Here is a 72,089-nt window from a genome sequence, read left to right as displayed (position 1 = left end):
AAGAAGTGCTTGAGCATCCTAAAGAGTCTAGATACGACCAAGGAAAAAATGAAGAAACAACTAAAGATACAGCTCAGTCAAGTGCAATGTCTCAACAGCAAGTTATCACCTCCCCGCCAAGAGATCTCCCCCCTCCTGTCATCGAAGCACCACTCGTCACAATAGAACTGGACAAAGAATGGGAAACCTTCAATGAATTGATCAGTCTTGAAGGGCAAGCCCCGAAAACACCTGTGAACAATACACAGGTAGTGCAAGAAGTGGTTTCGACCATAGTCAGCAGTGTCACAGAAACGGAGCACATTCCTATCGCTCCATCTTTTGAGCTTCTACTTAATATAGAAGAAATTCCCCCACTGGATGTATTCTATAGTCCCCAACACAAAGCAGTTGTAAGAAGGCACAGAAAGAAAAGAAAACTAGAAAATACACTGTCACAAGATGCTGAACATTTGGACGTCTTATGGAAAGACCCCAATAATAACCCGACTGAAAACCTCACTAAGCTGTCTCAGATCGCAGGAGCATATGCTTCTGCAACTATTGATAAGGAATCAGAAGTTCAGCAACTATTGAAAGAACAAGAAGACCAGATACAACTGCTACAACAACAGTTGCAACAAGCCAATGCTAACATTGAAGCTTCCAAACAGCTCGAGAAGCTGCAGGAAGACTTTCAACAGATGCAGATAGGCTATCAAAGAAGTCTCGACGAGAAAGGAAAAAAATTGCAGACTCTACAAGAAATGCATAAAGATGAGCCTAAGCTGGAGAAATTTATTTCAGAAACTATTGGCTTAGATGAGCAACTACTGCAGCAACAAGAAGAGTTGGGACGTAAAATATCACAGTGGAGTCACTATTGCGAGCTGAGCGATAAAATCACCAATCAGGTGGTAGATTTGCGGAGTGACTATGATCAGGGTGACAGAAGGGTGACGAAGTATTTAACTTGGCAGGATGATGATGAAGGAAAAAGAGCAGGTGCACCCAGGATAAACGAAAACCATAAAGAACTACTCTTTTATAAATGGGACGATCAAATTAGGCAGGCGGAGCAAGCAGCGGAGACAACGGCTACACAGGCAAGCATTCTCATTGACTGTGTAAATGAGAATTTACACAGGGCCAATTTAATCGCAGAGACCACCCTGGGTTATCTACCAAATAGGTTACAACTGGAAGCAGAATGGAAGCAGAAAGCGCAAGCAAAGGAGAGAGCAATCCAAGCATTAGCCAGGTTGAATTGGGAATGTTACTGGACGTACTTGGTCAAGCCACATAGCCAATGGATGACGGTGAAATGCATCACAAACGCGGTCGAAAAAATAGCGCCAGCTCTCGTAGATGTTGTTTTTACAGCACAGCTCAGCGCCGAAATCAGTCAGCCGACTCTCCTCAAGCCCATGCTGAACACTTGCAACTTTAAGGACCAAGTTCAGAAGTAGTCTTCTTTAGAATGTTGTTTTTTCTTTTAACTAGATTAGAAAAAGGACGGCCATTTGAAAATCGCATCCTAAATTTTGTAATAATACTATTATTAGAATTAGGAAGTAGTATTTTAACCCTTCTCATGCATTTAGAGAAGGGTCCAGAAATTTGTCAAAAACTTGTCCTCGGAACATGCACTTCTGCACCCTCAGAGGAGGTTTTGATGAATGGATGGATCGAGATTTATTAATGTTTGCATTTAATGTCTTCTACTGATGTTGCACTTTTGTACTCTTAGTAGATGTTAGAACAAGTAGAGGTAAATCGTTATTGCTTGAAGCTTATGAGTGAAACATAAATGGTACTTTTATCTCTTGACCAGTTTCTGCTTATATTCTTAAAGTGCTATGCAGTTTTCAGTTGTTTATATGTCAATGTATGAATGTGTGGGTTACCATTTGGCACTTTTGTACGGTAGAGTCATTTATTTGTGCTTGATATATGAATAACTTATTATGCGATATGCTGTTCACAACTGTTTTGCTTAACTTTTTATGCATAATGGTTTATCTTAATTGATTTCTATTCTTATGATAGTTGAATGATCTTTATTACCAGTTATTGTTCGAAATCTCTTTAAATCGTATAATAGAAGAAATACACCCTGGGCTAGCGTAGATTAGATGTGTTGTTTCTCATTAGATTACAATAGCATAGAGTTAGTTTAGAAGTTTGAATTAAATTAGATTAAAACACTCCTAGATCAACATCATCCATCTCTACACACACACACACCCCTTAGATTGGGAAACTGGTCCCATTATCCCCAGTCGGACCCGCTATACCAAACGGATAAGGAGCTGCCAACCAAGGTCCGGACCGGGTGGGTATCCCCCTTGTTGTTGACCCGATTTTCGAGGCTTCAACACTACACAAATACAAATAGAGGAGTGATTTAGTTACTTACCTGTGATCCGAGTGTGTTTGTTGTGAGGTGTTGTGGCTCTCTCCGCTGCATGTCTTCATTCTTCTTTATGCATGTTGTGTTTTCTAGATAAGGTTTGGATGTGGATTTTTGCAGGGTCTTCCTTTGCTAGAGCTAAGCTGCAAGTGCCTTTCCAACCTTCAAATGTGCACTTTTCTGCTGTTGGTGCTGGACTTCTATGGGATCAGCTGCTATAGGAATTCCTACAGGAGCTCCTATATCTGCTTCTCCCCTTGAAACTTCAGCTTTTTCCTATGCTTGGAGCTCAAGAATAATTCCAGAGGTTTCATGCATGATGGAGGGAAAATAGGTAAGTTTCAGGTATGGTTATTGGTGCATTTTTCCTTTTTTTTTATATTTTGTTTTTTCAATATGAAAACTGCTTTTTTTATGTGTTTTTCTTGGATAGGAAAAGAAATGATGCTTGGGGGTGTGATGCGGTCTTGGAAATGATAGAAAGGAGGCTTGAACGTGGTAAGAGGGATGATAAGTTCCTCATGAAGCTCTCCTAGTCCCTCAAATTTCCTTCTGCAGATATTTTTGGCTCTTCGTAATTCCTACAGGAGCCTCTTGTAGAAGACACAAAGCCTCCTATAGAAAACAAAGTTTTGGGAAAAAAGTACAATGGGGTGAAAGAGATGCTAAATATGATGGATGAAGGTGTGGAGAAGGTGAGAGGGGTGTTGGTGTGAATGTCAGCAATCCTTTGGTACCTTCTTCTACTCCCTATAGTCCTCCCGCAAATCTACAATGGAATAAAAAATCATTTTTTCTTTTCTCTTTTTTTTTTGAAAACAATAGGGAGCCTCAGAGAGGTTTCCATCCTAATTTCCTGCCCTGGACACCTCAAAGGGAGGTTTTCACCTAGGGATATTATTCTTTTCCCCCTTTTTTTACATCACTAGGCCACCTCAGAAGAGGTTTTCAACTCAATGATGGGACTCAAGCGCCTCATGGAAGTTTTCACTTCAGTCCTTATTTTTTTTATTTTTTCTTCTTATTTTTCTTCAGTGGGTGGGTGAAGTGGAGGCTAAGACCTGCTCCGCTACCATCATTGTTTTATTCAAATATTCAATAAACTCTCACTTGGAGAGGGGTTTCTTGTATATTTTCAATCGATGTCCACTGAAAAGCATGGGGATGGCTTCATCATCAATGGTTCTGGTTAGAACTGAACTATTGTCATTGCATTTCTCCACAGTGTAGGGTCCCAGCCATCTTGTCCCCATCTTGCCTTTGAAGTATTTGTATCTTGAATCATAGAGTAGTGCCCAATCTCCCTCTTGGAATTGCTTCTCCTTGATATTTTTGTCATGCCATATTTTTCTCTGAAGCTGAACTATCTCTGTATGGAGAAGGGCTTTCAAACTGTATTCATCCAATCCGTTGAGCTGAAGTAATTTCTCCTTTTGTGCATGGCCGATGTCTAGGTCCAGCTGAGCTTCCATCCTTAGGGTATTGAATTCAAACTCTATTGATAGCAAAGCCTTCTTCCCATAGACTAGTTCATAGGGTGTGAACCGTGTGGTGGTCTTCCATGTTGTGTTGTAGGCCCAAGTGGTCTCAACTATCTGTCCTCCCAGTCTTTTCTGCTACTGCTCACTACCTTGGTTAAGATCCCTTCCAAAGCTCTATTAGTGACCTCCACTTGTCCATTGGATTGTGGATGGTAAGGGGTGGAAGTCTTATGCTTGATCTTATGATGTGTGGGCAGGTCTTCAATCAAGGTCGAAGTGAAATAACTGCCTTGGTCTGTGACCAACTCTCTCGGATACCTGAATTTGTAAAATATGTTTTCTCTCAAAAACTCAGCCACTTTTTCTTCTGCCGCTGCTTTGATTTTTTTTTTCTCTGCCCACTTTTTTAGGTAATCGGTGCACACAATGATGTACTACTTCTGCTTTGAAGGGGGATTGATAGGCCCCACAAAGTCCATGCCCCACTTCTCAAATGGCTCAAAGGTCACTTGAGGTTGCATGGGAATTTCATTATTTGGAGTGGGTTTCCCCATCCTCTGACATCGATCACATTGGCTCATGTATCTCCTCACATCCTTATGAAGAGTGGGCCATTAGTAACCTGCTTGTAATATCTTGAAGGCGGTTCTTTTTGCTGCAAAATGACCTTCACAAGGCCCATCATGATAGGTCAGGAGGATGTCAAATACTTCCTCCTCCCTAACACATCTTCTCAAGATCTGATCTGGGCCAAGTTTGAAGAGATTTCCTCTAATCCAGGTGAAAGGGGCACTTTTCCTTACTATCCTGCTCTTCTCTTTTTAGGACAGGAGTGGTGGGAACTACACTGAAACCAAGTAGTTTGCTATATCAGCAAACCAGGGAGAGAGTACTGATATAGAAAAAAGGTGTTCATTTGGAATTTGGTCATCCACCATTCCTTCTTCACATGCAGGAAAATTCACTCTAGACAAAAAGTTAGCAAAAGCATTCTCTTTAATAGGCTTATCAATAATTGTCAAATCAAACTGTTGCAGTAAAAGCAAACATCTAATAATGCGAGTATTTACATCCAGTTTGTTCATTAAATATCTAATTGCATCATGATAATTGTGAAAAAGTTTGATAGCCTATGATATAATGTTTGAATTTGTTTAAGGAATGCACGATAGGTAGGAGTTCCTTCTCGGTCACTGTATAGTTTAACCCCGCCTTTGACAAATTTTTGCTTATAAAGTATATTGCATAAGGTAACTTTTCATCAATTTGTCCTAAGGCTGCTCCTATTGCTTTGTTTGAGGAATCTATGTGAATGTGAAACGGTAGGGCCCAATTTGGGCCTCTGAGAATTGGGGCAATCACAAGCTTGATTTTCAAGGTGTCTAGTGCTTCTTGACAGTTTTCCGACCATATGAACTCAACCTCTTTGCCTAAGAGGCCAAACAAAGGAAAGGCTATCTTACTAAAGTCTTTAATTAATCTCCTGTAATATCCAGCTAAGCCTAGGAAACTTCTGACATCTATCACCTTTTAAGGAGGTGGGACCCTTTGGACGATGGCAATTTTGTTGGGGTCCACCTGCAGTCCTTGTTGAGATATTGCATGACTTAACACGGTCCCTTCAGTCATCAAGAATTCAAATTTTTCCAGACTAAGGGACAAGTTCATCTCGATACACTTTTCCAGTACTTTTCCTAGGTTAGACAAAGCTTCCTGAAAGTTAGAGCCATAAGGAGTAAAATCATCCATGTATATTTCTACTACATCATGAACCAGTTCAGAAAATATACTCAATACCGTTCTTTGAAAAGTGGCTGGAGCATTTCACAAACCAAAAGGAAGGATTTGGTATGCAAAGGTACCCCAAGGACAAGTGAAAGTGGTCTTATCTTGCTCTTCTGGGCTGATTTGAATCTGATTGTACGAGCTAAACCCATCTAGGAATGAGAAAAAAAAATTCGTTGCTAGACCTTCTGACACTTGATCTATGAAAGGTAAAGGAAAGTGGTCCTTTTTAGTGGCTTTGTTCAATACTCTATAGTTGACACAGATTCTCCACTTACCATTTTTCTTTCTCACTAGTACCAAAGGAGAGACGCATTCACTGTCAGAAATGGGATAAATGAAACTTGCATTAAGCAATTTCTGTCGTTTTTCCTTAATGATATATTTAAGTGATGGGTTCATCCTCCTTTGAGGTTGCTTGACTGGCTTTCAATCTTCCTTGATGTATATATGATGAGTACATACTGAAGGGTGCACTCTCTTTATCTCCTTATAACTCCAAGTGAAGGCATCTAGATGTTTTCTCAGAAGGCTGCATAGCTCCTTCTCCTAGGAAGGAGATAGGGATGGATTGATTTTCAATTTTCTTTCTGGGCCGAACTCTATATTTTTGACACGGAGAGGAGTAGGGTCAGCCACACAGAGATAATTTGAGGGGTTGTTTTGGGTTTCTCTTACTATGTACTCTAATGGTGATACACTGAGAGGTGGATTCGGAATCAAATTTTCAATCATATCATCCTCATCTTGCGGTTTTCCTCCCATGGTGATTTCCAATGCACAAAGCGGTGCAGAGTAAACTTCATCGTCATCCTCCTCCTCCAACCAGATAGGTAGATCATGTTCTAGCAAGGGTTGTGCAGGAGGATATAGCATAAACTGCTTAGACATATGCCTATTCTTGATGGTCATGTTCCCATCTCAGCAGCTAATGTAGGCATTGAAAGTAGCCAACCCGGGTCTTCCCAGAATGAGAGGATACCCAATGAGCTTTTCCTTTGGATGGAGAACTAAGAAATCAGCAGGGTACTCCCAAGAATCAATGGAGACCATCACATCCTCTACAATCCCTTCAAGGGTCACGATGGAGCAGTTTGCTAGCTGCAGCATGCTTGTGGTCTTTCTCAAGGATCCTTGGAGGTTAAGTTTGAGCATTGTGTCCTTTGTCATCACATTAAAGGAGGCTCCTAGATCAATCAAGGTATGTGGGACCATTTTTCCATTGATGTGGACATCAACTATTGGGCTTCTAGGATCCAGATATTTTGGACATATTATTTGTCCCAACATTAGGTCAGATAGTTTTCCTATGACATTGATGGTTGGGGCATCTCTCTTGCGCCTTCCTAGATGCCTAAATCACTTCTCTTTGATCAACCTATTATAGATAGGTACATCTTTTATGGCTTGGAGAAGTGGTATCTTCACACAAAAATGTTTCAATTCTCCCAGGAGTTCAGTCTCTTCTAGGGTAGGCTAGATTGTCATGGATAGTCTCTTAGGAAAGGGTGGATTAGCTTTAGGTTCGCTTTCCTCTTTATCTTCCTCAACATCCCTAGGTGGAGGCTGGCTATCTTGGAGAACTTTCCCAGATCGCAAGTTGATTTCTTGAACCTCCACTGCATAAGTTTGGCATGATGGTTCCCCACTATATACTTGCTGAGCTTGTCTGTTGTTCGGGCTCGGATTTGGATGGGTAGGCATTTGGGGTTGTCTTGGTGGAGCAGAAGGTAAATATTGTGGTTGGGCGGGTGGTGGATGTAGAAGAGAGGGAGGAGAGTTGTATTGGGGCCTCCACCCCTGATGAGATGCACTCCACTGAGGTTGTGGCTGAGCATAGGGTTGAAATGAATAAGCGGCTGGTTGGGCATGATATTGAGATGTGAATGACCAAGGAGGAGGTGTGGACTAGGAAGGATGAGCATGGGGGGCCATGAAGGTATGGAGGTGACTTGGTTGGGGTGGTATTATGCCTGAGATGTCCCTTGCATCCCCTGCTAGTATGGTCTGGGTCCATGCAGCCTCCTTTGGTTTGTGTAATAGATCTGTTCAGTGACTCCTTCAGACCCTTGGTATACAACTTTAAGACCCGGCAAGGAAGGGCACTTATCCATAGAATGATTTTATTCATAGACCAAACAAACCTCTATATAGTTCAATGGGCATTCATTCTTAGGATGCCTCCTAGTGCATCTAGGACAAAAAATGACTAAAGGCCTCTCTACTTCCTCTTGCTTTCCTTTGATATGCAAGGTATCCATTTGCATGGCAAGAGTCTACAGCATCTCACTCTTGAAGTCTTCCAGAATGCTTCCAATTTCCCCTTTTATGGATGAATTGGAAGAAGAGGTACTGGCTATGGTTGACTCCCCCTACCTTTCTTTCTGGCTACTCTAGAATGGTTTCTAAAAATAGTCTTTATGTCCTCATAGGATAGTTGGTAAATGTTTCCCCCGGCAAGTAGATGGAGGGTGTCTAAAAGGTCTTCCCGGATTCCTTTGAGTAGGACCAACTTCAAAGACTCATGGTCAAGTGTACACCCAGCCCTTTTGTAATTAAGTTGGAACCTCTCTTCATAGTCTTCCAAGGACTCATTACTTCCCATGGTCATTCAGAGGATTTCTTCTTTAGTATCTTTTGTCCTACAATAGTCTCGATAATTGTTGTTAAAGGCTTGCTGCATCTGAGCCCAAGTTGTGATGCTATTGCTAGGTAACCCCATGAACCAATGCAATGCTGCATCCTTGAGAGTAGAAGGGAACAATTTCAACTTTTTCTCGTCTTCTTCATAGTCATAACTTTGACAGATGATGACAAACTCAAACAAGAAGGTGTCAAGATCTTTCGTAGTCAAGCCATGGAAGTGAGGTAGGGATGAAGGACTAATATTTTTCATTTTGGTGTCCCCATTGGTCTCCTGAATGGGAAAGGTACCCTCTATTCTTTCTCCATTTCCCCTAGCATTTCTGCTTTCAGCCATTGGCTCCATAGGAATGTTTTCTTCTTCTTCTTCCCTTATAGGTTCTTCAAATATGTCTGGTTTTTCACCTAAGGGTTCTTTTTGATTGTAGCCATCGAAGAAGAGAGAATGTTGGTTGTGTGAAGCAATGTGGGTGTTGTGCAAAATTTTTCTTGAGTTATCTCTATTCCTACGAGGCATCAAAGAAAATATTTTTGGTTGGTTTTTTCTTTTCCCCACACTGATAGTACTTGTAACTAAAATTGTGATTTGAACAAAACAAATTGCAACTAGGTGAAATGAACTTGTTGAATGGAAATTTGCATAATTGAAAAGGAAAGAAAGGAAATGAAGAATGGAAAGAAAGGAAATGACTAGCCTACTTTTTCCGAAATGAAATTTGCAGAATTGAAAAGGAAAGCAAAGAAATGCAGAACTGAAAGAAAAGAAATGACTAGTCTACTTTTGTTGAAATAAACTATTCGCAGAATGTTGCAATAGGAAATAGAAGAAAGAAGTAATCACAGATTACTCTGACGCTTCCCCAGAAATGGTGCCAAAAAGTGGTGAGTGCCAGTATTGCAGCAAGAATTCTGCAACTCCTGGGCTACCAACTTTACTTTTATCAACCCGGTAGTTTGTAACAAACTTGGAAGCGTCAGTGTTGTATGCACAAGTACTAGTTCTCATTACAGGTTGTCACTTGGTCAACCGGCGCGAGATCACTAGGAGCTCGAGCCAACTTCTATAGATTTTAGAAGAAGCTTTATGTGTGATGGAAGAAAAGAAAGATTACACTATAGAAGCTATTCTAATTGTAGAAAGGAATAAGACTGGAATGTAAAGCAAGAGCTAGTAAACCCTAATTAACAAGCTAATTCTACTTTTGCCAAAAACACTATGAAAACCATGAAAGAAATGCCATTACCTACTCAAGAAAGAAAAGAAAAAATGTAACCATGCTATCTATGGAGGTAAATAAGCAAAAGGAATATTTTTGGATTTTTATGTATCTTTATGTGAATTTGACAGACATTTAATTTATTGTGTGTGAGTGTAGCAGTGAACAGGTGGCGTTAAATGGTGGCTTTGGAGCTTGGAAGGATGGAATATGGTGTGGATGGGTCCTAGGAGGTCTTAGGTGGCCTTCTAGAGGGCTTTCCCACACTTATCCTTCAAAAGGAAGCCTACAAGAAAAACTACAGGAGGACACAGGGAAACTACAAGAAGAAAACAGGGAAACTGCAGGAGGCCTACAGGAGGAGACCGAGAGAAATTTCCGCTATTTTGAGGGTGTGAGAGTGGATGGAAAAGGTGGATGAATGTTGGGATTAGGTGTCAGGGCACCTAAGGTCTACCAGGAACCACCAGGAGAGAGAAAGATGATTGTGTTTGATCAAGAAAAGAGGAAGAAGTTCTATGGAAAATGCAAGAAACTAAGGCAGAATTGAGGTGAGGTTTGGGGGAGCTGTAGGGCATGGATCAAATCAAGGATGTGATTGCTGATAATTTGGCCTATATCTAGAAGAGATCTACTGCAAAGGAGTTGACAGTTAACCAAGAAGATCAAGCAAACCATGAAATGAGTGCATTTCTAAAAAACAGAGTTTTGCATTAAAATGATCTAAACTATGACCTATAAAAAGAAATGCTGAGAAATGTTGCAAGCAAGGAAAGCATGAGAGAGATATTGCAAATCAAAAAGTGAACATGATAAGGAATATTTGATGTAAAGCAAAATTGGACTATTAACCTACTAAAAAGCTGCAAACACTAGAAATCCTATGAATGAGGAAAATCTGTATTTTTGGGGCAGCAAGAGAGTCTCTACCTCAAATCATGGTACCAGAGGGAGCGAGAGAGGTCAAGGAACTATTTCTATCCTTTTGAATCTTTTCCAATCACTACTTAACCTGCTATAGAAAGCACAAATGAAATAAAACTGCTAAATCATCAAAAGCAACCTATTCTTATCCATGAAAGAATTACATCTCACAACAAATTAATCTACAAACTGAAGTAAAGTGTACAAATAAAAGTAAATATAAGATTTGATTCTTGGATTGGGCCCTAACCCAAGAGCTTCAACCCTCCGAGGTAACTCAGTGCTAGCTCAAAAAGGATTCCATCTTCGTTATCAAAAAATAGCAAGTTTACATGAAACTGTGACAAAAATTAATAAGCTCGAAATTTGAGTAGAGTTTACATAAGAAAAAATCAGACCCTAGTGAGGCCCTAGGTCTCTCTACTTATCCATTTGAAGCTACCAAAAGCTTCCTTAAAATCAGAGAGTTTTGGCTTCCAAAACTTGGGATAACTATCAGCCATCCTCCACTTGCTCGGCTGCCTTCTAGTGCATGATTCGGCTGCTTGTACTCCGAGCTGAATGAAGGGGAATTTGAAGTGAGGAGTAATAAATGAGGGGGATTCCATCCTATAAGTCTTGTCCCCTATCTTATTTGAGTTATTTCTTCCATCTGACTATTGGATCCTTGACTTTGACCTCGAAATTCATCAATAATCTGCATTAAACACATGTTAGACCACATGGCATCATAACTAGGTCAACTCACTGTATAAGCATAAATATAATCATAAAATCATACAATAAGATAATGGAATGGTTGATTTGACTAGGTTAGGAGGTAAAATGAGCCCATATAATTACCCATTTATGAGGCTCATCACCAGGTTTCCAAAAGAAAATTTTTTTTAGAAGGCGAGGAACCTAATGAGGATGAAAATGGAGTAAGGAGGGAAAGTTTGCCATATCCATGGAGTGAGGTAGGCTACTAGCTAATCAAATACATCTCATCTGATGGTAGATATAGTGTTTTTTATGGCTATCATTCCAATATCCTTGAGGAATTAAGATTTGGAGTATAAACACACCCTCACCAAAGGATCAACATACCATATTTCATGCCGCAATCACTCATAGAGTCAAGCATCAAAGCGAAGGAGGCGAATTCCCTAGAATTATCTCACCATGGATTGATTAGTATCCTCATTAAATATTCCCTCCAAAACCTCAGAACCCTTATAATATGGTCAGTTTTTAGAGACATGCTAGCAGAGGATGACATCAAATCTCTCACTTATGATGTTAGTCCTACTGTTAGTAAAGAGGAAGTAAAAAAGGAAGAGGAAGATACATAAGGAGATGAGGATGAGATGGATGAAGAAGGAACTGACATAGACAAATAGGATGAAGATGAAGAAGAAGAGGGAGAAGAGAAGGAGGATGATGAAGAAACAGAGTGAGTTAAGGAGGAAACTGATAGAGATGATGAAGATCGAACAAACTTGGAAGCGTCGGTGCTATATGCATAAGTACTAGTTCTCACTGCAGGTTGTCACTTGGTCAGCCAGCGCGAGATCATGAGGAGCTCAATCCAACTAATATAGATTTCAGAAGAAGCCTTATGTGTGATGGAAGAAAAGAAAGATTACACTACAAAAGCTATTCTAATTGCAGAAAGGAATAAGACTGGAAAGTAAAGCAAGACCTAGTAAACCCTAATTAACAAGCTAATTCTACTTTTGCCAAAAGAACTATGAAAACCATGAAAGAAATGCCATTACCTACTCAAGAAAGAAAATAAAATCTAACCATGCTATCTTTGGAAGTAAATAAGAAAAAGGCATATTTTTTTATTTTTATGTGAATTTGACAGGCATTTAATTTATTGTGTGCGAGTGTAGCAATGAACATGTGGTGTTAAACTATGGTTTTGGAGCTTGGAAGGATGGAAGATGGTGTGGATGGGTCCTAGGAGGTCTTAGGTGGCCTTCTAGAGGCTTTTCCCACACTCAGCCTTCAAAAGGAAGCCTACAGGAAAAACTACAGGAGGACACAGAAACTACAGGAGGCCTACAGGAGGAGGCCGAGAGAAATTTCCGCTATTTTGAGGGTGTGAGAGTAGATGGAAAAGGTGGATGAAGGCTGGGATGAGGTATTATGGCACCTAAGGTCTACCAGGAGCCACTAGGAGAGAGAAAGATGATTGGGTTTGATCAAAAAGAAAGGAAGAAGTTCTATGGAAAATGCAGGAACCTAAGGCAGAATTGAGGTGAGGTTTGGGAGACCTGTAGGGCATGGATCAGATGGAGGATGTGGTTGCTGATAATTTGGCCTACTTCTAGAAGAGATCTACTACAAAGGAACTGACAGTTAACCAAGAAGATCAAGCAAACCATGAAATGAGTGCATTTATGAAAAACAGAGTTTTGCATTAAAATGATCTAAACTATGACCTATGAAAGGAAATGTTGCGAAATGATGCAAGAAAGGAAAGAATGAAAGAACTATTGCAAACCAAGAAGTGAACATGATAAGTAAGATTTTAAGTAAAGCAAAACTGGACTATTAACCTACTAAAAAGCTGCAAACACTAGAAGTCCTATGAATGAGGAAAATCTGTGTTTTTGGGGCAGCAAGAGAGTCTTTGCCTCAAATCATAGTCCCAGAGGGAGCAAGAGAGGCCAAGGAACTATTTCTGGCCTTTGAATCTTTTCTGATCACTGCTTAACCTGCTACAGAAAAAACAAATGAAAGAAAAATACTAAATCATCAAAAGCAACCTATTCTTAACCATTAAAGAATTACATCTAACGAGAAATTAATCCACAAACTGAAGTAAAGCGTACAAATACAAGTAAATAGAAGCTTGACTACTTGGATTGGGCCCTAACCCAAGAGCTTCTGCCCTCTGAGGTAGCTCAATGCTAGCTCAAAAAGGATTCCATCTTCATTATCAAAAAATAGCAAGTTTACATGAAACTTTCACAAAAAATAATAAGCTCGAAATTTGAGCAGAGTTTACATAAGAAAAAATCTGACCCTAGTGAGGCCCTAGGCCTCTCTACTTATCCATTTGAAGCTACCAACAACTTCCTTAAAATCAGTGAGGTATGGCTCCCAAAACTCGAGATAACTCTCAGCCATCCTCCACTTGCTCGGCTGCCTTCCAGTGCATGATTTGGCTACTTGTACTCCGAGTTGAATGAATGGGAATTCGAAGTGAGGAGTAATAAATGAGGGGGATTCCCTCCTATAAGTCCTCTCCTCTGTCTTCTTCAAGTTATTGCTACCATCAGACCATTGGATCCTTGACTTTGACCTCGGAATTCATTAATAATCTGCATTAAGCACATGTTAGACCACATGGCATCATAAGTAGCTCAACTCACTCTATAAGCATAAATATAATCATAAAATCATAAAATAAGCTAAGAGAATGGTTGATTTGACTAGCCTAGGAGGTAAAATGAGCCCATATAATTACCCATTTATGAGGCTCATCACCAGGTTGCCAAAAGAAAATTCTTTTTAGAAGGTGAGGAACCCATTGAGGACGAAAATGGAGTAAGGAGGGAAAGTTTGTCATATCCATGGAGTGAGGTAGGCTACTAGCTAATCAAATACATCTCATGTGATGGTAGATATAGTGTTGTTTATGGCTATCATTCTAATATCCTTGAGGAATTAAGATTTGGAGTAGAAACACCCCCTCACCAAAGGCTCAGCATACCATATTTCATGCTGCAATCACTCATAGAGTCAAGCATCAAAGTGAAGGAGGGGAATTTCCAAGAATTATCTCACCATGGATTGATTAGTATCCTCATTGAAGATTCCCTCCAAAACCTCAGAACCCCTATAACATGGTCAGTTTTCAAAGACATGCTAGCAGAGGATGACATCAAATCTCTCACTTATGATGTTAGTCCTACTATTAGTGAAGAGGAAGATACATAAGGAGATGAGGATGAGATGGATGAAGAAGGAAATGACACAGAGGAACAGGATGAAGACGAAGAAGAAGAGGGAGAAGAGAAGGAGGATGATGAAGAAACATAGTAAATTAAGGAGGAAATTGATAGAGATGATGAAGATCTACAAGAAGAAGAAGATATGAAAGAAAAGAGGAAGAAGGCAATAGAATAGAGGGGACAGAATGCAAGGAGGAGTCTCCTAGGGTGTCTCCAAAGGCCACTGAGAGAGAGGTAGCAACTTCCCTCATTGCTCTCAACACCTCAATTAAGCAAAAAGGAAAAGGGCAGAGGCGGACACCACTATATTTCAGGACAAGAAAGAGCACAAGAGTAAGATAGGGGAAGTGACAAACATCAACCAAAATTCCTATTGACATTGAAGATTCCCATACACAAAAAGACAAAATTCCTTCCCCTGAGTCCCCTATCACCCATGTAAGGAGGCCTACTACTAGATCAACTTCCTCAAAAGGTAAGGCAATCCTACATGATCCATAGAAAAATCTACAAGAATCAAAAACAGTCCTACAGGATACTCTGTTGAATCTACAGGAGGAACAAAAATTGGAAAGAAAGGTAGGGGAGCAACAAGAAGCTAAAGAGGAGGACCCAAAGACAAAAGAACCCAGTCCCCAACCTATTACCAGTTTATTGAAGGAGGTAGGGTGATACCTAAAATTTTTTCCATCCCACTATTCTTTGAGCTTGAGAAGGAGAGGGCCAAAACTCACTGATGGATGTAGATCACCGAATCAAAGGGGATAGAATACATTGGGCACATGGAGGAGAAACTCAAAGAAATGTGTAGAGAGATAAGTGGCTTAAGGGACATAGAAGCTATAATGAGAAATCAACTAGAGACAAAAAAGACATGGCTGAGAGGACAACTGTAGGAAGGAGAGAACCAATTAGCATGTATGGCTAGCCTCTCCATGAAGGCAATCCAATGTAGGAGGCCAGATAAATCCTATGCTCTCTACCTCAGAGAATAATGGATGTAACTTCAAATTAAGACACTAGCATAGAGGGGAACCATTGCATTTCAGGACTACAATCAGTTTATTGATTTTTGTGATCAAAGTACACTAGAGGATAGGGCCAAAATGGATGAGTTTTATTTGTACAACATGGGCCTCACAGACATGAATGTATGGGACCGTAATTCCAAGCTAGGACATCTACAATTAATGGCTTTAGCATCATGGATGAACCGTGAGGAGTCAAGGGCTGTAGAGATGAAAAGGATATTGGAAAGAGAGAAAAATGAACCTCTTTTGATCAGATCTGATTAGTCAAATCCCATGGCCCTCATCAATACCCATAATTTGATTGCAAATGACCCTTAGTTGGCACCTAGATATCTTGCTACCCAAGAGCAAGCAATTTCACATTTTGAGGACATGTTTAGGCTGCTAGGAGAGGATAGTATACATGCTTTCCTAAGAAGATGGAACACACTTCCATACAACCTAAAGATAAGAGAATATCACTCCCCTCGAAGGTTAAGAGAGGCACTAAACATGACACCTATGTATAAGAAATCTATGCAAAGGTTGAAGGTCAACTAGATAGGCCTAAAACTCAGTCCACCACTACTCTTGGGGATGCTAGAAGGGAGAAAAGAAGAAGATGAAAAGAGGTAGTGGGAAGAGGTAGAAAAAAAAACAGGCTTCTATGAACAAGAAGAGGAGACAACAACAGATGCATGGGATGTCAGGGTGGCTACCAGAGCCATGAAGGATATGGATATTGACTAAGTTGGTCAGAGGATGAGCAACACTTTCAGTAGAGGGGTGATGATGAGCCTCATCATTGGGTAATTATATGGGCCTTAGTTCACCTCCTAACTTAGTGAAACCAACTATTCTCATAACTTATTGCATACTTTTGATGATATTTTGTTTACGAGATGAGTTAGAGTTGGATATTTTTCTTTATGGTCTAATATGCATTTAATGCAGGATTAAAGGATAAAAGCAAGGAATTTTGTCAAAGACCAAGGTCGAAACTTGAATGGAACAAGGGAGAGGGATTATAGGACGTAAATTCTCCTCATTTACTACCCTTGAATTCGAATATCCCTCCATCAGCTCGAAGTGCAAATAGCCAAATCATGAGGACTAGAAGGCAGTCAAGCAAGTGAAAGGCAAAGCACCAGTTTATCTCAAGCTTGGGAGTCGACCCTCCCTAATTTTAAGGAAGTCATTGGAGAGTTAATATGTATAAGTATAGAGGCCTAGGACCTCAGTAGTATTTCGATTTTTTATTGTAAAACTCTACTCTATTTTTCGAGTTGCAAGACTTGTGACAGTTCTTTTGATGTAATCTGTTGTTTTGGAAATAAGAATGAGCTTTGTTTTGAGACAGCACTGAGTTAACTTAGAGGGCTGAAGCTCTTGGGTTAGGGACAAACCCTAGCAGCCAAGGATATTCTTTATTGTACATGTGTTCTTCGTGTATATTCATAACTTAGTTGTTAGTTTGCTTAGTATATGCATTTCCATTACAAGTAGTGTAGATTAGATTGGTTGTGTGATAGTTTTATTCCCTTTGTGCATTCTTTCAAGTAGCAGGTTAGCAAGGAGAAAAACGATCACCACAAGGTTGTTAGAAGGTGTCTCGGCCTCACTTCCTCCCTTTGGGACCATGACTTGAGGAAGGGACCCTTCAGCAGCCCCAAAAACACAAATTTCTAGTTCTTTTATGAGATTTGGAGTTTGTTGTCTTTAATTTAGTAGTTGGTTAATGTTGCAAGGCATATTTCATTTTCATCTTTTTCCATCTCCGTGTCTGCAATAAGATCTCACTCATGCTTTCATTCCCTTCAACAACTTTTTTCATGCATAATATAGGCAGTTGATTCATGCTTTTCTAGTTTATGAAAAATGTATCTTGTTGCATAGTTATTTTTGGAAGACACACATGTTTTATGCAAAGCAGTTACTTTACGAGGAGACCAAGAATTCATAACTAGCAGAAACCTTCCACTTCATCTACCTTATCCATCCCTTGTTTCACCATCACCCTCACTATTTTTTCATCATTTTTCACTGAAATTTCCCTAAACACATTGAGCAAATCTAGCCATCTCTTATCTTGGATATTAACTCCTGAGTGCTCCTAGATCTTCTAACACTCCATTCCACCCATCACACACCTTTCCTAAGCTCTGAAACACCTCCAAGACCTCACAATTATCTCTCGAATGTATTTTTGTATGTTTCTTGTAATTCCTACAAGATCATCCTGTAGGTTTCAAGTACATCCTGTAGGTTTTCATGAAATGGCCTGTTTTGAGGTCGAATTGATGGGAAACCTCTAGGAAGTCACAAAATCCTCCTAGGACACCTCCACACCATCCAACCACTCCATAAACCTTGTATCCATCCTCAAACACCTTTCATCTACCTATGACATCCACAAAACAATTAGTTTGCATAATTGATTTTGCCTAAAAAACCAAAAAAACTGAAAACAAATTTAGTTTAGTTTCTTTTCTTTTCTTGCACATTAGTGTGGTTTGATGCCTTTTACATCTGCAACTTAGATAGTAGCATTTTTTTATTTTTGATTTAGCAATTCTTCTTAGCATAGCTTCTCAAATGGTTAATTAAGGTATGGTGTGGTTTAGCATTACATGTTGTACTTTTCCATTACTGTAGTAGAGTAACTCTCTTAGAGTAGATTTTCCCTTATTCCATCAAAGAATCAAGCTTCTTCTGACTCTATAGAAGTCTAGCTTGGAACCCCAGTGGTCTCTCACCAGCGGAACAGTGACAACAGGTAGAACCATCACTTTTACTTGTGCATACAACACCGTCACCTCCAAATTTTTATGAACCCCAGGTTGATAAGTAAAGTTGGTAGCCTAGGAGTTGCAGCATCCTTGTTGCAATATTGGCGCTCACCAACTAGCTGAAGTGTTCATTTTTTGATAGCTAAGAATGAGTGAATGGCGAATAAAGTGAAGGTGGCCAAGCAAGGAGGAGACTTGGTGACAATGTCCGTCTGAGCTGAACTAAAGAAGGCAATACTAGATGAAGTATTGTCCCTTGAGAAAGTTATGCGAGCATTGTACTCCAATTTTGGTACCCTAAACAAGGAGGTCATCCATCTCAATGGATGGAAGCAGTGATGTGCTAGAAGAGCATGCATCTTGACGAATGTGCATGTTGTTGTTGACGACATGAAAACATGGATGATGAAGTACAAGGGAGCCCCGCTTCACTTGCCAAAGATGAAGAGGGCTAATGCAGTCGAGCTGAAAGCACGTATCCAGAGTCAGATCTGGAACTATGAGGACCTCCCACAACTCATGACTAGCATATAGGCTTCCCATGCATGAGTACTCAAGAGCATGGATGTTGTGGTGAGCACACATGCAATCCCATCACTTGGGACTCTCACCCAAGTGAAGACAAGGAAGTAGGTATGACTAGAGCTTGACTCATACTTTGACAAGTTGATGTGCATTGCCACGAGCCTGGGCTTGCCTATCAGTGTAGACGTCATGCACAATTATGTTCTTGGTCCAACCACATTGAAGACAATGATACACATTCTTTCAAACGAGTTGGACAAAGGAGCTCGAGGAGTTTACTCGGATGCTATGGAGGCAAGGGTCAAGTTCCAGAAAAATGTCACCGCAGAACGCACGGACACTATCAAGGACTATAGATCTTGGCATCAATATGTTACTATTGATTAGCATGAGGATGTTGATTAGTTGTACTTCTATATGTCTAAGTCAAAGTGATGTCTATTTTGGTTTGCTCAAGCCATTTTTTCACATGGGTACATGTGCATTATAATGTTGATTCATGTCAAGTGTAATTCAAGTGTCAATGGTGGATGTAATAGTCATAGAGTAGGTGAAAATTCATGAGGGTAGTTGAATTGTCACAAAGGGGAATGTCAAGGGTCGCCCCACCGTTCACTATAAATAGTCCCTCATAACTCATTGTAGAGGCTTTTGGTCAGCCATGCTTCCAATAAGACTATCTTGGAGATAGCTTGGACAATATTGTATCACACCCTGGCTTCTCCACTGCACGAAGCTAGTTAATCTCTTTGGAGGAGGAGGCGGAGGTGGCTGTAACGTTCCACTATTGGGGCTAGCGGGTTTACATGGATGTATTATATGATTGGAACTTGCACTTCTTTATGTAATAAGAGCCACCATGTTTTCATGCATATGTTTTTATTATAGTTGGACTATTCTGGTTGCTTAGCAATGTATGTTTTTTAACTTACGTAGTTGTGTATGAACTGCTTTGTATGCAATTATATGAATTTTGTTGCAGATGTGTTGTTGGTTTAACCATCACTTTGGAATTCTGGACTGACTTGCTTTCCAGCTTTTCATGCATCTTTTCTCATGTGTTCCCTTCCCAGCTGAGTACACTTACAGGTTTCCAAGGGGTGCACTCATCTCAACCCACCTATGTTAGAAACCTCTCATGCACCTTCCTTGACTCACTACAGTAGTCACACCCTTGCTAACAACAGAGTTATCTTACTTGCCTCTTTGCGACATCACGGTCAAGGCATTGCATTACGATCCACTGTTGGGACTCCTACACCAAATGGTCTGAGGTATAATTGGGACTTCTTACTGAGGAGATCCCCTTGACATGTTGGCGGCTTGAGCACTGTCAACATTTCTAGTGCTAGAAGGAAGGTCTGATGACCAGTTGTGTCCTCTCATCCAGTTTTGAACATTTGCATACCTTTCATGGATTCTTGCACTCTTCTCCCTCCACGATGTTTTTTTAATCCTGAAGATGTCTCAATCACGGGGGAGTTTTTCGATCTCTTGTCCACTTTCATGTATGGGTGGTGAAGGCAAAGTGGTCTGGCCTGAGTACTTACATGACCTTCTTTCCATGCTTCATCAGGAAGATGGATGTTCTGACGAATAGTCTAGCTTGCTACTTGCATAAGCACATCGTGAATCTCCACATCGTTGGCTGCTTAGCCTACCAATTGACAGCATACACTCACTTGAGCACTTCTGTGATTTCATTGAAGACACATTCTATCATTTTGATACAGACCATCTTGACTGGAAACTGTTACAACAACAGAAGGCTCTGCATGAATCGGTTATTGATTTTGGGTAGTGCTTTCATGACTTGCAGTTTCAAGCTCCGAGGAGCCACATGAAATTTTCCCATATTTGGGATGGGTTTGAGTATTTCCTTAAGAAATCTGCCCGTCCCAAGAAGAAGCTTGAGATCAAGCCTCGCTCAACATTCTTCACTAATGGAGCTGCACAATCTCATGTGGATGCGGCCACTTTCTCGACTGACTGTCCACCTTCCTCTCATTCAATAGATCCACCACTACCCAGTGATGTTGAGGATCATGCTCACACACTTGTTCATTTTTCACATCCTCCCAACATCACTCCACTCAATTTTGGTGCAGATTTGGTTGTGAGTCCTTTGAGTTCTCATATTAATTGTGTTCTACAACCTTTGTCTTCACACTCGGTGTTCCTCCAGATGATATTGTCTTGTGTTCGTCCATTCTAGACTCTTAACTTGTTGTGAACGAGGAACAACCCATTGATGGAGTTGGTGTTGCACAACCAACATGTGCTGTAATTCATGAAGAGTATGAGTGGGAGCATGATCATCAACACTTGGCGAAGGATGACTCCCTTCGGTCTGAGCCCCCTCCATTCTTTCCTGACCTCTTTGGTGAACTTACCATCCATGATTTCGCATGTGTGCCTTCATCCACAGATACACCCATTTTTTATCAATTGCAAGGCTTGTCGATTGTTGTTCCATCATTCGACAATGGAGAGGATAAGTTATTCGTTAAAAATCCACTCAATATTTCATTTGTCTTTTCTAAGAACACAGAGGATGAGGTTGTTCGCTTTTCATCTACCCCTCTATTTGATTCATATGATCATGAGGATGCCGATGAAGTCATTGATTTTCGTGATCGTGGTGGTTGTGATCCATTTGTTTCCATATTTGATCATGATCATGACTCTATCACAGTTGATCTTTTGAAGCCATCAGTTTATGATGATCTACCTGATGATGAAGTTGAAACACCGAAGACTATCGTGGCACTTCAGCCCAAGTTGATGGTTGTGTCAGGTCCTCACTCTCTTGGGGTTAGTCTCACTTCTGATCATGAAATTTTTCAATCACCTAAGGCTCCTCCTCAATCATCTATATGCATTGAAGATCCATCTCACACACAAATCATGGTTCCTCTACTCGAACTACATGATCCCATCGCTCATGCACTAGAGGAATCTTACATTGCAAGAACTTGTTCGTGACGCAAGTTATCTTTTCTTCTTTCATTTTCTTGCATGTCATAGTCAAGAGTGTGCTTATGCTTCAAAGTTGCATGTAGTGTCACATAGCACCATGATAATTCCATGGACTGCTCATCATGCACTGGCACTCACTTATGTCCTATGGGAACTTTGAAACATGAAGTGTGGTCGTATTCATTATTATATCTTTCTTGCTTGCTAGTTCGCACAACTGGGTTTCTCTCAGACCAAGCCTTCACAACATGGGTCAACCAATGTGTTGGTGGCTGCATTGGAAATATCACTTCACGTGATCAGGCCCATGCACCGTTAGTGTAGGAGTAGGAGTAGTGCTTTCTTTCAGTTGTATTTTTACATGCTTTGTTTGCTTGTGTTTTTGATTTCTTGTTTTCTTACTCGCTTTGTTTTCATTCACTTCTACTCTTTCTTTTCTTTTTCATTCATATAGTTCGCTTGTTTCGTTCGTAGATTAGTTTCGCTGAAACCATGTATGACTCTTGAAACGATCTGGGTGAAGTTCAATATGGCTTGTACAACTATCACTACTTGGTTATCTGTCATCTTTCCTCTGTATGATGAACTTGTTACTTTTAGTCCATGATTCGTCGAAGAAAAATACGTATTGTTCAATGTGAACCTTGGTGAAAACACAACGCTTATGTGCTAACTAGTGTCACCTTATCTAGTTGGTTTTTTTGGGTTAACCCTTGTTAGCTCATTCAAGTAGAGTAAGGTGAGGGGGAAAACCTCAACAAGCACGTTAGAGATAGAATAAACTACTTCTCTGTTGGAACAACCTCTTCTGCTCTCAATAAGTTGAGATCCCTCTTCCACCTATGAAATGAATAAGCGCTATGGATAGTTGAAAAATGAAAAAAATGAAAATAAAAAAATTCAAAAATGAAAAAATGAATAAGGCGAAAGAAGAGAAAGGCTTCTTGCATCGGGAGGTGATACAAGTAACTCCACCAACATACTGACAAGGCTCGCTGGTAGCGAAGTAATGCTTGTGTTCCTATGTGACTCAACTAGGGTACTTTCTAGGCCTGCTGACAGTGGAGCCACACCAGAGATGAAACTAAGACTCTGACGACTATACTGCTTGTGCACCAATATACCACTCAACCCCATTCGAAATAAATGTGTTTCCTTGGATTGGAATATGTTTGAATCGAAAAGATTTTTGCAGACGCTACATCTTACAATCAAGCTACTGTGAAACCAAGGTGAGCTAAGAATGCAACAATACCTCTAGAGATGTTAAACTTGCTTTTCACGAACAAGGTCCATTCAAAGAGTTAGAGTTCTACTAGTGTGTTGCCAAGTGTTGTATTAGCTACAACCACCCTCTAAAACTTTTCCTTAGCCCATTTTGGAGCCTCCATACCAAGCTTTCATAGCATCTTGTCTTGCTTTGTCAAGTACACAAGCATCAATGTTTTTCTTGCACAAAGGTAGCATGTTGATCATAGCTTGATGAATTCCCCTCACAGGTTGTTCACCCGGACTTGGTCCAGCTGCAAGCTAAGCATATTCCTCGAGAAAATTGTCCATTTCTAGAGGGAAACTAGCCTTCCCTCCAAAAATTGTGTAATCATGTCTAGCAGCCTACTGGGATCCAATATTACACAATTCTGCCAATAAACACTCCTAGTAGGAATTTTGCAATTTTCCCTAGCAGGGTTTCTCAGCCCAAAATTTGCGCAAATCTAGGCAGCAGCCAACTACTCTGCAAAGAAATTTCATAAACCTGCTAGGCAATCAACCCAACGTTGAACAAGAAATGCACATGTTTCTCAAGCAGTTGAGAAACTACATGCATGAGCAATCCGGTTGACCAGTTCCACCTGGGACCAAGGAAACATAACTTGCATGCATGCATGAATTTATTTTTCTTGGAATAGCAAGAGACATGATGCAAAAGGCATCCAATTATTCAGGGAGCTATTTTTAGCAGCTGGAGGTTACATACAAAGTTGTTTTAGAAACTTCCCCCTAAGTGTCACTTTTTCCTAGATTTGTGGCATGCTTGTCATGAGCCCAAACTTATTTATTTGATGCATCAAAGCACATTCATTCACATCTATCTTGGAGCTATGACATGCCACAGCACATCCAGGACTCTTCGACACATCTAACTCACCTATTCACAGGTCGGTGGCCTCAACTTGTCTTTTTCAACATTTCTATCGCTTTTTGTGTATCTGCTTGTCTGAGTGTTGTTTGCTTGGTTTCTTTCAACACTTGCTGTTGTTTACATGTATGATAGATTTTCCTAGCTCTGTTTCAATTTTTGTTGCTATCTCACTACTATCGCATTCATGAAACTGTTTTGCATGAACGTTCACTGATTCGGCAAGCCGCCTCACCCACATGCATGTTGATATGTTTGTTGAATCTTTCATTAATGTTTTTCATGCACTATCAATCACTCCTGCTATCACATAGTGTCACCATGCATTCACTGTCTTATTTTCTTTTACTTTCCCGTCAGCGAGTCTAGCCAACCTCGGTCCGGACTCTGCCTTCACTGGGACTGCATTGTGTAATCTGGGGAAGGAAGGTTCTGCCTTCCTCTCCATAAATGTGAAATTCTTCCCAGCACTACCCTCCAGGGCTATTTTGTACATTTCTGAAGGGCAGTGACTGCTCGCCCAGAAAATTGTGCAATGCAGTCCCTGAGCCTGCAGTCCTTCCTAGCTGGAATTGTGCATTACGTAATCCCAGAAGCCAACAGCCAGTATGGACTATCCATTCCATAGATCTAGTCACCAGTCCTGCCTCCAAAACAACCCAGACTTCCTTTTTTGCAGTTGTAGCAGCCAATCACCCAGTCTCCCAGAAGAAATTACGTAATCTTGCTCATCAGCTACCCAAGTATGTGTTGTGTCATTCCCTGAATTTGATTTGTTTTCGCTGACATATTTCTTGGCATTTGTTCCTTTTCTCTAGATATTTGAGTTGTTCATTTGTCTCAATGGTTTCCAAGAGAACAGGATCATAGGACACTGATGAAAATGCAGCTGGAGTAGCAGTTGAGCGAGTTTCCTCTAATCTATCGATCTATGAAGATACAAAGTTGTATCTAGACAAGGACATCAAACTAAAGTGGAAAGAGGTCAATGAAACATTGTAGGCACTTTTGGGGAATACCTCGAAGAAATTCAGGTGTACGTGAAGATTCACAAGTCTGGCTTGTACTGGATTGCATGCAGATACCCTGCATTCCCACGCGCAGACATGATACACTCTATCTACTCTCACATTGATCCTGAGATGATGACCTTGAGAAGTGTCAACGGGATGAAGCTTGTGACCTTCTGGGCATGATATTATGATGAGATGTATCAAATTTCATAGCCCATGACTATCATGAAGACTCCATTCAGCTTACCCAATAGTAGTTCTAACTACAGAGACATTCTGAAGGACTGGGTAAATGAGCTAGATCGATTCAGGATGACACTCAACTAGAGCTACAAGACGAAGATACTGAGGAAGGCATACCAATACTTGGACATATTCACGTGTTGACTGTATGGCCAAGAAAGCACTAAAACCTTTCCACATAGTTGGGTTATCACACTCGACCAACTGGCTAGAGAAGGAAAACCATCTAACTAGTTCAGCATACTAGCTCATCAGCTGAAGGAACAAGTCATGAAGGCTCAATAGTCACCCGACGGTATGCATGTAGAGATTTGCATGTCCACCTACATATTAGATGTAGTCTATGCCCGACAGGAGTTATCGGGCTTGAAGTGGGCATGGTCACCAGTGGAGACTACTGTGAACACATATTTCAAGTTTTTGTCTGAATGCAAATTTATAGGAGTAATCACACAGCTATCTAATCACTTTGTCACCCTAGTGTACAAAATTATTTTGGAAGAGGATCCACACTGCATGTCAAAGGAAGAAATGGAGGCATTAATAGGCATTGAAGATTGCTATGCCTCACCATCTTGCACTTTCATCTGAATGTTCAGTGTGGAGAATCCTATGCATGTTCTGCCAGAGTTTTCCTTGGACGTACTTTCATGAAGGAAGTATTATATCACATCTCGACAAGATTGGCCGCTAGATTACATCGGAAAAAGAAGGCGCCTTGGTCCGCTCTTCTGTTGCGGATTGGGTTATGAGATTCGAAGTATCAAGAAAGCAAATGTTGAAGCAGAATAGATGAAGAAGTACTCGTTCGACCTATGAAGCTACAATCCGTATGACCCACATTGCATTGTGAAGGATCCATGCAAGACATTTCATTTCAACTGGATCCATGGGGCATTTCATTGGGCCAAGTAGGACTCATGGAGGTATTTCAATAGTTCCTCTAGGCCCAATGAATAGGTTAGCTTCATTATGGAGTGGTTAGCATAGAGGGAGCAGAGCCAAGCATACCGGTGCGTGACGAAGGGAAGAGGAAGATTTTAAATTGCATGGAGGAGGAGAAAAGATGAAAGTTTTGAGCAGATCCACTTGTAGAGCAAGCAGTTATGGCTATAGAGGCAAAGAAGCACCAATACGACAAGCGAATCGCCTGAGGGAAGAGGGATAAGAAAAGAGCGGAAGAAGTAGAGAATGGGTTGCATGAGCTGAGGGAGCAACTTTGAAAGGAACAAGAACTGCGCAAACAAGAGGGGTAAGTGCAGCAACAATAGATATAGCATGGGTTACAAAATGTGCAGACAGATGAAGTAGCACCAGTACAAGTAGTTGATTCATATGAACAGTTGGCATCAAGCGAATAGGGTGAACCATCGTAAGAGCGAGACATTGCTCATGAGATAGAACAATCACTTCAATAGTTGGATGAAGACATGGAGCAACATGAGTTGGAAGAAGACACTGACCTCAATGCATCCAAATGATGAGCAAGTCCCAATTGACCAAGGAGGCACTGAGATCCTTGGTGGTCAGCCAGAAGGAGAGGTGCACAACATCTCATTTGATGAATCTCATCATAGAGTTGTGCAATCCCATAGAATACCAACTCCAGAGGATCATACATCTCCTGCACAAGTTGAGGAACAAGTGGTCGTGACTAATGTGCACAAACATCTAGCTGCCTTGGCCAGTGCAACCAAAGTGTATGCCAAATCCACTAGCTCAAGTGTTCATTTTCTAATAGCTGAGAATGAGCGAATAGCGAAGGAACTACAGGTGGGCAAGCAAGGAGTAGACTTGGTGACAATGTCCGCCCAAGTTGAACTGAAGAAGGCAATACTAGATGAAGTATTGCCCCTTGACACAGTTACGCGAGCATTGTACTCTAATTTTGGTACCATGCACAAGGCAGTCATCCATCTCAACTAATGGAAGCAACGATGTGCTAGAATAGCACACATCTTGATGAAAGTGCATGATGGTGTTGATGACATGAAAATGTGGACGATGAAGTACAAGGGAGCCCCACATCACTTGCCAAAGATGATGAGGGCCAATGCGGTCGTGCTAAAATCATGTATCCCAAGTCAAATCCAGAACTATGATGACCTCCCACAACTCATCACTAGCATACAGGCTTCCCATGCATGAGTATTCAAGAGCATAGATGTTGTGGTGTGCACACATGCGATCCCATCACTTGGGACTTTCACCCAGGCGAAGAAAAAGAAGCAAGTCTGACTAGATCTTGGCTCGTACTTAGATGAGTTTATGCGCATCGCCACCAGCCCAGACTTTCCTATCAGTACAGACATCATGCACAAGTATGTTGTTGGTCAGGCCACATTGAAGACAATGATGTGCATGCTTTTAGATGAGTTGGAAAAAGGAGCCCGAGCAGTGTACCCAGATGCTATGGCGGCAATGGTCAGGTTTTAGAGGGATGTCATCGTGGAACACATGCACACTATCAAGTAGTACAGATCTTTGCATCAATATGTTACTATTGATCAGCATGAGGATGTTTAATAGTTGGACTTCTATAGTTGTCTAGGTCAAAGAGATGTCTAGTTTGGCTTGCTCAAGCCATTTGTTTAGATGGTTACATGTGCATTGTAATGTTAACTCATGTCAAGTGTAAGTCAAGTGTCAATAGTGGTTGTAACAATGATAGAGTAGGTGAAGAGTCATGAGGGTAGTTGAATGGTCACAAAGGGGAATGTTAAGGGTCACCCCACCCTTTGCTATAAATAGTCCCTCATAAGTCATTGTAGAGGCTTTTGGTTTTCCAAACTTCCGACAAGACTACCTTGGAGAGAACGTGGGCAATATTGTAATGCACCTTGGATTCTCCACTACATGGAGCTAGTTCATCTCTTTGGAGGAGCAGGTGGATGGGGCTGTAACATTCGACTGTTGGGGCTAGCAAGTTTACATGGATGTATTGTATGATTGGAACTTGCATTTATTTTTACAATAAGAGCCAACATGTTTTCATGCATATGTTGTTATTGTAGTTGGACTATTCTGGTTGCTTAGAAATGTATGTTTTTTAACTTATGTAGTTGTGTATGAACTTCTTTGTATGCAATTATATGAATCTTGTTGCAGATGTGTTGTTGGTTTAACCATCACTTCAGATTGCCATACTAACCTTCTTCCCAGCTTCTAATGCATCTTTGATCGTGTGTTCCCTTCCCAGCTGAGTACACTTACAGGTTGCTAAGGGGTGCACTCATCTCAACCCACCTATGTTAGAAACCTCTTATGCACCTTCCTCGACTCGCTGCAACAGTCACACCCTTGCTACCAATAGAGTTATCTTACTTGCCTCCGTGCGACATCACAGTCAAGACATTTCTTTACAACCCACTGCTAGGATTCCTACACCAAATGGTCTGTGGTCTAATTGGGACTTCTTACTCAGGAGATCCCCTTGACATGTTGGTGGGTCCAGCATCGTCAACACTAAGGAAGGAATTTAGGCTATTAAAATTGCAATTATTACAAAGGTTCATGTCCCTCAAAGAGAAAATCATGTTAAGTATTATATTTAGGTTTCTATGGGATACACCATTGTCAAAAAGGAATTTGAAAAGCTCAAGGAAAAATCAATAGTTGAACCAGTTCTCAAGGACCAAAATTGGGCCTTGCCTTTCTACATTCACACAAATGCACTAGAAAAACCAGTAGAGGAAACTTTGGGGTAAATGCAAGGTAAATTTCCTTATGCCATCTATTTCATTAGTAAAATTTGTCTAAGGCTTAACTCAATTACATAATCACCAAAAAAGAGTTTTTTTTTTGTTGTGCATTCTTTGAGTAAATTCAAGAATTACATTACGAGGTATCAAGTTTTTATGCACATTGATCATCCGACTTGATGGGTCCCATCAATGGGTATCTTTTGGATTTCATTGTGCTATCCTCCAGCCCTTAAAACTCTCATTTTCTAATGTTAATTCACATTTTTGGCCATAATATTCTTTGTAGAATACTAAAAGGTATTTTTCATATTGTCTGGCCAGCAATTTGGGGATGGGAAGTTGTGGACTTAGTGAGCTTGGTGTCCAGCGTCGACCAGAGACTAGACCAAAATGTAATGAGGAACCTATTGTATCGATCTAATATGATAGACTATGGGATCCCAAAGTGTACCCACACTCATTCAAAGAAGAGTTTAGTAGTGCCTTCTATTGTGGTACTCTTCTTGCAGGCCACCATAATGACCATCTTTGACAACTTGTCGACAACCACAAAATCAAAGTTGTTGCCATGCTTAGTAGAAGGAATATTTGACATATAATCCATGGAGATGGATTCCCAAGGTCGACTAGGGATAGGAAGTAGAGTATAAATACCTTGCTTCCTTATGGTCAGTTTGGAAATGACGCAAGAAGTACAAGATCTAATGTACTTCCCAACATCATGTCAAAGATTTGGCCAATATAAATACTTCTGCAGTACTGCCACTGTTTTCTCGACCTTGAAATTCCTCTATAGTGTGCTTCCCAAGTCATGCTCACATGCTCGCATGAAGGAACATATAGGTCTCCCATATGGTATAACAAAGAATGTTCGCGGTGAAAAACTGGAACTTGCTGACCCTCCAAGAGCATATGGTATGTGTGGCTGAATTATGGGTCACTTTTATATAGAAGTGGCCAATCAAAAGTCTCATGCCCAGAAGAGTTGAGAATGGTAGTTAACGCCAGGATCGGTGGTTAGCTAAGGCAGTCTGCATCATTATTTGTGTTTCCTTTCTTGTACTTGATATTAAAATGGAACTATTGCAGGTATGTGGACCACTTCTTATGGTTATCATTCTGCAACTTCCCTTGTGTCTATATGAACTACAAGGGTCAGCGGTCTATGTGGATGATCGTTTCCTTCCCTAAAATGTAAATCTTCCATTGTCGATAGGCCTGCACAATGGAATACATCTCTTTATCATAAGTGGGATACTTCTAGACCGTGTCTGAAAGTTTCTCACTTTGATGTGCCATTGGATGCCCCTGTTGAGTAATGACTAGCCCAATAGCATAGTCAGAGGCATATGTCTCAATCTCAAATGATTGTTGCAAGTCTAGTACTGTGAACACTGGTGTAGAGCAGAGGCAATGTTTCAACTCTGTGAATGACTTCTATTGAGATTCATACCAAAAAAAAATTTCTTTCACTCCTGCTTTGGTGACTTGAATCAAGGGCCAAGTGATATGAGAAAATGCCAACATGAACCTGCGGTAGAAATTAGCAAGACCGAGAGAGCTGCGGAGCTCTATCAGAATAGTTGGGGCCGGCCAATCCCAAATGACTTGGATCTTGGCTAGATCCACATTCACCCCCCGTTCATCAATAATTTATCCTAGATATTGAACCTAGGTAATTCCAAAAGTGCATTTCTCCAAATTAGCACAAAGCTTGTGTTGTCTTAATGTTTGGAGAACCTGTCAGATGTGGTGGAGGTGCTCTTTCCAACTCTAGCTGAAGATCAGGATGTCATCCAAGTATACCACTACAAATGAGTTGGTGAATGGCCATAAGATGTCATCCATGAGCCTCATGAAGGTTTTAGGAGCATTTGTCAACCCAAAAGGGATAACCAACCATTTGAAAAGGCCCTCCTTGTCTTTAAAGGTAGTCTTCAACACATTGGAGGTTTGATTGGTACCTAGGGATATCTGGACTTCAAGTCAATCTTGTAGAAATATTTTTCTCCCTTGAGTTGGTACAAAAGGTCATCAATTTATGCAATCGGGTACCTATTCTGACGCAGCAGCAACAATGGTATCATACAAAATGCACACCGGAAATTTCACAATCCATAATCACCTTTTATAAATATATTGGAACCGAAGCCCTTAAATGAGTTACAAAAAAATTCAATTCTCCTTTCAATACTGATATAATTCTTTTAAAACATTAACCCCTTTTATAAAAGTGTTTGATGCTTTTTAAAACAGTTTCATATATATATATATATATATATATATATATATATATATATATATATATATATATATATATATATATATATATATATATATATATATATATATATATATATCTATATGCTACAACCTGAGACCTGATTGATCGCAAATCACAAAACTGTAATATCGCTTTACTAACACCCTTTCCACAATGCGATGCGATGGTTATTGGAGATTGCAAATCGCAATTTCATCTGTGGACTTCACAAATCGCACTTTTCACTTTTGCCTTTGATTCTTCAAATTTGCGATGCGATATTCAGACTCGACCTCCTTTAAACTGTTCTGTAACTGATCGCATCCATCTAATCCAATGTGATGGTCTTACCAGACCCGATGGATCATAAAACAATCAAAATACATTATAAATCCGTTCCAAAGTTCTGAAGGGGTTTATTTCACAATTTTTCTTTATTGATGACTTTCATATGCACAAACTCAACTATTTCATATTTGTTTCAACACAACAATCTTTGCAAATAAAATGCGATCAACCTACTTCAACAACTTCAAAAGAAGACAACTGAATCAATCATTTATACTCGCAATACAGCGATGGATATAACAACGATTTTATTCATAATACAAGAAAACGGAGTTCGCCCTTGGCGAGTTTACAAAAGAAAATCTATGTTCCGAACACAATCCTCACTCCATTCTGAGCTTTCTCCCCACACTACAAACCTCACTAACTCTCTCTGAAGAATCCCCCTCGCTTATTACAATTTTTTTTCTATATTTCTTCCACTAATCCTTCTAACAAATAGATAACATAATCTTCTATTTTCAACAAAATCTCCTATCTTCTCACTCACGGTTACACCTATGTAACAAATCTTATCACTAAATCTCAAATAGAACAGTCACACTTATTACAATAATAACAAACTATTTAATAAATCGACTCCCACCGAAAACTAAAATGGACCAACAGTAAATGAAATTCACTCCATCAAGCCACAACATGTGAACAGATTTTCCACATTGCTGGCCTATTCCGATGCTCCTGCATCATATTCTAGACAAGGATCTTGTTCAACGCTCAATAATCAATACAGACTCTCCAAGTCCCATCCTTCTTTTGTACCAAGACTATCAGGCTCCCACAGGGTGATGAATTCGGCCGAATCTGACCTTTCTATAGAAGCTCCTAAATTTTCCTCTTGATTTCATCATTCTCCATAATAGAGCGTTGATAGATTGGTCCATTGGGTAACGATGCACCTATGGCCATATCAATTGAATGCTTGACCTGATAATGTAAAGGCACCCCTGCGGGGAGGTGAGGATGTCCTCATACTCCTTCATGACCTTGTCCATGTGTTATTGTCGTGCGTAGGGTCCTTTTCTAGAGGTCATGGCCACTGTGTTTTTATTTCCTTGAGGACATATCATTAGAAAAATAAATTTCCTGGTTTTTGAAATGAGCTTACTGTGCAGTAACCAAAGAGATGGTGGTAGGTGGGGCTACCTCCGTATCTTGTACAACTTAATTCACAATGTAACAATAACAACGAAAGGCCTTGACTCATACTCAACATGTCACTTCCACAAGTATGGTTGGCCTAAGAATACATCACAAACATCAAGGGGAGCAATGTAACATAATACCTCATCCCTAAAGGGCTTGATGTTGTATGGAATGCGATATTGTTGCCTCACGCGCAGATCTCGTCGTTAGTGAAGCCACCTGATGGTGTACAGTTGTGGGTGTGATGTGGTCAGTAAGCCCAACCGCTTCATGACCTCTGTTGCAATGAGGTTTTCTTGGCTTCTGTTGTCGATAATGAACTGTAGCGGGGAACCCTTTACCCACATCTCAGAGTGGAAGAGATGCTCCTCCTCCAATGAATCTTCGGGTTCCTCCTGCTGGATCTTTGTGGTGGCAACAGTGGCATTGGGCTCCGCATCAATAATCCGCTCCCCTATGTAATCCCCCTTGTCAGTTCCTGAGTTAGAGTTGGATCCTGGAAGTTGCTAACCGTCCAAGAGCATATGGTATGTGTGGCCGAATTCTGGGTCACTTTTGTAGAGAAGTGGCCAATCAGAAGTCTCATGCCCACAAGAGTTGAGCACAGTAGTTAATGCCATGATTGGTGGTCGACTGAGGAAGTCTGCATCATTATTTGTGTTGCCCTTCTTTTTCTTGACATTCAAATGGAACTGTTGCATGTATGTGGATCACTTCTGATGGTGATCATTCTGCAACTTCCCTTGTGTCTGTATGAATGCCAGGGGTCGGTGGTTTATGTGGATGACCATTTCCTTCCCCAAAATGTAATTCTTCCATTGTCGGTAGCCCTGCACAATGGAATACATCTCTTTATCATAAGTGGGATACTTCTGGACCATGTCTAAAAGTTTCTAACTTTGATGTGCCGCTAGATGCCCTTGTTGAGTAAGGACTACCCCAATAGCATAGTCAGAGGCATTTGTCTCAACCTTAAATGGTTGTTGCATGTCTAGTAATGTAAGCACTAGTGTAGAGCGAAGGCGATGTTTCAACTCTGCGAATGCCTTCTATTGACATTCATACCAAAAGAGTTTTGCTTTCTTTCCTCCTTTGGTGAGTTGACTCAAGGGCCAACTGATATGAGAGAACCCCCACACGAACCTGCGGTAGAAATCGGTAAGACCTAGAAACATGTGGAGCTATATCCAAGTGGTTAGCGTTGGCCAGTCTCGAATGATTTTGATCTTAGCTGGATCCACATGCACCCCTTGTTCATCAATAATGTCTCCCACATACTGAATGTGGGTCATGCCAAAAGTGCATTTCTCCAAATTAGCACACAGCTTGTGTTGCCACAGTGTTTGGAGAACCTGTCAGATGTGGTGGAGGTGCTCTTTACAACTCTAGATGAATATCAGTATGTCATCCAAGTATACTACAAATGAGCTGGTGAATGGTTGTAAGATGTCATCCATGAGCCTCATGAAGCTTTCAGGAGCATTCGTCAACCTGAAAGGTATGAAAAACCATTTTAAAATGCCATCCTTGTATTTAAAGGTTGTATTCCACACATCAGAGGGTTCAATTTGTACCTAGTGATATCCAGAATTCAAGTCAATCTTGCAAAAATATTTCTCTCCCTTGAGTTGGTACAGAAGGTCAACAATCCATGGGATCGGGTACCTATTCTAGACAGTGATCATGTTCAGTTCCCAATACTCAATACAAACTCTCCAAGTCCCATCCTTCTTTTGTACCAACACGATCAGGCACCCACAAGGCGATGAACTCAGCTGAATGTGACCTTTCTGCAGAAACTCTTGAATTTTCCTCTTGATTTCATCGTTCTCCATAACAGAGCATTGATAGATTCATCCATTGGGTAGAAATGCACCTAGGGCCAGATCGATGGAATACTTGACCCGATAGTGCAGAGGCACCCCTGCAGGGGAGGTGAAGATGTCCTCGTACCCCTCGATGACCTTGTCCATATTTTATTTTCGTGTGGAGGGGCCTTGTCTAGAGGTCATGACCATTATCTTTTTCTTTCATGGAGAGTGTATCATAAGAAAAACAAATTTCTTGGTTTCTGAAATGAGCTTATTGCATTGTTTTGCAGTAACCAAAGAGGTGGCGGTAGGCGGGGCTATGTCTGGCATCTTGTATAACTTAATTCCCAATGTAACAATAATAGCACATGGCCTTGACTCATACACAGTGTGTCACTTCCACAAGTATGGTTGGCCTAATAATACATCAAAAACATCAAGGTGAGAAACATCACATAATACCTCATCCGTAAAGTGCTTGATGTTGTATGGAAGGAAACATTTTTGGCTCACGTGTAGATCTCGTCCTCAGTGAAGCCACTTGATGGTGTACAGTTGTGGGTGTGTAGTTGTTAGTAAGCCAAACCTTTTCATGACCTTTGTTACAATAAGGTTTGTTTTGCTCCCTTTGTCGACAATGAACTTTAGCGGGGAACCCTTTACCCACATCTCGGAGTGGAAGAGACACTCCTCCTCCCATGGATATTCAAGTTCCTCCTTCTGGATATTTGTGGTGGCGATGGTGGCGTTAGGCTCTCCATCAATAATATTCTTTCCTTTGTCGTTCCCCTTTTCAGTTTCTAACTCAGAGTCAAAACCTGGAACTTTCTGACCCTCCAAGAGCATATGGTATGTGTGGCCATATTCTGGGTGACTTTTGTAGAGAAGTGGTCAATTAGAAGTCTTGTGCCCACAAGAGTTTAGCACGGTAGTTAACGTCATGATCAGTGTCGGCAAAGGCAGTCTACATCATTATTTGTATTTCCATTCTTGTAATTGATATTCAAATGGAAATGTTGTAGGTATGTAGACCACTTCTGATGGTGATCATTCTAGAACTTCCCTTGTGTCTGTATGAAATCCAGGGGTCCATGGTCTGTGTGCATGACCCTTTCCTTCCCCAAAATGTAATGCTTTCATGGTTGGTAGGCCTACACAATGGAATACATCTCTTTATCATAAGTAGGATACTTCTGGACTGTGTTTGAAAGTTTCTCACTTTGATGTGCCACTAGATGCCCTTGTTGAGTAAGGGCTACTGGAATAGCATAGTCAGAGGCATCTGTATCAATCTCAAATGGTTATTACAAGTCTAGTAATGTGAGCACTCATGCAGAGCAGAGGCGATATTTAAACTCTGCGAATTCCTTCTGTTGAAATTCATACAAAATAATTTTTATTTCTGTCCTCCTTTGGTGACTTGACTCAAGGGCCAAGTGATATGAGAGCACCAACATGAACCTGCGGTAGAAATTAGCTAGACCCAGAAAGTTGCGGAGCTCTATCAGAGTGGTTGGGGCCGGCCAATCCTGAATGGCTTGGATCTTTACTGGATCCACATGCACCCCCATTCATCAATAATGTCTCCCAGATACTGAACCTGGGTCATGCCAAAAGTGCATTTCTCCAAATTAGCACATAGCTTGTGTTGTCGCAGTGTTTGGAGAACCTGTTAGATATGGTGGAGGTGCTCTTTCCAACTCTAGCTGAAGATCAGGATGTCATCAAAATATACCACTACAAATGAGTTCGTGAATGGCCATAAGATGTCATACATGAGCCTCATGAAGGTTTTAGGAGCATTCATCAACCCGAAAGGTATAACCAACCATTTGAAACCCTCCTTGGCTTTACAGGCAGCCTTCAACACATCAGAGGGTTCAATTGCTACCTGGTGATATCCAGACTTCAAGTTGATCTTGTAGAAATATTTTTCTCCCTTGAGTCGGTCCAGAAGGTCATCAGTCCACAGGATCAGGTACCTATTCTGGACAATGATCTTGTTCAATGCCCGATAGTCAATAGAGAGTCTCAAAGTCCTATCCCTCTTCTACACCAACATGATCGGGCTCCCATAGGGTGATGAATAAGGCCAAATGTGACCTTTCTGTAGCATCTCCTGAATTTTCCTCTTGATTTCATCATTCTCCATAAAATATAATTGATAGATTGGTCCACTAGGTAACAACGCACCTAGGGACAAATTGATGGAATGCTTGACCTGATAGTGAAGAGGCACCCCTGCGAGGGAGGTGAAGATGTTCTCGTACTCCTCCACGACCTTGTTGATCTGTTATTGTCATGTGGAGGGGTCTCTTCTAGAGATCATGGCCGTGCTGTCTTTTTCTTTCCTTGAGGTTGTATCATCAGAAAAGAAAATTTCCCTGTTTTTGAAATGAGCTTACTACATTGTTTTGCAGTAATGAGAGAGATGGTGGTAGGTGGGGCTACCTCCAGTATGTTGTACAACTTAATTCCCAATGTATCAATAACAACACACGGTCTTGAATTATACACAACATGTCATTTCCACAAGTATGGTTGGTTAATAATACATCACAAACATTAAGGGGAGCAATGTCACATAATACCTCATCTATAAAGGGCTTGATGTTGTATGGAAGGCGAAATTGTTGGCTCACACATAGATCTTGTCCCTGGTGAAGCCACCTGATGTTGTACAATTGTCAATGTGCCATGGTTAGTAAGCATCACTAGCATACAGGCTTCCCATGCATGAGTATTCAAGAGCATAGATGTTGTGGTGTGCACACATGCGATCCCATCACTTGGGACTTTCACCCAGGCGAAGAAAAAGAAGCAAGTTTGACTAGATCTTGGCTCGTACTTAGATGAGTTTATGCGCATCACCACCAGCCCAGACTTTCCTATCAGTACAGACATCATGCACAAGTATGTTGTTGGTCAGGCCACATTGAAGACAATGATGTGCATGCTTTTAGATGAGTTGGAAAAAGGAGCCCGAGCAGTGTACCCAGATGCTATGGCGGCAATGGTCAGGTTTTAGAGGGATGTCATCGTGGAACACATGCACACTATCAAGTAGTACAGATCTTTGCATCAATATGTTACTATTGATCAGCATGAGGATGTTTAATAGTTGGACTTCTATATTTGTCTAGGTCAAAGAGATGTCTAGTTTGGCTTGCTCAAGCCATTTGTTTAGATGGTTACATGTGCATTGTAATGTTAACTCATGTCAAGTGTAAGTCAAGTGTCAATAGTGGTTGTAACAATGATAGAGTAGGTGAAGAGTGATGAGGGTAGTTGAATGGTCACAAAGGGGAATGTTAAGGGTCACCCCACCCTTTGCTATAAATAGTCCCTCATAAGTCATTGTAGAGGCTTTTGGTTTTCCAAACTTCCGACAAGGCTACCTTGGAGAGAACATGGGCAGTATTGTAATGCACCTTGGATTCTCCACTACATGGAGCTAGTTCATCTCTTTGGAGGAGTAGGTGGATGGGGCTGTAACATTAGACTGTTGGGGCTAGCAAGTTTACATGGATGTATTGTATGATTGGAACTTGCATTTATTTTTACAATAAGAGCCAACATGTTTTCATGCATATGTTGTTATTGTAGTTGGACTGTTCTGGTTGCTTAGAAATGTATGTTTTTTAACTTATGTAGTTGTGTATGAACTTCTTTGTATGCAATTATATGAATCTTGTTGCAGATGTGTTGTTGGTTTAACCATCACTTCAGATTGCCATACTAACCTTCTTCCCAGCTTCTAATGCATCTTTGATCATGTGTTCCCTTCCCAGCTGAGTACACTTACAGGTTGCTAAGGGGTGCACTCATCTCAACCCACCTATGTTAGAAACCTCTTATGCACCTTCCTCGACTCGCTGCAACAGTCACACCCTTGCTACCAATAGAGTTATCTTACTTGCCTCTGTGCGACATCATAGTCAAGACATTTCTTTACAACCCACTGCTAGGATTCCTACACCAAATGGTCTGTGGTCTAATTGGGACTTCTTACTCAGGAGATCCCCTTGACATGTTGTTGGGTCCAGCATCGTCAACACTAAGGAAGGAATTTAGGCTATTAAAATTGAAATTATTACAGAGGTTCATGTCCCTCAAAGAGAAAATCATGTTAAGTATTATATTTAGGTTTCTATGGGATACACCATTGTCAAAAAGGAATTTGAAAAGCTCAAGGAAAAATCAATAGTTGAACCAGTTCTCAAGGACCAAAATTGGGCCTTGCCTTTCTACATTCACACAAATGCACTAGAAAAACCAGTAGAGGAAACTTTGGGGTAAATGCAAGGTAAATTTCCTTATGCCATCTATTTCATTAGTAAAATTTGTCTAAGGCTTGACTCAATTACATAATCACCAAAAAAGAGTTTTTTTTTGTTGTACATTCTTTGAGTAAATTCAAGAATTACATTACGAGGTATCAAGTTTTTATGCACATTGATCATCCGACTTGATGGGTCCCATCAATGGGTATCTTTTGGATTTCATTGTGCTATCCTCCAGCCCTTAAAACTCTCATTTTCTAATGTTAATTCACATTTTTGGCCATAATATTCTTTGTAGAATACTAAAAGGTATTTTTCATATTATCTGGCCAGCAATTTGGGGATGGGAAGTTGTGGACTTAGTGAGCTTGGTGTCCAGCGTCGACCAGAGACTAGACCAAAATGTAATGAGGAACCTATTGTATCGATCTAATATGATAGACTATGGGATCCCAAAGTGTACCCACACTCATTCAAAGAAGAGTTTAGTAGTGCCTTCTATTGTGGTACTCTTCTTGCAGGCCACCATAATGACCATCTTTGACAACTTGTCGACAACCACAAAATCAAAGTTGTTGCCATGCTTAGTAGAAGGAATATTTGACATATAATCCATGGAGATGGATTCCCAAGGTCGACTAGGGATAGGAAGTAGAGTATAAATACCTTGCTTCCTTATGGTCAGTTTGGAAATGACGCAAGAAGTACAAGATCTAATGTACTTCCCAACATCATGTCAAAGATTTGGCCAATATAAATACTTCTGCAGTACTGCCACTGTTTTCTCGACCTTGAAATTCCTCTATATTGTGCTTCCCAAGTCATGCTCACATTCTCGCATGAAGGAACATATAGGTCTCCCATATGGTATAACAAAGAATGTTCGCGGTGAAAACCTGGAACTTGCTGACCCTCCAAGAGCATATGGTATGTGTGGCTGAATTATGGGTCACTTTTATATAGAAGTGGCCAATCAAAAGTCTCATGCCCAGAAGAGTTGAGAATGGTAGTTAACGCCAGGATCGGTGGTTAGCTAAGGCAGTCTGCATCATTATTTGTGTTTCCTTTCTTGTACTTGATATTAAAATGGAACTATTGCAGGTATGTGGACCACTTCTTATGGTTATCATTCTGCAACTTCCCTTGTGTCTATATGAACTACAAGGGTCAGCGGTCTATGTGGATGATCGTTTCCTTCCCTAAAATGTAAAGCTTCCATTGTCGACAGGCCTGCACAATGGAATACATCTCTTTATCATAAGTGGGATACTTCTAGACCGTGTCTGAAAGTTTCTCACTTTGATGTGCCATTGGATGCCCCTGTTGAGTAATGACTAGCCCAATAGCATAGTCAGAGGCATATGTCTCAATCTCAAATGATTGTTGCAAGTCTAGTACTGTGAACACTGGTGTAGAGCAGAGGCGATGTTTCAACTCTGTGAATGACTTCTATTGAGATTCATACCAAAAAAAAATTTCTTTCACTCCTGCTTTGGTGACTTGAATCAAGGGCCAAGTGATATGAGAAAATGCCAACATGAACCTGCGGTAGAAATTAGCAAGACCGAGAGAGCTGCGGAGCTCTATCAGAATAGTTGGGGCCGGCCAATCCCAAATGACTTGGATCTTGGCTAGATCCACATTCACCCCCCGTTCATCAATAATTTATCCTAGATATTGAACCTAGGTAATTCCAAAAGTGCATTTCTCCAAATTAGCACAAAGCTTGTGTTGTCTTAATGTTTGGAGAACCTGTCAGATGTGGTGGAGGTGCTCTTTCCAACTCTAGCTGAAGATCAGGATGTCATCCAAGTATACCACTACAAATGAGTTGGTGAATGGCCATAAGATGTCATCCATGAGCCTCATGAAGGTTTTAGGAGCATTTGTCAACCCAAAAGGGATAACCAACCATTTGAAAAGGCCCTCCTTGTCTTTAAAGGTAGTCTTCAACACATTGGAGGTTTGATTGGTACTTAGGGATATCTGGACTTCAAGTCAATCTTGTAGAAATATTTTTCTCCCTTGAGTTGGTACAAAAGGTCATCAATTTATGCAATCGGGTACCTATTGCAGCAACAATGGTATCATACAAAATGCACACTGGAAATTTCACAATCCATAATCACCTTTTATAAATATATTGGAACCGAAGCCCTTAAATGAGTTACAAAAAAAATCAATTCTCCTTTCAATACTGATATAATTCTTTTAAAACATTAACCCCTTTTATAAAAGTGTTTGATGCTTTTTAAAACAGTTTCATATATATATCTATATATATATATATATATGCTACAACCTGAGACCTGATTGATCGCAAATCGCAAAACTGTAATATCGCTTTACTAACACCCTTTCCACAATGCGATGCGATGGTTATTGGAGATTGCAAATCGCAATTTCATCTGTGGACTTCACAAATCGCACTTTTCACTTTTGCCTTTGATTCTTCAAATTTGCGATGCGATATTCAGACTCGACCTCCTTTAAACTGTTATGTAACTGATCGCATCCATCTAATCCAATGTGATGGTCTTACCAGACCCGATGGATCATAAAACAATCAAAATACATTATAAATCCGTTCCAAAGTTCTGAAGGGGTTTATTTCACAATTTTTCTTTATTGATGACTTTCATATGCACAAACTCAACTATTTCATATTTGTTTCAACAAAACAATCTTTGCAAATAAAATGCGATCAACCTACTTCAACAAATTCAATAGAAGACAACTGAATCAATCATTTATACTCGCAATACAGCGATGGATATAACAACGATTTTATTCATAATACAAGAAAACGGAGTTCGCCCTTGGCGAGTTTACAAAAGAAAATCTATGTTCCGAACACAATCCTCACTCCATTCTGAGCTTTCTCCCCACACTACAAACCTCACTAACTCTCTCTGAAGAATCCCCCTCGCTTATTACAATTTTTTTTCTATATTTCTTCCACTAATCCTTCTAACAAATAGATAACATAATCTTCTATTTTCAACAAAATCTCCTATCTTCTCACTCACGGTTACACCTATGTAACAAATCTTATCACTAAATCTCAAATAGAACAGTCACACTTATTACAATAATAACAAACTATTTAATAAATCGACTCCCACCGAAAACTAAAATGGACCAACAGTAAATGAAATTCACTCCATCAAGCCACAACATGTGAACAGATTTTCCACATTGCTGGCCTATTTCGATGCTCCTGCATCATATTCTAGACAAGGATCTTGTTCAACGCTCAATAATCAATACAGACTCTCCAAGTCCCATCCTTCTTTTGTACCAAGACTATCAGGCTCCCACAGGGTGATGAATTCGGCCGAATCTGACCTTTCTATAGAAGCTCCTAAATTTTCCTCTTGATTTCATCATTCTCCATAATAGAGCGTTGATAGATTGGTCCATTGGGTAACGATGCACCTATGGCCATATCAATTGAATGCTTGACCTGATAATGTAAAGGCACCCCTGCGGGGAGGTGAGGATGTCCTCATACTCCTTCATGACCTTGTCCATGTGTTATTGTCGTGCGTAGGGTCCTTTTCTAGAGGTCATGGCCACTGTGTTTTTATTTCCTTGAGGACATATCATTAGAAAAATAAATTTCCTGGTTTTTGAAATGAGCTTACTGTGCAGTAACCAAAGAGATGGTGGTAGGTGGGGCTACCTCCGTATCTTGTACAACTTAATTCACAATGTAACAATAACAACGAAAGGCCTTGACTCATACTCAACATGTCACTTCCACAAGTATGGTTGGCCTAAGAATACATCACAAACATCAAGGGGAGCAATGTAACATAATACCTCATCCCTAAAGGGCTTGATGTTGTATGGAATGCGATATTGTTGCCTCACGCGCAGATCTCATCGTTAGTGAAGCCACCTGATGGTGTACAGTTGTGGGTGTGATGTGGTCAGTAAGCCCAACCGCTTCATGACCTCTGTTGCAATGAGGTTTTCTTGGCTTCTGTTGTCGATAATGAACTGTAGCGGGGAACCCTTTACCCACATCTCAGAGTGGAAGAGATGCTCCTCCTCCAATGAATCTTCGGGTTCCTCCTGCTAGATCTTTGTGGTGGCAACAGTGGCATTGGGCTCCGCATCAATAATCCGCTCCCCTGTGTAATCCCCCTTGTCAGTTCCTGAGTTAGAGTTGGAACCTGGAAGTTGCTAACCGTCCAAGAGTATATGGTATGTTTGGCCGAATTCTGGGTCACTTTTGTAGAGAAGTGGCCAATCAGAAGTCTCATGCCCACAAGAGTTGAGCACAGTAGTTAATGCCATGATTGGTGGTCGACTGAGGAAGTCTGCATCATTATTTGTGTTGCCCTTCTTTTTCTTGACATTCAAATGGAACTGTTGCATGTATGTGGATCACTTCTGATGGTGATCATTCTGCAACTTCCCTTGTGTCTGTATGAATGCCAGGGGTCGGTGGTTTATGTGGATGACCATTTCCTTCCCCAAAATGTAATTCTTCCATTGTCGGTAGCCCTGCACAATGGAATACATCTCTTTATCATAAGTGGGATACTTCTGGACCATGTCTAAAAGTTTCTAACTTTGATGTGCCGCTAGATGCCCTTGTTGAGTAAGGACTACCCCAATAGCATAGTCAGAGGCATTTGTCTCAACCTTAAATGGTTGTTGCATGTCTAGTAATGTAAGCACTAGTGTAGAGTGAAGGCGATGTTTCAACTCTGCGAATGCCTTCTATTGACATTCATACCAAAAGAGTTTTGCTTTCTTTCCTCCTTTGGTGAGTTGACTCAAGGGCCAACTGATATGAGAGAACCCCCACACGAACCTGCGGTAGAAATTGGTAAGACCTAGAAACATGTGGAGCTATATCCAAGTGGTTAGCGTTGGCCAGTCTCGAATGATTTTGATCTTAGCTGGATCCACATGCACCCCTTGTTCATCAATAATGTCTCCCACATACTGAATGTGGGTCATGCCAAAAGTGCATTTCTCCAAATTAGCACACAGCTTGTGTTGCCACAGTGTTTGGAGAACCTGTCAGATGTGGTGGAGGTGCTCTTTACAACTCTAGATGAATATCAGTATGTCATCCAAGTATACTACAAATGAGCTGGTGAATGGTTGTAAGATGTCATCCATGAGCCTCATGAAGCTTTCAGGAGCATTCGTCAACCTGAAAGGTATGAAAAACCATTTTAAAATGCCATCCTTGTATTTAAAGGTTGTATTCCACACATCAGAGGGTTCAATTTGTACCTAGTGATATCCAGAATTCAAGTCAATCTTGCAAAAATATTTCTCTCCCTTGAGTTGGTACAGAAGGTCAACAATCCATGGGATCGGGTACCTATTCTAGACAGTGATCATGTTCAGTTCCCAATACTCAATACAAACTCTCCAAGTCCCATCCTTCTTTTGTACCAACACGATCAGGCACCCACAAGGCGATGAACTCAGCTGAATGTGACCTTTCTGCAGAAACTCTTGAATTTTCCTCTTGATTTCATCGTTCTCCATAACAGAGCATTGATAGATTCATCCATTGGGTAGAAATGCACCTAGGGCCAGATCGATGGAATACTTGACCCGATAGTGCAGAGGCACCCCTGCAGGGGAGGTGAAGATGTCCTCGTACCCCTCCATGACCTTGTCCATATTTTATTTTCGTGTGGAGGGGCCTTGTCTAGAGGTCATGACCATTATCTTTTTCTTTCATGGAGGGTGTATCATAAGAAAAACAAATTTCCTGGTTTCTGAAATGAGCTTATTGCATTGTTTTGCAGTAACCAAAGAGGTGGCGGTAGGCGGGGCTATGTCTGGCATCTTGTATAACTTAATTCCCAATGTAACAATAATAGCACATGGCCTTGACTCATACACAGCATGTCACTTCCACAAGTATGGTTGGCCTAATAATACATCAAAAACATCAAGGTGAGAAACATCACATAATACCTCATCCGTAAAGTGCTTGATGTTGTATGGAAGGCAACATTTTTGGCTCACGTGTAGATCTCGTCCTCAGTGAAGCCACTTGATGGTGTACAGTTGTGGGTGTGTAGTTGTTAGTAAGCCCAACCGCTTCATGACCTTTGTTACAATAAGGTTTGTTTTGCTCCCTTTGTCGACAATGAACTTTAGCGGGGAACCCTTTACCCACATCTCGGAGTGGAAGAGACACTCCTCCTCCCATGGATATTCAAGTTCCTCCTTCTGGATATTTGTGGTGGCGATGGTGGCGTTAGGCTCTCCATCAATAATATTCTTTCCTTTGTCGTTCCCCTTTTCAGTTTCTAACTCAGAGTCAAAACCTGGAACTTTCTGACCCTCCAAGAGCATATGGTATGTGTGGCCATATTCTGGGTGACTTTTGTAGAGAAGTGGTCAATTAGAAGTCTTGTGCCCACAAGAGTTTAGCACGGTAGTTAACGTCATGATCAGTGGTCGGCAAAGGCAGTCTACATCATTATTTGTATTTCCATTCTTGTAATTGATATTCAAATGGAAATGTTGTAGGTATGTAGACCACTTCTGATGGTGATCATTCTAGAACTTCCCTTGTGTCTGTATGAAATCCAGGGGTCCATGGTCTGTGTGCATGACCCTTTCCTTCCCCAAAATGTAATGCTTTCATGGTTGGTAGGCCTACACAATGGAATACATCTCTTTATCATAAGTAGGATACTTCTGGACTGTGTTTGAAAGTTTCTCACTTTGATGTGCCACTAGATGCCCTTGTTGAGTAAGGGCTACCGGAATAGCATAGTCAGAGGCATCTGTATCAATCTCAAATGGTTATTACAAGTCTAGTAATGTGAGCACTCATGCAGAGCAGAGGCGATATTTAAACTCTGCGAATTCCTTCTGTTGAGATTCATACAAAATAATTTTTATTTCAGTCCTCCTTTGGTGACTTGACTCAAGGGCCAAGTGATATGAGAGAACACCAACATGAACCTGCGGTAGAAATTAGCAAGACCCAGAAAGTTGCGGAGCTCTATCAGAGTGGTTGGGGCCGGCCAATCCTGAATGGCTTGGATCTTTACTGGATCCACATGCACCCCCATTCATCAATAATGTCTCCCAGATACTGAACCTGGGTCATGCCAAAAGTGCATTTCTCCAAATTAGCACATAGCTTGTGTTGTCGCAGTGTTTGGAGAACCTGTTAGATGTGGTGGAGGTGCTCTTTCCAACTCTAGCTGAAGATCAGGATGTCATCAAAATATACCACTACAAATGAGTTCGTGAATGGCCATAAGATGTCATACATGAGCCTCATGAAGGTTTTAGGAGCATTCATCAACCCGAAAGGTATAACCAACCATTTGAAAAGGCCCTCCTTGGCTTTACAGGCAGCCTTCAACACATCAGAGGGTTCAATTGCTACCTGGTGATATCCAGACTTCAAGTTGATCTTGTAGAAATATTTTTCTCCCTTGAGTCGGTCCAGAAGGTCATCAGTCCACAGGATCAGGTACCTATTCTGGACAATGATCTTGTTCAATGCCCGATAGTCAATAGAGAGTCTCCAAGTCCTATCCCTCTTCTACACCAACATGATCGGGCTCCCATAGGGTGATGAATAAGGCCAAATGTGACCTTTCTGTAGCATCTCCTGAATTTTCCTCTTGATTTCATCATTCTCCATAAAATATAATTGATAGATTGGTCCACTAGGTAACAACGCACCTAGGGCCAAATTGATGGAATGCTTGACCTGATAGTGAAGAGGCACCCCTGCGAGGGAGGTGAAGATGTTCTCGTACTCCTCCACGACCTTGTTGATCTGTTATTGTCATGTGGAGGGGCCTCTTCTAGAGATCATGGCCATGCTGTCTTTTTCTTTCCTTGAGGTTGTATCATCAGAAAAGAAAATTTCCCTGTTTTTGAAATGAGCTTACTACATTGTTTTGTAGTAATGAGAGAGATGGTGGTAGGTGGGGCTACCTCCAGTATGTTGTACAACTTAATTCCCAATGTATCAATAACAACACACGGTCTTGAATTATACACAACATGTCATTTCGACAAGTATGGTTGGTTAATAATACATCACAAACATTAAGGGGAGCAATGTCACATAATACCTCATCTATAAAGGGCTTGATGTTGTATGGAAGGCGAAATTGTTGGCTCACACGTAGATCTTGTCCCTGGTGAAGCCACCTGATGTTGTACAATTGTCAATGTGCCATGGTTAGTAAGCCTAACTGCTTCATGACCTCTGTTGCAATGAGGTTCATTTGGCTCCCTTTGTCGACAATGAAATGTAGTAGGGAACCCTTTACCCACATCTTGGAGTGGAAGAGATGCTCCTCCTCCAATGGATCTTCGGGTTCCTCCTTTGGTGACTTGACTGAAGGGCCAACTGATATGAGAGAACCCCCACACGAACCTGCGGTAGAAGTCGGTAAGACCTAGAAAGATGTGGAGCTCTATCTGAGTGGTTAGTGTCGGCCAGTCTTGAATGATTTGGATCTTAGCTGGATCCACATGCACCCCCGTTCATCAATAATGTCTCCCAGATACTCAACTTGGGTCATTCCAAAAGTGCATTTTTGCAAATTAGCACACAGCTTGTGTTGCCATAGTGTTTATAAAACCTATCGGATGTGGTGGAGGTGCTCTTTCCAACTCTAGCTAAAGATGATGATGTCATCCAAGTATACCACTACAAATGAGTTGGTGAATGGCTGTAAGATGTCATCCATGAGCCTCATGAAGGTTTCAGGAGCATTCATCAAACCGAAAGGTATAACCAACCATCTGAAAAGGCCCTCCATAGCTTTATAAGCAGTCTTCCACATATCAGAGGGTTTGATCGGTACCTGGTGATATCCGAATTTCAAGTCGATCTTGCAAAAATATTTTTCTCCCTTGAGTTGGTCCAGAAGGTCATCAATCCGTGGGATGGGGTACCTATTCTAGACAATCATCTTATTCAGCACCTGATATTCAATACATAGTCTCCAAGTCTCATCCTTCTTCTGTACCAACATAATTGGGCTCCCATAGGGTGATGAACTCTGCCAAATGTGACCTCTCTACAACAACTCCTGAATTTTCCTCTTGATTTAATCGTTCTCCATAAGAGATCTTTGATAGATTGGTCCATTGGGTAACAACGAACTTAGGGCCAGATCTATGGAATGCTTGACCTAATAGTGCATAGGCACCCCTGCAGGGGAGGTGAAGATGTCAGCCATTAGCCTCATGAAGGTTTCAGGAGCATTCGTCAACCCGAAAGGTATAACCAACCATTTTAAAAGGCCCTCCTTATCTTTAAAGGCAGTGTTCCACACATCGGAGGGTTCGATTGGTAACTGGTGATATCTAGACATGAAGTCGATCTTGCAAAAATATTTTTCTCCATTAAGTTGGTCCAGAAGGTCATCAATCCATGGGATCGGGTACCTATTCTGGATAGTGATCTTGTTTAGCACCCGATAGTCAATACAAACTCTCCCAGTCCCATCCTTCTTTTGTACCAACATGATCAGGCTCCCATAGGGTGATGAACTCGGCTGAATGTGACCTTTCTGCAGCAGCTCCTAAATTTTCCTCTTGATTTCATCATTCTCCTTAATAGAGCATTGATAAATTGGTCAATTAGGTAACAGTGCACCTACGGCAAGATCAATTGAATACTTAACCTGATAGTGCAGAGGCACCCCTACAGGGGAGGTGAAGATGTCCTTGTACTCCTCCATGACCTTTTCCATGTGTTATTTTCGTGTGGAGGGGTTTTGACTAGAGGTCGTGGCCACTGTCTTTTTCCTTCCTTGAGGGCGTAGCATGAGAAAAACAAATTTCCCAATTTTTGAAATGAGCTTATTGCATTGTTTTGCAGTAGCCAATGAGATTGCAGTAGGTGGGGCAACCTCTAGTATCTTGTACAACTTAATTCCTAATGTAGCAATAACAAGGCAAGTCCTTGACTCGTACATAGCATGTCTTTTCCACAAGTATGGTTGGCCTAATAATACATCACAAACATCAAGGGGAGCAATGTCACATAATACCTCTTCCCTAAAGGGCTTGATGTTGTATGGAAGGTGACATTGTTGTCTCATGCACAAATCTCGTCATTGGTGAATCCACCTGATGGTGTTGAGTTGTGGGTGTGATGTGGTTAGTAAGCCCAATTACTTCATGACTTCTGTTGCAATGAGTTTTATTTGGATCTCGTTGTCGACAATGACCTGTAGTGGGGAAACCTTTACCCAACTCTCACAGTGGAAGAGACGCTCCTCCTCCCATGAATCTTTTGGTTCTTCCTTCTGTATCTTTATGGTAGCGACAGTGGCGTTGGGCTCTGCATCAATAATCTACTTCCCTATGTAATTCCCCTTGTTGGTTTCTGACTCAGAGTCGAAACCTAGAACTTGCTAACCCTTCGAGAGCATATGGTATGTGTGGTCGAATTCTGGGTCACTTTTGTGGAGAAGTGGCGAATCAGAAGTCCCGTGCCTAGAAGAGTTGAGCATGGTAGTTAACGCCATGATCAGTGATCAGCTGAGGCAATCTACATTATTATTTGTGATGTCAATCTTGTACTTGATATTCAAATGGAATTGTTGTAGGTATGTGGACCACTTCTGATGGTGATCATTCTGCAACTTCCCTTCTGTCTGTATGAATTATAGGGGTCGATTGTCTGCGTGGATGATCGTTTCCATCCCAAAAATGTAATGATTCTATTTTTGATAGGCTTTCACAATGGAATACATCTCTTTATCATAAGTGGGATACTTCTGGACCATGTCTAAAATTTTCTCACATACATGTGCCACTAGATGCCTCTGTTAAGTAAGGACTACCCCAATAGCATAGTCAGAGGCCTTTGTCTAAATCTCAAATGGTTGTTGCAAGTCTAGTAATGTGAGCACTGGTGCAGAGAGGAGGCGATGTCTCAACTGTGAGAATGCCTTCTATTGAGATTCATACCAAAATAATTTTTCTTTCACTCCCCCTTTGGTGACTTGATTCAAAGGCCAAGTGATATGAGAGAAGCCCAACACAAACCTGTGGTAGAAATTGGCAAGACCAAGAAATCTTCGAAGCTCTGTTAGAGTGGTTGGGATGGCCAATCCCGAATGCCTTGGATCTTGGCTGGATCCACATGCAACCCCTTTTCATCAATAATGTCAATAAGATACTGAACCTGGGTCATGCCAAATGTACATTTCTCCTAATTATCACATAGCCTGTCTCACCGCAGTGTGTGGAAAACCTGTCGGATGTTGTGGAGGTGCTCTTTCCAACTCTAGCTGAAGATCAAGTTATCATCCAAGTATACCACTACAAATGAGTTGGTGAATGGCTGTAAGATGTCATCCATGAGCCTCATGAAGGTTTTAGGAGCATTTTCCAACCCGAAAGGTATTACCAACCATTTGAAAAGGCCTTCCTTATCTTTAAAGGTAGTATTCCACACATCGGAGGGTTCGATTGGTACCTAGTGATATTCAGACATCAAGTCAATCTTGCAGAAATATTTTTCTCCCGTGAGCTGCTCCAAAAGGTCATCAATCCATGGGATCGGGTACCTGTTCCAGACAGAGATCTTGTTTAGAGCCTCATAGTCAATACAGACTCTCCAAGTCCCATCCTTCTTTTGTACCAACACGATCGGGCTCCCACAGGTTGATGAACTCGGTCGAATGTGACCTTTCTGCAACAGCTCCTAAAGTTTCCTCTTGATTTCATCGCTCTCGATAACAAAGTGTTGATAGATTGGCCCATTGGGTAGCGTAACTTGATAGTGCAGAGGCACCCCAGCGGGGGAGGTGAAGATGTCCTCGTACTCCTCCACTATCTTGTCCATATTTTATTGTTGTGTGGACGGTCCTTGTCTAGAGGTCATGGCCATTGTCTTTTTCTTTCCTTGAGGGTGTATCATCATAAAAAAAATCTCAGTTTTTGCAATGAGCTTACTGCATTTTTTTGCAGTAACCAAAGAGATGGCGGTATGTGGGGCTACCTCTGGTATCTTGTACAATTTAATTCCCAATGTAACAATAACAACACAAGGCCTTGACTCATACACAACATGTAACTTCCACAAGTATGGTTGGCCTAATAATACATCACAAACATCATGGGGAGAAAGGTCACATAATACGTCGTCCATAAAGGGCTTGATTTTGTATGGAAGGCAACATTGTTGGCTCATGCACAGAGCTCTTCCTTGGTGAAGCCACCTGATCATGTACAACTCTGGGTGTGTAGTGGTTAGAAATCCCAACCACTTCCTAAACTCTATTGCAATAAGGTTCATTTGGCTCCCATTGTCGACAATGAACTATAGCGGGGAGCCCTTTACCCACACCTTGGAGTGGAGGACACGCTCCTCCTCCCATGGATCTTTGGGATCCTCCTTCTAGATCTTTGTGGTGGTGACGGTGGCATTGGGCTCCACATCAATAATCTGTTTCCCTTTGTCATTCCCCTTTTCGGTTTCTGACTCAAAGTCAGAACATGGAACTTGCTAACCCTCCAAGAGCATATGCTATGTTTGGCTGAATTCTGGGTCACCTATTTGTAGAGAAGTGGCCAATAAAAAGTCTTGTGCCCACAAGAGTTGAGCACGGTAGTTAACGCCATGATTGGTGGTCAGCTGAGGCAGTCTACATCATTATTTGTGTTGCCCATTTTGTACTTGATATTAAAATGGAACTGTTGTAGGTATGTGGAGCACTTCTAATGGTGATCATTCTGCAACTTCCCTTGTGTCTGTATGAATGCCAAGGGTCGGTGGTCTGTGTGGATTATCGTTCCTTCCCCAAAATTTAATGCTTCCATTGTTGGTAGGCCTCCACAATGGAATACATCTCTTTATCATAAGTGGGATACTTCTGGACTGTGTTTGAAAGTTTCTCACTTTAATGTGCCACTACATGCCCCTGTTGAGTAAGGACTATCCCAATAGGATAGTTAGAGGCATCTATCTCAATCTCAAATGGTTGTTACAATTCTAGTAATGCAAGCACTGGTGCAGCGCAGAGGCGATGTTTCAACTCTGCGAATTCCTTCTACTGAGATTCATACGAAAAGAGTTTTTCTTTCGCTCCTCCTTTAGTGACTTGACTCAAGGGCCAAGTGATATGAGAGAACCCAAAAACGAACCTGCGGTAGAAATTGGTAAGACCAAGAAAGCTGCAGAGCTCTATCAAGGTGGTTGGGGCTCACCAATCCCAAATGACTTGGATCTTTTCTGGATCCACATGCACCTCCTGTTCATCAATAATGTCTCCTAGATACTGAACTTGGGTCATGGCAAAAGTTCATTTCTCCAAATTAGCACATAGCTTGTGTTGTTGCAGTGTTTGGAGAACTTGTTGGATGTGGTGGAGGTGCTCTTTCCAACTCTAGTTGAAGATGAAGATGTCATCAAAGTATACCACTACAAATGAGTTGGTGAATGGCTGTAAGATTTCATCTGTGAGACTCATGAAGGTCTCAGGAGCATTCGTCAACCCAAAAGGTATAACCAACCATTTGAAAAGGCCCTCATTGGCTTTAAAGGTAGTCTTCCACACATCAGAGGGTTCGATTGGTACCTGGTGATATCCAGACTTCAAGTCAATCTTGCAGAAATATTTTCCTCCTTGAGTTGGTCTACAAGGTCATCAATTCGTGGGATAGGGTACCTATTGTAGACCGTGATCTTGTTTAGCACCCAATAGTCAATACAAAGTCTCCAAGTCCATCCTTCTATTCTACCAACATGACGAGCTCCCATAGGTCAATGAATAAGGCAGAATGTGACCTTTCTACAGTAGCTCCTGAACTTGCTTCTTGATTTCATCATTCTCCATAATAGAGCGTTGATAGATTGGTCCATTGGGTAACGATGCACCTAGGGCTAGACTGATGGAATGCTTGACCTGATAGTGAAGAGGCAACCTTGCGAGAGAGGTGAATATGACCTCGTACTCCTCCAGGACCTTGTCCATCTAGTATTATCGCGTGGAGGGGCCTTGTCTATTGGTCATGGCCACTGTCTTTTTCTTTCCTTGAGGGTGTATCCTCAGAAAAACAAATTTCATGGTTTTTGAAATGAGCTTACTGCATTGTTTTATAGTAACAAAAGTGATGGTTGTAGGCAAGGCTACCTCCGGTATATTGTACAACTTAATTCCAAATGTAACAATAATAACACAAGGCCTTGACTCATACACAACATGTTGCTTCCACAAGTATGGTTGGCCTAATAATACATCACAAACATCAAGGGGGGAAATGTCACATAATACCTCATGTGTAAAGGGCTTGATGTTGCATGGAAGGCGAAATTGTTGGCTCATGCACATATCTCGTCCTTGGCGAAGACCCCTGAAGGTGTGTCCAGTTATGGGTGTGTTATGGTTAGTAAGCCCGACTACTTCATGACCTCTGTTGCAATGGGGTTCATTTGGCTCCCGTTGTCAACAATGAAATATAGCAGGGAACCCTTTACCCACATCTCGTAGTGGAAGAGACACTCGTCCTCCCATGGATCTTCGGGTTCCTCCTTCTAGATATTTGTTGTGGCGATAGTGGTGTTGGGCTTCGCAATAGTAATCTGCTTCCCTTTTTCATTCCCCTTCTGAGTTTCTGACTTAGAGTTGGAACCTGGAACTTGCTGACCCTCCAAGAGCATATGGTATGTGTGGCTAAATTCTTGGTCACTTTTGTAGAGAAGTGGCCAATCAGAAGTCTTGTGTCCACAAGACTTGAGCATGGTAGTTAACGGCATGATCGGTGATCGGGTTGAGGCAATCTGCATCATTATTTGTGTTGCCCTTCTTGTACTTGATATTCAAACAAAACTATTGTAGGTATGTGGACCACATCTCATGGTGATCATTCTGCAACTTCCCTTGTGTCTGTATGGACTACAGGGGCCGATGGATTTTGTGGATGACCATTTCCTTCCCCAAGATGTAATGCTTCCATTGTCGGCAAGTGGTACAATGGAATACATCTCTTTATCGTAAGTGGGAAAATTCTAGGCCGTGTTTGAAATATTCTCACTTTGATGTGCCACTAGATGCCCCTCTTTAATAAGGACTACACCAATAGCATAGTGAGAGGCATCTGTCTCAATCTCAAATGGTTGTCGCAAGTCTTGTAATGTGAGCACTGGTGTAGAGCAGAGGCGATGTTCCAACTCTATGAATGCCTTCTGTTGAGATTCATACCAAAAGAATTTTGCTTTCGCTCCTCCTTTGGTGACTTGACTCAAGGGCCAAGTGATATGAGAGAACCCCAACACGAACCTGAAGTAGAAATTAGCAAGACCTAGAAAGTTACAGAGCTCTCTGAGAGTGGTTGGCACTATTCAATCCCAAATGACTTGGATCTTGGTTGGATCCACATGTAGCACTCGTTCATCAATAATGTCTCCAAGATACTAAATGTGGGTCATGGCAAAAGTGCATTTCTCCAAATTAGAACACAATTTGCCACAGTGTTTAGAAAACCTGTTGGATGTGGTGGAGGTGATCTTTCCAACTCTAGCTGAAGATAAGGATTTCATCCAAGTATACCACTAAAAATTTGTTGGTGAATGGTCGTAAGATGTCATCAATAAACCTCATGAAGGTTTCAGGAGCATTCCTCAACCCAAAAGGTATAACCAACCATTTGAAAAGGCCCTCCTTGGCTTTATAGGCAGTCTTCCACACATTGGAGGGTTTGATTGGTACCTGGTGATATCCGAACTTGAAGTCGATATTACAGGAATATTTTTCTCCCTTGAGTTGGTCCAAAGGTCATCAATCCATGGCATCCAGTAACTATTTCAGATAGTGATCTTGTTCAGTTCCCGATAGCCAATACAGAGTCTCCAAGTCCCGTCCTTCTTTTGTACCAACACGATGAGGCTCCCACAGGGTGATGAACTTGGCTGAATGTGACGTTTCTACAGCAGCTCTGGAATTTGCCTCTTGATTTAATCTTTCTCCGTAACAGAGCATTAATAGATTCGTCCATTGGGTAATGGTGCACCTAGGGCCAGATCGATGGAATGCTTGACCTAATAGTGCAGAGGCACCCCTGCGGGGGAGGCGAAGAAGTCCTCGTACTCCTCCACGACCTTGTCCATCTATTATTGTCATGTTGAGCGGCCTTGTATGGAGGTCATGGACATTGTCTTCTTCTTTCCTTGAGGGTGTATCATCAGAAAAACAAATTTCTCGGTTCTTGAAATGAGCTTACTGCATTGTTCTGCAGTAACCAAAGAGATGGTGGTAGGCAAAGCTACCTTTGGTATCTTGTACAACTTAATTCCCAATGTAACTATAATAACACAAGGCTTTGAATGATACACAACATGTCACTTCCACATGTATGGTTGGCATAATAATACATCGCAAACATCAAGGGGAGCAATATCACATAATACCTCATCCGTAAAGGGCTTGATGTTGTATGGAAGGTAACATTGTTGGCTCATGCACAAATCTTGTCCTTGGTGAAGCCACTTGATGGTGTACAATTGTTTGTGTGTTGTGGTCAGTAAGCTCAACCGCTTCTTGACCTCTCTTGCAATGAGGTTCGTTTGGCTCCCGTTGTTGACATTGAACTATAGCAGAAACCCTTTACCCACATCTCGGAGTGGAAGAGACGCTCCTCCTCCTCTGGATCTTCAAGTTCCTCCTTCTGGATATTTGTAGTGGCAACGATGGCATTGGGTTTGGCATCAATAATCAGCTTCCCTTTGTCATTCCCCTTACTGGTTTCTGACTCAGATTCGAAACATGCATCTAATTCTAAAGCCTTGAGCTTGGCCACCACTAAGTGCTTGGTTCGAAACTCACTTGTGTTGTGGGTGGAGCTCTTATGGAACTCACACCACTTTCCCTTGTCCTTCGGCTTTGTAGTGTTGTCCTTTGTTTGTGGCCTTGGCGGGTTGTCCTAGGCCATCTTGCCTTGGATTTTTCCTTTGTTCTTCAGTTTGGGGGAACCATTCCCTTGCTTTTGATTCATAGATCCAAAGTCTCGCTTCTTCTGTTTAAACATCTTCTCGATCTTCATGGCGTATCAATACATTGTGCTGAGCAAGGAGATGTCCAAGAATTCCATATCATCTGGGATGTATTTATGTAGGAAGCCGTGACACTTGAGTACCAAATGTTTCTCAAAATCCTTGATACCCAACTTTGTGCAAAGGGTACAAAAAACAAGTACATCTTGATCCCTTCCCTACCGTAGCGTGGTCCACTTTATGTATTTGTCCTCGTAGCTCCCGATAGGGTAGTAATGCTCCTTGATGGTGTCCCTAAATGAATAGTAATAACGTTGAATATTTTTTCTTGATATTAATAATAAAATCTAAAATTAAAATAACTAATAAAATATTATTAGTTGTGTTTGTTTGTTAGGTAATGCTAGTTCTAAGATAACTAGTATGGCTAACTTGTAGCTTGAGTAACCACAATGATAAGCTATCAAATGGCTAGATTTTTTCCCATAGAGTTTTGAACCATAACATTTTCACCATGGACACACCTTTTGAGTGTCTATTCTATGCCTAGTGGGCCCAATAAAATATTATTGTTATTAGAACATTAGAAATTTAAATATTATTATCAATTAAAATGTTAAAAAATGTAACATTAATTAAATAATTATTAATCAAACTTATATATATATATATATATATATATATATATATATATATATATATATATATATATATATATATATATATATATATATATATATATATATATATATTGTTTGTTAGTTTTTCCTTGTTTTGCAAAATTATTTTTTGGTCAAGTAACCTTAATTTAGGAGCACCTAAGAAGTTAAAATCATTTGGGTATTGTCTACTAGGTCTAAATCTATAACATGGTTGGATTTTTCTGTAACTATGAGATTTCAAATTGATGATTTTTTTACAAGGAGTTCTTTAATAGAACACACCCTATCATCAACTATTCTACATCTGGTGGGATTGTAAAAGACATGGAGGTAGAATTTGAAACACTTATATGTACACATATCTCAGTATCAATTCTAATATACTCTCTCTTAGTACAACCACATATTAAACCACTCCATCAAAATACATCATAGTTGTAATGTTAAAATAAATTTGAAAATTAAATTTAACACTATGAAACATGATATATATTAAAAATTATTATTATTTTTAAATAATACAATATTACATTATTTTTTATTTTTAAAATTTCAAAAATATTTTCTATTTTGAAATCAATTTTCGTTAAAAGTATATATAACCATCCTATCTCATTGAAACAATCAATATAAATGGAACTAAACATAGCCATGGAATCATCTAAATCGATGGTGGACCAATCAATTAGTTATGTAGTAATCGAGTTTCACTTAATCAATTTCTTGATTCATACCATGCCATTAACTTTTCATAATATAATAATATTTTTACATAATATAATAATATTTTAGAGTTATTATTGTAACTCATCCACTAAAATTTACTTGAAAATATGTTATTTAACTAGTAAATCAAAATTATAAAATAAAATAATGAAAGAAAATTATATTTAAAATAATAAATATATAAATATATATAAAAGAAGAAGACAAATCATGGAAGAAGGAATGGAGGTGATGGCAAAATTTCCAGCACTCTCTTGTAACTACTACCACCAATTCTGGGTGATGGGAAGGTGGAGAAAAAGAAAGGGAGAAAATAATAGTTTTTTTAGTATTAATTTTTGTTGTTCTCTGTGAAAAACAAGAACAATGTTTTCTTCATATGCTCTATTAGCATCTACAAGATGTAATTTTATCTTATCAATAAAATTACCATTTTTTCTTAAAGAAATAAATAAATAAATAAATTTAAAAAAATCTTATTAAAAAGAAATTTAAATATTTAAAGACTAAAATTGCATATGCTCTATTAGCATCTACAAAATGTAATTTTATCTTATCAATAAAATTACCATTTTTTCTTGAAGAAAAAAATAAATTAATAAATTAAAAATAAATCTTATTAAAAAGAAATTTAAATATTTAAAGACTAAAATTGCATATCAACTATTAGCATCTACAAAATGCTATTTTATCTTATCAATAAAATTATGATTTTTTCTTGAAGAAAAAAATAAATAAATAAATTTAAAAAAATCTTATTAAAAAGAATTTTAAATATTTAAAAACTAAAATTTTATTCATAATTATAAATATAAACAAATTTTAGAAAATATAAAATTTCAAAACAATAAATATAAGTTATGCCTAATACATCTTCCAATAAATTAAAGTTTGGAAGATGTATTTGTGATGGGTATGGATGGTATGGCAATGTATGGTGCACCTAGTGTTGATAAGATGCATATGATGCCTTCATACCTCCTTTGAATGGTGTGTAACCTCTGCAAATCATAGTCATTTTTGTGTTTGGTTCAGATATATCCAATGCGCCGCAAATGAGACTTCACAAGAAGTTGAATGTGTTGAAGTGAAGCATATATAATTGGAGTTCCACATTTCTGTTTCTGTTTGGAAGCTTGAAACAATAGTTTTCTATGCATTGGAATGAAGCACACAAACCTGTTGGTTGTTTCTCTCCATTAAACTGGGTTGATTCATATTTTGAAGACCGTATGGCTGTGAACTTCGTTGAACAACAATGAAATATGTAAATTAAACTTCATTGAAATGTTGATGCTACGCTCTGTCGAGAAATGCATGGGGTCTACCCATAGATTTAAGATCAGTATAGTGATCAAGGTTGTTCGTCAAGCTCGCAATCTATGAAAAGTTCCTAACCCTGGAAACTGGCAAAGAACTGAGTTAAAAAATTTGTATTAGGAGTCTTAGGACCGGAAACACTTTCTCAATCCACACTAACTACATTGTGGCGGTGAGGATGAAGGGAGAGGGAATGCAGGAGCAGGATGGTACACCCTTCATGAGAGTTCACTAAAGACGCAAGAGGTGAGAGGAATTTTGTTTAAGTTTGAATTTGGCTTGAGGATCTCAAGGATGTTGTTGGCATCTTGTAGGAATGTCTAGCAGCAAGGAACTCTTGGAACCCAATCTTCCACCATAATATGTTCCACAATATTAAGAAGTTAAGTAAGAGAATTACAAACATAAAGCTCATGGCCAAATATATCAGAAATTTTGGTAATCTCCTCAATCTCGCGTATTTGCTCAAGAGGGACTCATTCATCAAAGAGATTGATTTTTTTCCATCCATTTTAAAGTGTTTGTTGTAGCGGAGGCCATTTCTTCACTTATTCAGCTTCCATTTTGAGACTAATTCGAGCTAATTCAGGTGCAAATATATGTGATTTTTACTTTTCACAAATTCAGTCAAAACAAATCTTGTGGTGTTTCTAGTTACTATATGGAACATAGCAAGAAAAGAGTATTTCCCCCTTGAATGCCTAGTATTGGTCACACTAGAGGCACTTATCTTCAATGCTTGAGATTCCAATCACTTTAGTCTCCAATTAGTGTCATTGATATCTACTGCAATAGAAAGAAAAGGATTGTAGCTAGCCGTTTCAATAATATAAAAAACAATAGAGCCACCAAATATTAATGAATGATCATAGCCATCTAAGTGAAGAAATATGGGAAGCCTGGCTAGAAGATAAATAGTGAAGAAAACCATGATACACTAAAGCAAGAACAAGAAAGTAGATGGATTTGTCCTAAATTATTTGAGAGTCAACACAAATTCACTGCAGAACAATTTGGAGGCATCTACCACTTGTTAAAAAAGGAAAAACAAAAAAATTGAGGGAGGCAACCACCTCATATTAAAAGAATATCACCACAACTTTTTGAAGGAGTCAACACATTGGTGGGCATAAGTGCCATTGAGAAATCATTCTTGGTAATAGAGAGTTTGGTTTCAAGGTATCACCATTCTTTGTCCTTTGAATCTACTGCAAGCTTCCAATATTTATTTGAAGTTATTTCGGTAAGTTTATATAATAGAGCAATTGGTGTCTACCTTTTCCTCATTGATTTAATACTTTTTTGAGATTGGCTTGCTAAAAAATTTCTCAAAATGGTGAAATATTAGAGTTACTAGACAATCTAATACTCTCTACTATGGATAATATAGTCAAAATCAACAAGGATTTTATACATTCATAGTTGTTTGCAAGATGTGCATGAAAAGATCGATTTTCTCCAACTTGCAACTTAGCTATAACAAGATGAGTTACAACAGAAAAGAAATCCTTTTGAACATGTTATTTTTCAAAACAATCCCTTATCTCACTTTCAAACAAGATCCTATGAGTAGCCAGCAAGTCACCAAGTCAATAATATTGAGGTTGATTTAGATCAAGTGCTCATTTGAGAAGCAAATTTGAATACAAGTGTGGAAATTTAGTTTGCACTTCATAAGCAGATAAGACCTTAGGAAGAGCTTGTCAACAACAAAAACCACAAAATAGGAATTGGACATCATAAGGAGGCATCCTTTCACATTGGAAATTATTCCAAGCCCATTCAATTTCTCAGTTTCTTCATGGCTATTCAACTTCACATGTTCTAGATTTTTCTCATCCACATTTGCAACCAAAAGTTGTTAAATGACAACATTGTGACCTAGTTGGCTATATGAAATATCATTGTTTAGATATTCATCCATATCCATGTGAGAAATGTCATTAAACCACTCATTCTTCAAACATATGCTTCAAAAGAAAATTGCCTCCAACAACAAAAAGTCACGTTGGATGGATCACTTCTTGGCAATGGGCTTCAACACGAGATTCAAAGTTGTAGCTAGAGACAAATATGCCCCTCAAAATGTGATCTGTTTGTGGTCATCGTTAAACCATCTATTCACAGATGAGACCTCCCTTTAGAGGTTGAGCTTCTCCCTCTTCAAAGAATTGGGGACAATTCATCTAGGAGAAGACTTCTACTTCTTGTGAGTTCTCTAAGGGTTCCAAGAATTTCATTAAGCATTTGAGAGTTGGTGATCATCCTTAAACCACCACATGTTATACACCTCCATTTTCTAGGTTGACGGTCTCCCTCTCTAGAGCATTAAGGATACTTCCTCTATCAGAAGATTTCAACTTGAAAAAGTTTGGAGAACAACACTAAGAGTTAGAGTGTTGGTGGTCATCCTAGTAGTCCCATGCATTTTTGCACATTTTATATTACAATTCTCTTCATGGAATCACACATACCCCTTAAGGGGGTGGAATTTTGAACACCTAATCTGCTAATGCTTACGGTGTGGGAGCTGAATAGTTGATGAATAGCCAAGGGGAGTCCAAGAGATGTTGGAATATGAAAGAGTCTCACCAATGTATTATAAATGTAAATCTTGTGAATAATATATGCATTCAAAGTTTATCCTATTTGGTTGTCTTCTCCATGTGTGCGTGACAATTCACAACTCTATTAATTATTTCCATAAACATCAATAATCAACTAAAGAACCACATGTTGATGTACATTATTCAATACCATTTTCCACCCATTTAACTCATAAAAATTAGACCATATCTCAAGCACATTTTAATCATATCTTCCACTTATGTATGGAGAGGTCACAAGACCATTTTTAATATCTCTTGCCACAACCACACATTGAACCACTACATCAAGGTACATGATGGCCTCAATGTTAAGATCTCATGAGAATTGAAAGTTGTACATTAGTGAAAACCCCCTCTTCACTATGGCATCCAACTCATTTAAACTTGAAAAGAAAAACATCCCATGAATTTGATCCACCTATATGTGTATGAGCTATGAGAATATTAATAAAATCCCTCTAAACATAATTGTATGTTCCACCATTATCTTAAAATGTTTCCATAACTTTGATGATAAGAAATCCTCAATAAAAAGAAAATTTACATAATAATAAAAATCTCTTATTTTTTTAACACTATTAAAAATATGTATATATTTAAAATTTATTAGTATTTTAAATACTATAATATAATATTAATTTTAATTTTGCCAAAATATATTTAGGCTTTAAAATACATTTGAAACAATATTTTATATATATCAATATATTTAAAAAAACCTAAACAGTTAAGATAAACGGTTTTGATGATTGATTTAAATCTTTTTAATATTAATTTGAAAATTATATATTAAATTAAAAAATAAAAATAAAATTTAATTTATTTCAATATATTTTGAAAAACCTAAACAGCTGTGGAACACTGAAGATGGGTGGGAAGCACCATTATATTGGTGCCTAGACTGCACCATTATTTGAGAATAATTTTTTATTCTTTTATCAACTAATTCAGAAAATTTCTTGAGAGAAGATTTAAGTTGGCGGGAAACACCACTATACGATGTCCCTAAATCTCTTCTATACCATCAAAACCTACGGGCTACAACCGTCATTGAACTCAAGTCATTTCAGAATAGTGTTTGCTGAAATTAAACCCAATTTTCCACAAACCAAGTTACCAACCCAGCCTGTTTTTAGGATAGCATTTTGCTCTAAACAAACCCTAACTTCCCACAGAAAATCCAGCCTCTTCTCCATATGCTGATTTCGACAAAGAAATCGTTTGAGAGCCAGATGATGATTTGATTTGAGAGCCATAGACACACCCAACAACCCCAGCAACCTGTGTATCAGCAATGCACTTCACAAAATCAATGCTACAAATTCAATAAACAACACATTCCCGTAAGGCGATTATAACAAATTAATGGAGTGAAATAAAATTTAATAACCCTGTCCTCTTTATTAATAAAAGTTAACAAAAGTTTAACTCCAAAATGTTAATGAACTTTAACATCTCACAATATTCTGATATGATCGATTGCGACGCTGTCTGGAACTTGCATCTGTGTGAAAACAGCTTGGAAGATAATATGAATTCCACAACGGAAGATTAATTCCAACGTCGTAATCAATTATGGGCATCTTAACATCAATCAATCTCAACTGTATCACCAATATACTGGGCGAAACATGCATGTACGTGAATGCAACGGTATTATTATGATTTTGAATATGATGACAGTGTATAGGCCATTTCAGTATAAACCATAGCTACATGGGGAGCTATGGCCTCTCAGCTGCCCTTGACCTAAATGATTTTCCCATAAACCAAGTCCCTAAATCTCTTCTATAACGTAAAAATATAACATATACATTGATACTATTAAATGTCGACCTCTAAGTCAAAGCCTTTAAGGTAGTATTGTGCTCAAATCAAATCCTAACTTCCCAAAAACTAGTCATCAATTGAGCCTCTACTCCATTCAAAGCTTTTCAAGGTAGTATTGTGCTGAAACAAAACCCTGTCTTACCATAAATGATCCCACTAATCCAGCCTCTATTCCATTTGAGAGCCAGATGCTGACTTCACCAGCATTACTGCACCCAGCAGCTTTACCTGTGCAAGCATGCCCCCATAAAAAAGAAACCAGAAGTCAAAATATCAAATATACACTATCAAAATGTCAAAGTGTTTGCTCAAATCGAATCCTAATTCCAAAAAAACTAATAGAACCTCTACTCCATTCCTGAAATCAAACCCTAGCTTACTAGAAATGAGCCACCAATCCAACCTCTATTCCATTTAAGAGCTAGAGGCTGATTTCACTAGCATTACTGCACCCAACAGCATTAAGTGTGCAAGCATACCCGCATACAAAAAAACCAGAAGTCAAAATATCAAATATACATTGATACTATCAAAATGTCAAAGTGTTTGCTCAAATCAAATCCTAACTCCCCAAAAACTAGTCATCAATGGAACCTCTACTCCATTGCTAAAATCAAACCCTAGCTTACTACAAATGAGTCACCAATCCAGCCTCTATTCCACTTGAGAGCTAGATGTTGATTTCACTACTGCACCCAACAGCATTACGTGCAAGCATGCCCCCATAAAAAAGAAACCAGAAGTCAAAATATCAAATATACATTGATACTATCAAAATGTCAAAGTGTTTGCTCAAATCAAATCATAACTCCCCAAAAACTAGTCATCAATAGAAGCTCTACTCCATTGCTGAAATCAAACCCTAGCTTACTAGAAATGAGCCACCAATCCAACCTCTATTCCATTTGAGAGCCAGATGAAATGAGCCACCAATCCAGCCTCTATTCCATTTGAGAGCCAGATGCTGATTTCACCAACATTACTGTGCACCCAACAACATTACCTGTGCAAGCATGCCCCCATAAAAAAGAAACCAGAAGTCAAAATTTCAAGTATACATTGATACTACCAAAATGTCAAAGTGTTTGCTCAAATCAAATCCTAACTCCCCAACTCTACTCCATTGCTGAAATCAAACCCTAGCTTACTAGAAATGAGCCAAGGATCCAACCTCTATTCCCTTTGAGAGCAAGATGCTGATTTCTAGAGCGCCATCCATAGAAGCACCCAACAACAATGCTACAAATTCAATAAACAACATATTGCAGTTAACAAAATTAATGCTACAAATTCAATAAACAACACATTGCAGTTAGCAAAATGAATGCTACAAATTCAATAAACCCCTGGCAGCAAAGGGTTTATCAATAGTCATACACATGCTTCCCACATTCAGCTTTTGGATGTTGTTATACACATGCATCTCACATTCTTGGAAGACAATTCTGTTATACTAAAAATCTTATTTATATGAATTTATAAAGTCATTATTTATATTAATCTAAAACTAAATTATCACACAATATTATGCCAAATCACTATATGGTAAAAGCTTACCATTACATTTATTCAAGATTCATCACATAATATTATTTCTAAACAATTAACACAGAAACATAGTAAAATTAACTATGTAATTTTAAAGAAAATCCCAAAAAAATAGAGTTGTTAACCATTATTAAAATAAACTTTGAAACTAAAAATTTTAATAAAATAATATTATTAATTATTAATTTTTAATTTAAAATATTATTAAAAATATTAAAAATTATTTATAATCCTATTTAAAAACTTTTTAATCAAACATCTCAATAATTATAGTAACATTCAGAAATTAAACAAATAATATTAGCTGACTTCAACTCAAAATTGATTTGGTGTGATTAAGCAGTATACTCCATACATAAAGTTGAAATTTCTCTTAAATAAAAAATTCCCAAATAATAGTAAATTAGAAAAAGGAAATCCAAAGAACCAAATTTTATTCAAAATGAACTCAAGCCTGGACTCTAAATAGTAGAGAGAAGAACCAAGTAAAAAGACGGCAAGGGTTTAGACAAAAGAACCAAACAAAGAGGCTGCAAGGCACCCAAATCACTTAAGCTCACAACTCAATAGTTACTGCACCCCAAACAGATCCCTCAAAGCCATATGGCATCTCAATGAAAACCCACTCTCAGGAGTTGGGGTGATACATGTAACACACTTGGTTACCAGTATAAAAACCGCTAACAAATATTTTGTCATACCACACTGTGGCTAGATTAATAAAGAGTATATCTTCACGAATTGAAGGAGCCACCACTTCCAAAATATTCTGGTTATCATCATATCTACGAATTTTCTCGATGTACATAATATAGTAGAGGTGACCAGCCCAAGCTACGCAGGATATCTGGTCTTCCATGCTACTCCACATATTTTCCTCTACTCTCCATTTTTCTTTAGTGTGGTCAAATACTTCAGCTGTATTGCGGCTGATCACATTGAATTCTCCATGGAGAAAGAGCCCATAGCAAGGATCTCGTTCTTGAGTCATGGAAGGGAGAACCTTCCACTTGTCCTCTCCAACATTATAGGTCTCTACACTTTGAAGAGCCTTTTCATTGTAGTGTCCTCCAGCCACGTAGATAAGGCCATCCTCTCACACAGAGCACCCAAAAGAGGATCTAATGGTGGGCATATTTTCTCCCCTGTGCCAAGTAGGGGAGATGAAGTCGTACATGTACACCGTGTTCATGGCCTCCTGCTTGAAAGGATCCTATCCCCCTATAAGGACCAGTTTGTGTTCCACTGTAAAGCACTGACATAAGTGGGGTATCCCATTAGGAACTTCTGGAATTGGAGGGAGTCTATCCCAGTAAGTGGGGCAATTGGGGCATCGGAATTGGAGGGAGTCTATCCCAGGTGCCTTGCATAGGGTCATACAGAGTTACCCTATAACTAGAGGCTATAGGATACAGAGTTACCCAATAATCTTTATCTTCATCCTCATCTTCATTTTCATCCTCATTCTTAGAGTAAGTGGGCTTGGGTTCATAAATATCCTGAAGTAAACAAATGAAATGCTCACTAGTTCCAAAAACCTTTCTGTCATGGTAGAACTTTGGAAGAGTGGCCTTCCAACTTCTTGACACTGCCTTAATTTTATGGTGTGACCTATAATTCACTCTGAGCAAGCATTGTCTACTGATTTCATTCTGAACATGTGGAATAATTTCCATTATTCACACAATCGTAAATAAATCACAGCTGAGCCTAGTGTCTCACTCCTACAGAAGTTGAGTAAACACATATGGAGAACTCTCTCAGTAAAATACCTTTCCTGTAATTAATGAGGTGGTAATGGTGTTTGACTTCATCAACCAATGGATTCATTTCATTGGATCTAATTAAACTGCTTTTGATGTATTTCACTTTAAAATATGTGTAATTAATTAAGTAGTAATAGCTTTTGACTTAATCAACTACTTGATTCATTTCATGGGATGTAGTTAAATTGTTACGGTAACAGTTTCAATTAAATTTACTTTAAATTTTGTTATTTAACTCTATATACTAAGATAATGTGACTTATTTGAAAGTAATTGAACTCTCCATAATATGATATAAATGTTTTTTGTTTATACTCTGTTGGGCTATGCGATTATTAGTTAATAGAGTGTATTAGAATTTGATATTCATACTTACTAGAGTACTAGATCCAATTAATTAATAAAATGGTCATGGTGTCTTTAGTGATAATCTTCTTTATTTATTTCATGGGATGTAATTCAACTTGATAATATTTAATTATTGTTATTGTAACTGTTCTCTTGAATTTCATTTTAAAATATGTTGTTTCATTTTACATCAAATAGAGAAGTGGTAATGGTGTTTGACTTGATCAACTTCTCTGAATTCATTTTATTGTAGTCTAAAAATTATGTTTTTTTTTCCTTTAAAGTTATGGAAATTCAGGTCATATTTTGAAAGATCTTAGATTTTTGTAAATTCAACTAAAAGCTGTCAAAATTCACAATTTTAGTTTTTGACCGTTCTATTTCCACCATAAAAAACACTAGCTCTACAAAAAATTTTGAATTTTTTTTACACTGATTTCGGCCACTTTGGCTTTCGGGCAATTCATCAACCTGAGTAAATGACTCCATTCATTTTATTGGATGTAATTAAACTGTTACCCTCAAACTTCACTTTGAAATATGTGAAATTAATTAAGTGGTAACTAAGTTTGACTTAATCAACTTTTTGATTTATTTAAGTAGATGTAATTAATCTGTTATTGTAACTGTTTGACAAATTGTCACCTTAAAATATGTGGTTTAATACTATGTACCAAGATAATATGACCTATTTAAATGCAACTGAACTCTAGATAATATGATATAATTTGTTCCCCTAACCAAATATTAGTTAATGGAGTCTATTAAAATTTGATATATTTTATTTATTGGAATCTTGGACCCAATTAATGAAGGAAGTGGTTGATTAAAATTTGAAATATTTTACTTATAAATCTTGTACCCAATTAATTAATGAAGTGGTAATGACATTGGACTTAATCATCTTTTTCTTGATCCATTTAATTAGATGTAATTAAACTTGATAATATTTAATTGTTGTTATTGGAATTGTTTCCTTAAATTTAGTTTTTAAAATATGTTGTTTCACTCTATGTACTATTGAGAAAATATTATTAAGTATTTTCAATTACTCTTATTATAACCAATATATATCTTAAAAAACTTAATTTATGATTTTCTTAAAATAATAAATATATAATTTCAAATTAATAACAAATATGTAATTTAAAAATTGCAATTTAGCTTTTTTTAACAATAACAAATATGTGATTTAAAATAAGTGATTTAAGTTGATTCTAGTGTAATCAATATGTGTTTTAACATAATTTAACTAATATTTATATTCAATAATTTTTCATTATTTTATTTGTTATTGAAATATTTTTTTTTATATATTTTTATTTCATTATTATTAATTTGATACTTCAGAGGTTTTAAAATGAAGTAGTTGAAATGTTACATTGATGATGAAACCAATTAATCCTTTGCTAATGGACTTTGAATTAATCTACCTTTTAATTCAATGCCAGCACTTTACAACCCAATTGAGGGTGGATGGTTGAGGGTTAGATGGGGGTGAGCCTTACATGGGTGAGGATTAGATGTGATATGCTATATGTGTAAGTGTTAGATAAGTGTGTTAAATGGGTAAGTGTGGTGAAAATAATAGTTAAACTATATTTAATCCAACTCATACTTATCTCATATTTACCAAATTACCAACAAAAAAAATCTGAGTTTAACTCCAAGGAAGTTTTGGTAAAAATAACTCCATGGTAGATTGAATTTTCTAACTAATAGTTGTGGAGAAATTCAAATGGATATAAATAATATTTACCATGGATATTATTAACTTCTTAGTGGGCTTTTTGACAATACCATGGGCCAATAGGCGCTGGAGGGAGAGGAGGGAAAAAATCATAATACCATGGGTTAATACTATGATTTATAAATACCATGGGCCATCTAGTCTTTTGATTATTATGTTATGGATCTAGTGTTTTAATTAACATGTTACAATACCATGGGCCAATACCATGATGCCCAAAAACCAAAACTCATTTCAAAATGAAAATAGTTTACAAATACTTTATTTTAATTTAATTTTATAGCATTTTTTAATTAAATCTAAAAGAAAAAAGGTTATAATTACTTTTGAGGTATATCTAAACCCACCATACTCACCACTACTATAAACACTCCCATAGATATTAAATCTAGGTTTTAATGTACTAAAAATGAGAATACTTGTATATATACAAATATGAAATTTATATAATATAAATGATATTATAAATAACTAGGAAAGATACATTTTAACAAATATCCAAGCAAAGAGAGAAATAAAAGTGACTAATAATGATAGAGGAAAGATAGTGCATGATTATTTTAAGTGTTTTATTTATTTATTTTCTTTGGCATGATTGATCCAAAATATATGTTTAATATTTTATAACCAATTATGTTTTTTTAGATTCTTTCTTATATAAAATATAATGGGATCATATTTAAGAGAGAGACAGTGTGAGGTTAAGGGCGAATAAAGTATGTGAGAGATACATAGAGAGGAGGAAGAGAGAGAGGAGGAGAGAAGGAGAGACGGGGAGAGAGAGAGAGGAGAGGGGAGAGAGGGGAGAGAGATAGATGGATTTGGACGGGGAGAGAGATGGAGATGGAATGAGGGAGAGAGGAGACAATGGAAGGGCGAAGAAAAGGAGAGGATATAACACATAGGGAAAGAAGGGGACACGAGAGTCATGGAGACATAGATATGGAGGAGGGGAGAGCGAGAAGGAGAGAGAGGGAGATAGTGATAGACTTTGAGGGTGGAGAGAGAGTGTGTGTGTGATGGGGGGAGACAACGAGAGGTGGAGAGAAAGGAAGGAAAGGAGATGGGACTTGGGAGAGAGGAGAGAAAGATGGAGTTGGAAGGGGGAAAGAGAGGGACGGAAGAACAAAGACATGGAGAGATATAGGTGGAGAGAGAGAGGGAGTGATAAGGGAGAGATGAAGATGGAATGAGGAAGAGAGGAGATGAGGGAAGGGAGAGAAAAAGAGAGGATAGTGATGGGGAGAGCAAGAAGGAGACAGAGAGAGGGAGATAATGGAAGAGTTGGAGGGTGGAGAGAGAGAGAGAGTGTGTGTGTGTGATGGAGGGGATAGACAGAGGGAAGTGGGAGATAAATGGAGAGAGAGGAAGGAAGAGAGAGATGAATTGAGAGAGAGTAGAGAAAGAGGGAGGGAGAGATATGGAGTTGGAGGAGTAAGAAATACATAGAGAGAGAAAGGTGGAGAGGGAGAAGGAGTGAAAAGGGAAAGATAGGGAGATGGCGAGGGAGAGAGGAGAGTAACATATAGAGAGAGTGTATGTTTTGGGGGTGAGAAGGAGAGACAAGGAGAGATAGAGATATAGATGTGGGGAGAGAGGGAAGAAGAGAGAGCCAAAGAGAGGGATGTAGGAAGAGAGATAGATATGGAGAGTGAAGGAGGGGAGAGAGAGAGAGAGATGGAGGGAGAGAGAGAGGGAGAGGAAGAGGGAGGGGGAGCGAGAGAGAGATAGATATATATGGGAGAGAGAGAGTGTGTATGTAGGCTCATATAGAGATATAAAGAAGGAGATGCAAAGGGAGATAGAGATATAGATGGATGGGGCAAGAGGGAAGAATATAGATATATATATATATATATATATATATATATATATATATATATATATATATATATTAGAGAGAGAGAGAGAGACAAATAAGGAGAGATGGAGGGAGGTATAGAGATAGATGGGATGGGGGGAGAGGGAATAAGAGAAAGATAGAGAAAGGGAAGGAGAAGTGGAGAGAGAGAGAGATGGAGGAGAAAGCGAAGGATAGAGGTAGGGAGATAAACACACAATGAAAGGTTAAGAGAGTGGGAAGAAGAAAGTGGAACAAAGAAACAAATACAAACACATAATTTAGATCTATAAACTCATTAATATTTTTGTTTTTCAATAAAATAGATGTATGATTTCAGTGTAGTTGTTGTTCTAATCCTATTTGATCGCGTGCACTAGATGTATTAATTTGAGTCTAGGTGTTGATTTCTAAGCATATTTAATACCTTTCACTAGATGCATTGATTTGAGTGTAGATGTTGATTTATGCTCCTATTTGAATGCTTGCACAAGAAACATTGGTTTTAGTGAAGATATTGATTTCTAATTGTATTTTATCTCTTGCACTATATGTGTTTATGTTACTATAGATGTCGATTTCTAATCCTATCTAATACCTTAGAGTAGATGCATTGATTTCACTGTAGATGTTGATTTCTACTCCTATTTGATTACTTGCACAAGATGCATTGGTTTCACTATAGATATTGATAGATGTATGATTTCCGTGAAGTTGTTGATTTCTAATCCTTAATGACAACTTGCACTAGATGAATTGATTTCAATGTAGATGTTGATTTCTACTCCTATTTTATTGCTTTGTCTCGATGCACTGATTTCATTGTGGATGTCGATTTCTAATCCTATTTAATACCTTACACTAGATGCATTGATTTCAATGTAGATGTTGATTTATACTCTTATTTTATTTATTACACTCGATGCATTGGTTTCAATGAGAGATAAAGGTGGAGAGAGGGAGGGAGTGATTAGGGAGAGATGAATATAGAATGAGGAAAAGAGAAGACAAAGGAAGGGAGAGAAAAGGAGAGGATAGAGATGGGAAAAGAAGTGAAAGAGAGAGACACGGAGATGTAGATATGGAGGGGGGGAGAGTGGGAGAGAAAGAACGAGAGAGAGAGGGAGATAGTGTCAAAGTTTGAGGGTGGAGAGAGAGAGTGTGTGTGTGTGTGATGGGGGGGGGAGAGAAATGGAGAGAGAGGAAGGAAGAGAGAGATGACTTAAGAGAGAGGAGAAAGAGAGGGGAAGAGACATATGGATTTGGAAGGGGAAGAAAGTCATAGAGAGAGAAAGGTGGAGAGGGAGAGTGAGTGGGGGGGGGGGGGGAGAGAGAAACAAAGAGAGAGACATAGAAAGATGGAGGGGGATGGAGGGTAGAAGAGAGATAAAAAGAGAGGGATGGAGGAAGACATATAGACATGGGGAGAGAGAGAGAGAGGGAAGAGATAGAGTGGGAATGGAATATATATATATATATATATATATATATATATATATGGAGAGAGAGTGTGTGTATGGAGACTGATATAGAGATATAAATAAGGAGAGACAGAGGGAGATAGAGGTATAGATGGATGGGGGAAGAGGGAAGAAGAGAGAGATGGAGTAGAGAGGGGGGAAGAGAGAGAGAAGGATAGGGGGAGGGAGATACAAACATAATGAAAGGCCGAGAGAGAGGGTTCAAGAAGAGAGTGACACACAAAGAAAAATATAGACATAGAAGTTAGATCGAGAAGGTCATCAATATTTTCGTTTTTCACTAAAATATATGTATGATTTCAGTGTAGTTGTTGATTTCTAATCATATTTGATCACTTTCACTATGCTAGGTTACCAATAGGAGTCATAATTTTGAATGACTAAGGTTAAGCCTTGTAATATTATACATACCTTTGCTTTCTGCAAATGTTTTCCATATTAAAAAAAAAAATTATTAAAAATTGTAAAGAGGGTATGTCCTAAAAGAATAATCAAAGGACAAAAGAATGAAAAGGTAAAAAAAATGAAAATATATGAACCCCAAAAGACAAAAAGAGACCATGAAAGTGTGCAAGTCAAAATGCC

The sequence above is a fragment of the Pinus tabuliformis genome, chromosome Q (genome assembly GCF_031772625.1).
Source record: "Pinus tabuliformis cultivar Carrire ecotype Pingquan chromosome Q, CPIR1, whole genome shotgun sequence".
Lineage (NCBI taxonomy): Eukaryota > Viridiplantae > Streptophyta > Pinopsida > Pinales > Pinaceae > Pinus > Pinus tabuliformis.
Note: the sequence above shows the minus strand (reverse complement) of the source record.